Source organism: Siphateles boraxobius, unplaced genomic scaffold, assembly GCF_051911475.1.
Source record: "Siphateles boraxobius isolate OS27281-9 unplaced genomic scaffold, OSU_SipBor_1 68, whole genome shotgun sequence".
NCBI lineage: Eukaryota > Metazoa > Chordata > Actinopteri > Cypriniformes > Leuciscidae > Siphateles > Siphateles boraxobius.
The window spans coordinates 5,501,995-5,574,083 of NW_027509195.1; the positions used below are offsets into that span (position 1 = coordinate 5,501,995).

At 41.1% G+C, this 72,089-nt stretch overlaps 2 long non-coding RNA genes across 2 annotated transcripts; both read left to right on the top strand.

The window, feature by feature from the left end:
- The first annotated feature begins 25,878 nt into the window (after positions 1-25,878).
- On the top strand, positions 25,879-37,840 carry LOC143722593 (uncharacterized). The gene is made up of 5 exons (XR_013196933.1): positions 25,879-26,097; positions 35,101-35,200; positions 35,901-36,027; positions 36,185-36,296; positions 37,321-37,840. It is a non-coding gene; the product is annotated as an uncharacterized LOC143722593 (long non-coding RNA).
- Positions 37,841-42,415: 4,575 nt separating this feature from the next.
- Positions 42,416-43,883, top strand: LOC143722594 (uncharacterized). Its single transcript, XR_013196934.1, has 5 exons — positions 42,416-42,562; positions 43,105-43,148; positions 43,304-43,366; positions 43,592-43,662; positions 43,847-43,883. It is a non-coding gene; the product is annotated as an uncharacterized LOC143722594 (long non-coding RNA).
- Positions 43,884-72,089: the final 28,206 nt, after the last annotated feature.

The following is a 72,089-nucleotide window of genomic DNA, read 5'->3' on the forward strand; positions in this document are numbered from 1 at the left end:
GATCCCTAATATTTGAACACATACAACTTACTATAAAGTGTTACCATGTACAATATTGATGAGCTTAATGGGTAAGCATTTTGTTCGTCAAAATAAAGAATACCTCTTTTTTTCTTTCTTGAGGTTTGTATTTAGGCCTTAATTATCATTCATGTGAAGGCCTGGGCTGTAGTTCGGGAGATGAGGTGAATGATTTCCTCCTACTCGTCTAGCCAAATGTGTGATTAATGTTCCTAACCTCTCCTCATTATCCAGGTCTGGAGTCAGAGCTACAGGGTGACTATAACACAGGTGAGGTGAAAAGAGACCAGATTGAGGTATGGGCTAAATTAGGGGTAATATAGGATTTTCCCCCTACTATTTATCACTACTTCATCCATAATAATTGGACCAATAATGTATTTTCATTTGAAAAAAATTGTTTTGACCAAACACACTTATGGAGCAGATCATGGTGGTTTAAAGTTGTGTTTTTATATTAGTTTTGTTCCATTTGTGATGTTAGAAAGTAATATAGCAATTTGACCATTTTTAGAAACTGATTCTAAGCTTTTTATCAGAAAGAACTTTATAAAAATCAGATGTTTTGCCATAAAAAATGCATACATGTTGATTAAAAGTGATGAATGAGGCTTAAAAGTCATAAACGGGTTTAAAAAAGCAGCATTGCTTATACTTTAAAATAATTGACAGAATTTACACACTAGGCCAACAAGAATCTAGGCTCTCCTTTATACAGGATAAAATGGAATTTGCTTTCAATATATACACAATGACAAGTCTATGACATTTGACCTTTCAGTGAGCCAGCAATTTCCGTTTTGAAATGCAGGGGTGTAACGTGATGTGAATGTAAATTTTTCAGCTATTGTTTTTAAAAGAGATTCTCTAGCATAAAACACAAATTGAGTTCTCTTATCAGAACCATTTATAAACTCATTTTGGTTTCTCTTTGAGTAAAGGTTTCCTGTTTTGAGGATAGTTGCATGAGATGAGAGGTCTGCTGGTCACTTTAATAATTCAATAGGTCTTCAGAAATTTCAAAACATTCTGATGCTGGAGAGAATATTCAACGTTTGAAACCAGAAAAACAGTTTAGAACATTATTTTCTGTCCAAAAAAAAAAAAAAAACCTCTAATACAATTCTCAGATATTTGTTATTTTTCACAGGTTCAGTAAGGATAAGAGTAATTATAATTTTAACAGCATGATTTCCACAGAAGTGGAACACCCATCATTAACATATCCTGTCCCTTGATTGTTTTTTAATCACATACTGTATCTAATCTGATTGTTTTCAGTTATAAAAAAACATTGAAGTACTCACAGCTCAGTTTAATACATTTTGTTGTTAAGTCCCAGACATTTTTTTTGTCAAACATCAGTAAAAGATCATAGCTATAGGGCTGTTTGTTCTTACATTGGCATAGAGTTAGATGTCATTTACTTACATCATTCCCTTTTACGACAGGCCATTAGTGACTTGGCAGTTTTTTTCCTTGTACATTTGAACATTTTTGAAGAGAGAAATCTTCCATATTTCTCCTATGCTGTAACAGAGCCCAATTTTGGAGTGAATATTAAATGCAGATGAGGTTCATTGAGGGTGGGCTTACATTTTCAGTCTAAGGGAATATCTACTAGTCAGCATGTAGTACAGATAGGCGTAAAACAAATCTGTTGTTAAAGAACGAGACAAACAGACATTCATGCAATGCAATCCAGCAAGGACAATATTATCTAGTGCAAATCAACATTTGTATTCTCTTATGGGTGCTTACATCTTGTGCCTGCAGTTGTCAATTTGTCAATTGTATTGCTGTTTGCAGCCCATTACTTCTGTAATGAGAATTCGTGATCCATTACTTCCAACGTGAAATCGAAATTTTGATTTCATGTCATCTTTAAAGTCTTCAGCATTATTTGTGTACACACAATGAGCATTATTGAACTATGACATAGATTGGTCAATGATTTGCATATACCAGCTTCTCTTAAAATCATGTGTGTAACATCAAAATTTTATTTAGCATCTCCATCAAATGCTTGCCATCTTTAATCTACTTTTGCCAAGAGGAATATCGCTCTAAAAACTCGATTCATTCAAAAAGATATTAGCTACTGTAAAGGCTTATTCCCCAAGAGCTGTTTGAAATGGACTTAATGATTACATTAAGGAGACCCCTTAGGCAAAAATGTGCTAATAACATGACATATAGTACATGCTGTAAAACTGTAATCTGCAAGTTTGTAATCTGCAAGTTTGCATATGTCTTGTAAGCTCTTTTGGGGAAATGTGTATCTTTCTGACTTTTTGCCATTGGAATTGCAGACTCTTAATAAACTATTTAAATTAATATTTGTATTATTATTATTATTATTATTATTATTATTATTATTACTTTGAACACTATGCCATTTTTGGGTAAATGCCGTTTTTAAGTTTTTTTTTAATACACTGTAATATTTTTTTCAATTAAGATTCACTGATATAAGAATGATAAAACATGATAAATTATAGGGACCTAGATCATTGTTAATTATTAATCATTTCGATTTACAAATTGCATCATATTTCACAAAATATTTTGGTAATTTCCTAATTAGCTAAAACAAAGCCTGTGAAGAGACGACTCAACACCGGCGATATGGACCCTCTATGGTGGACGGCACTGATCCTCAACAACTCGTCTCAACACCGGCGTGATTACTTGGACTTCCAAAAGATGGAAATGGATAAATATTCTAAATGTTCCGATCCAATCTGCCTTGTAATGCTGCCCGAATCATAAATCATGCACTGTTCCTTCGTTGGCCAGAGGAGAACCTGGCCCTCCGACTGAGTCTGGTTTCTCCCAAGGTTTTTTTCTTCATTCTGTCACCTGATGGAGTTTTGGTTCCTTGCCACTGTTGCCTTGGCTTTTGGCTTGCTTAGTTGGGGACATTTAATATTCAATAATATTATTGATCTGCCTTGCTTAAGGTGGACGTTGACTCAATTTTCTTTTAGAAACAAACTATGTTATATTATTTTCATGTTATCACTGTGAAGCTGCTTTGATACAATCTGTATTGTAAAAAGCGCTATATAAATAAAGGTGACTTGACTTGACTTAATTTCATACTTGTCAACAAGATAAGTTCGAAATTAGTTTTGCAATTGTATGTGTCAAGTAATTTTATAATGATGACATTTTCGTCAAGAGAGAGAGATAGATCTCCTCAAGAATCTGTCCAGAACTCCCACCACACACCAGCTTACTGGTGGAGAGGAGACAGTGATGAAGCCAATCAGTATATGGGGATGATTAGGAGCAGTATATATTAGGATGATTTGGCCAGGATGACAGGGTAACACCTTTACTCTTTTTTCCGAAGGACATCCTGGGATTTTTATGACACCAGAGAGTCAGGACCTCGGTTTAACATCTCATCCGAAGGACGGTGCTCTTTGACAGTGTAGTGTCCGTGTCACTATACTGGGGCGTTAGGACCCACAAAGCCCACAGTGTGAGCGCCCCCTGCTGGCCGCACTAACACCTCTTCCAGCAGCAACCTGGTTTTCTCAGGAGGCCTCCCATCCAGGTACTAACCAGGTTCAACACTGCTAAGCTTCAGTGGGCAACAGTCTTGGGCCACAGGGTGATATGGCTGCTGGCATTAGGTATCATGAACTAACAATGAACAAATTGACAGCATTTATTAGTTAATGCTATACATACACTAATAATTTTTTTTGTTTCAATTTGTATAATGTAACAACAGGTATTGTACAATGAACAAACATGAAAATTTGAATTGTGAATTTACAAATAAAACCTAAGGTGTTAAGTAAGGTGTTACTAATAAAAGCACAGCAAGTTCAGACTCTATGCTTATAGAATATGCAAGTATAGTGGATATGAATATGCAAGGAAGACTGATACAGGAGCGAGACTGAGGAGGAAAGAGAACGAGTGTTGACCCACATTGAGCTCAGCATACCACCTCTCCCTGTGAACCATCTATCTTTCTCTCTCTCTCTCTATAAATGTCAGACGGTTGTTGAAATAAAGTAAGATCGCCATTCACACAACGATAGACGGTCATGATGAACTATAGCCATGCTTTATTTAATATGTCCTCTGGCCCCTTAATCTAATTCAAATGGAATTACATTGTCACTCTGATTCCTCTCACACTCCTTCCACTTATAAAAGCCTTCTGTTCAAAAGCCACAATTCTCTCTAATAATGAGGGAGCACATCTTAATGCTTTCAACAAGACACTAATCTTTTGCGACAGAAACTGAATTGCATACTCAAATATCAGATGATTTATCCAGAGTGGTTTGCTATATATCTGCTCATACATTTAGTAGAAATGTTATAGATAATAATTAGCACTGTGGTATATACAGTACAAGGAATATTAATTTAATTTTAAGCTTTTATTGTTTATAAAAAACTAAATGATCTTTTTTGAAAACTTTATTGTTCTCAGTTTCTAAAATCTAACCACAAGAAAGTGTTTAAAAAATCATGTTTGAGAGACATTTGCAATGAAAGGAGGAACATTTCCGTTTGTATCAGAGGATAGTTTAAATGTTAATTCCATGATATTTTTTTATCAATTATTTTAATCATTAGCTTGTCTTGCCTGAGGGAGCAATGCACGCTTTAATGAGTGCTGAATGTTACACCAGTGAAACATGATGTAGAAAATCCACAATCATGATATATTTGATCTAAATTGCTTTAGTAAAACTCCTAAGAACTTCTAAGGCAGAGAATTTCATCTGAGCTTTCTGCCATGACAAATTTTATTGGACATCAGTTGGATCCTAAATTTCACATACTTGAAAACAGAATTTTGTTTCAAAAGCCTTCATGCTAAAAAGATGCTCGCACACATCCTATCCCTTCAAAGGATTCTTTGAAGAGATGGATTTTATTGTCAGCAGGAAGCAAAATAAACCAGTTTGGCACTCCAAGAGTGTACAGAGCTATTTCTGTTCAGCTTGAAAAAAATTACTTGCAATGGAATCTTTCATCTTTTCACCCTTTTTTGTATAGGACTGGATAGGGTGTCGCAATAGACATAATGACATCCGGAGCTAAGCTTATCTGTGTCATGCTATATAACGCGAAGCTCCCTACATTTATATAAAACATACAGTAGGTAACAATTTAAAATAAGTTCTCATTTGTTAACATTCGTTAATGGATTAGGGGGTGTAACGGGTTAAAATTGCTCATGATTCAGTTTTTATCATGGTTTTAGGGTCACGGTTTCAGTATTGTTCGGTATGTGCTATGTTCAGTGAAAAAAGGTCTACTGTCAAAAAAAATAAAATAAGATTTGTTAGTGATGATTGCCCTCATGATCTAAAGCAAAATAAGACCAAGGCAACAGGAAATCCCAGTTGAGGTGAATTTATTGTGCAGACAGTGCAAATCCCACAGCAAAAACCAAAAGCAAAAAAAAAAAAAAAAAAATTGTACTTACAAGATTTTTTTGTGGGAACGTAGCCACAACAGCAGTTATGTCATATCCAACATCGTTTCTCCCAATCAGATGTGTCCACCATGTTTAAATACTCTGCTTTTAAAGCAATACAGGTTTGGTCACTGGTGTTTCACAAGGAGGTAAGTTATATTTGTCATATTGTGTAACCCAATCTTAAATAAAGATTTAAAATCAAACCTATGTGTATTGTGGTTATTTATAACAATGAATGAAAAATGTTAGCGGCTAATGTTACCCAAAAACATTATGCATATCCACAACACATAACGGATACACATCGTACCCTCACATAACTTAAACACATTACGTTCAAACATTCACAAACATTGCACAAGTCCGAGTATGCATGATATCATTTTCAGTAAACATACCGTGTTAATGCTGCGACAATAAATGTGTGTGTTAGATATGGTGTACGTGCATTAAGTCCATTAATGATCACAGGGTTGCTCCATGACAACAAATAATCTAACTACAAACAATAGCAGAAATAAATACAATAGGGAAAAGATACAAATAACGTAAACAGTAGGTTATTTATGTATCTAACAGTAGTTCCCTTTCGTTCTCACTCCGAGTTACGTCGGATGACGACGAATGGGGGTTTCGCTTAGAAGCCTATCACCTTCGAGTGTTAACCCTTTTACACGTACGATCACACCGGTGTGATCAGTCTTGGCTGGTCCCTGGAGCGTACGATCACACCGGTGTGATTAGAACGGTCAGTGCATCACGTGATCAACTGCTAAATTCAAACGTGCTTTTGCGCGTTTGCTGGCGCTGAGCCAGAGACGGACCCACTCAGTGCTGTCATATATCACAACTATTGAGTGTTTTCAACCACATAATGTTTATTTTAGGTTTCAGACATTTAAATACACACAAGTACTAGCAAAACAATGATTTTGAGTTTGTAAAATACACACTGATGTCTATGGAAGCGGCACTAATAATCCTTTACATTATAATAAGACGACACGTTTTATTCATATCAGATACACATTGTGTAAGTAGCTTTACATTTGACCCTATTCTTCTCCCAGTTCACTGGCCACTTACTTTCATGCATTCGTGATAAGTCGAGGAATTGACGTGTAAATCCAACAGATCCGATTCTCTGAACTATGAAACAAACTAACATGGCGCCGCCCATCGCGCAATACAGCTCAACTAACGCGATCGTTATAAGGTGTTTAAACATCAAAACACATCCACTTGCACATATTTGACAATCGGAATATCAGTGTTTCATGCTATAGCTTATACATTTGTGAATATTTTTAATAAAAAAGGGAAAATGACATAAAAGCAGATCATCATTCATTCAGCGCTGTGTTGTGGTTGCGCTGTGTCACGTGACAAGCAATGACGCGTCACCATGGAAACATTAAAGTGACAAGTTCTAAATATGGTCGCCTTGAAAAACTCACGCTGGGGGGTCAGTTGGATTATTTCAAATTTACGTGTGAAAGGGTTAAAAAACGAGCCAATGGCAAAGAAATGCCATGGGTTTGCGGAATTTGCATAGCGTAGCTCCGCCCCACCTCGTGGGTATATAAGGAAGGACGCTGGCAACATGCAGATATGTTTCTGCTTCGGAGCCAAGAGCTCCTCTTAACTCCTGTAAGCCTGATTTCTCTGACTGTCATCGAGTGTCTTCGAGACGAGCAGCTCTCCATTCTGTGTTGGTGGGAAGGTGATTTTCCAGCAAGATTCACATTCCTGCCTGCTGATCTGTGCAGTGGTCTGCATCCAGCATGTGTGTTTCTCCCTGGCCACTTCAGTACGTGCTGCTGAGCGTACTCTCACAAAAGAGCTTGCACGGGCACATCTTTTTCAAGATGTCTCGCCAGTGTATTTCTGGGTGTGGTCGTTCCATATCATCTTCTGATGGGCATGAAAGATGTCTTGCGTGTTTGGGCTTAGATAACGCTAAGGCAGCTTTCATGGATGAATCATGTTCTCATTGCGGGAACATGACCATCGCTACGCTGAGATCAAGCTTGACCTTACAAAAGGTAGAGTCCCCTCTGCCACACCCCGATCTACCCCCTCCTCGAGAGCTGGTACTTCAGCTGGTGGCAGCGTGATCTGAGGGTGACCGTGTGGAATTCTGCCCCGACGATGCTTCCTCGGGCCACACCCCCCTCACCAACGCATTTCCTTGGGTGCATTCGCGGGGCCATCTCCTGATGACCCAAAGCACCCCTCCAAAGCCTGTAGATTTGCGTCTACTCTGGTGGCGAAGTCTTACAGAGCTGCGGGGAGCGCCGCCGCCTCGCTGCATGCCATGGCCATCCTCCAGGTCTACCAGGCCAGGATGCTCAAGGACATGCACGAGGGCAGAGCTGACCAAGGGCTCTTTGATGAGCTGCGTGCCGCCACAGACCTCGCTCTCCGAGCGACGAAGGTGACCGCATGCTCCCTTGGCCAGGTGATGTCCACAGCTGTGGTCCAGGAACGACATCTGTGGCTTAACCTGGCCAATATGCGGGATGCTGAGCGGACCCGTCTGCTCAACTCCCCCATATCCCAGGCAGGCCTATTCGGCTGTTCAGTCGAGGACTTCGCCCAAAATTTCTCGGCTGCCCAGAAGTAGACTGAGGCTATAAAGCACATACTGCCCCGGCGACCAGCTGCTGCCTCCACCCAGCTGCCGGCTCAGTCCTCTCATTCTGCTCGCCGCCGAGCCCGCCCCCCTGCGGCTCCCGCCCCTCCCACTCGGCCCCAGCAGCAGCCTTCACCCGGGCCGCGACGTGGAGGTGGTCGCAGGAAGGGGTCCCAGTCCGCTCAAGCCCCCCCCGCCCGCTAAACGCCAGGCAAAGCGGGGCTCCTGATGTGGACAGCTCAGAGATGGGCTACAGTTCTGTCAAGGAGGTGGTAGCAGGGCCACTCCTTCCCCCGGTGGAGGGCCGGGGGACAATCTTTTGTTCTCCCGCTGCTGGCCGGCCGGCCAGCGGCACCCTAATGTGGTTAAAGACAGAACTAACACACTCATCTCTGAGCCCTCAGAGTGCGCAGACAATAGTGCGTGCCGCATACGAACCTCACCACTCTCGTTCCCCTTTGATCCAGAGTTCTCGGATGACAGTGCGCGCCGCTCACGAGCCTTGCCACTCGCGTCCCCCTCTATCGCCAGACCCCTGTCAGACGAGAACCCAGCAGAACGCACGTCCTTCCCTGGTCTCATCTGTCAGGACGCGGTCTATGACTGTGCCCCCACACTGGGACGCTATGCCTCCCCAGTCTGGGCCAGTCATACCACCTCACTGCCTCACCGAGGGTACGTCTGTGGTCCCCTTGACCCCGCTGGTACAGTTCTTTGGCTTCAGCTTCCCAACCTATCCCGCTGGGTCACCAGGACCATCAGGCTCGGCTATGCGATTCAGTTTGCGCGATCTCCTTCCAGCTTTCGGTAGGTGGCAATGCACCTGTCATGCGTACAGAAGTCGTAAACTTGCTGGCGAAAGGTGCGATCGAGATTGTCGCTCCAGCCGAAATGAAGTCCGGGTTCTACAGCCCCTACTTCATTGTACCGAAGAAATCCGGTGGGTTACGGCCAATCCTGGACCTGCGCGTCTTGAACCGATCCCTTCACCGGCTTCTGTTCAAGATGCTCACGGCCAAACGAGGGGAAGGCTTCGGCTACACGGGGTTTGCGTCCTGAACTATCTTGTCGACTGGCAGAGATCTAGTGCTCCGGCACCTAGCTCGTCTGGGCCTTCGGGTCAACTGGGAGAAGAGCAAACTTTGCCCCGTGCAGAGGATCTCTTTTCTCGGTATGGAAATCAACTCGGTCGCCATGTCCGCGCAGCTTACAAGCGAGCGTGCGCAGTCACTGCTGACTTGCCTGCATCAAATCCAGAGCAAGAGTGCGGTTCCACTGAAACTATTTCAGAGGCTCCTGGGGGATATGGCATCCGCATCTGCAGCCACACCGCTCGGTTTGCTTCATACGAGACCGCTTCAGCACTGGCTCCGCGATCGAGTCCCGAGGTGGGCATGGCAACAGGGCACGCTCCGGGTACAAGGTACTCCGACCTGCCGTCAAACCTTCACCCCGTGGTCGAACCTCAGCTTTCTACGGACCGGTGTGCCCCTAGATCGAGTTTCCAGGCATGTTGTTGTCTCAACAGATGCCTCCACCACGGGCTGGGGTGCCATGTGCAATGGACATGCTTCCGCGGGTTCCTGGACAGGACCCCAGCGCCTTCTACATGTCAATTGCCTCGAGTTGCTGGCAGTACGGTTGGCTCTGCACCGCTTCCATGCCTTGTTCAAAGACCAACACGTACAAGTCCGTTCAGACAATACCGCGACAGAAGCGTACATCAACCGTCAAGGTGGTCTATGCTCCCGCCGTATGTCACAACTCGCTCGCCACCTCCTCCAATGGAGTCAGAAGCATCTCCATTGGCTCGTTTTTTAACACTCGAAGGTTATAGGCTTCTAAGCGAAACCCCCATTCGTCGTCATCCGACGTAACGTCTCCGTTCCCTACTCAGGGAACGAGGGTTACATACGTAACCAAGACGTTTTCTGGTACAGAAATCGATAAAAGTTATCAAATGAAAAATAGCATTACATATAATATTCACTGTGTAAAAAAATAAAGATTAATCATTAATAAAATTTCAAAAGCTATTAAGTCAATAGCAGTGAGTGATTTCCTTGTCTTTTTTGTTTGATTAACATTAAAATTGATAGCAGGTATATTAGGCTGCTGTCACTTTAAGACAATGCAATGATCTAGTACACCGATACTGATACACATACCTTGTCTTTCTTGACTGTTTACATTCACTTAAGACATAACCTACTATGTTTGGTAGGATGCTCGCCAAGATGGGCATGTTTACATAATTTTTGTGAGAATTTGTCCGTTCAAACGCAAGACTTTAAAGAGAACTAAATATTTCCGCACTGTCTGAGACGCAGCTTTCCATGTGCACGCTTCGGATGAGTGAATACATAAACCGTCTCACGTGTCTTCTTGCGCTTGAATGTTTAAATTGGAAAGGCTTAAATGAGTTTAGTTTAAACACAGATAGCAATGTGTGCTGTTCAGGTCTCGCCAGCTATCAACACCCGGGTGAAGACGACGTAAATGACTGATCGTATAAGAGCATACAGCACTCCTATACTGAACAAAGTTTACAAAGAGTGACTGTTGAAAACGGCATGGACCCGTTACACCCCTAGGAACTAACAATAAAAAATATATTTTTACAGTATTTATTAACCTTTGTTAATGTTAGTTCTTGTTCATTTTAGTTCACAGTGCATTAACTTATGTCATATAAGTATAATAACAACCGCTGAAAACAGATAACTGTAACGACTGAGACAAATCAGGCACAATTATTTGTTGTATTTAACAAATAATCTTTAAAAACTCACTCTGGGATCTATGGTCCCATCCCCCCAACTAGGGCAAGAACCATGACTACCATAAGATAAGATTTTATTGCTGTCAAAAATGAGGTCATGTTTTCAGACCGAGGCCTTAAAGGGTTAGTTCACCCAAAAATGAAAATTCTGTCAGTATTTACTCACCCTCATGTTGTTCCAACCCCGTAAGACCTTCGTTCATCTTCGGAACACGAATTAAGATGTTTTTGATTAAATCTGAGAGCTGGATCACTCCATACTAGTCCATAGGCTTCTTCAGGGATTGAAACTTGTATTGAAACAACACCTTTCAAGTTAACAGCATTGCAAATAATCTTTTTTTTAATGGAATTTGATATTTACTGCAAAAATGTGTTTAAAAAGGCAACTGCAACAAGCGCCAATTCGCGCCAAACAAGCGTCAATTTCCAGTGACGTCTAGTAAGATTCCTGAGGTAAGCCTAAACTGTAACGTTAATTGAAATCTTTTTTTTAATATATATATTTTGACATAAGTTTGCTATTAATGATTAGCATTATGTGATAAGTACTTTGGAACCACTTGTGTTGGTAGCATACAATATCTTATAAAATCTCTATAAAATTGGGTAACTTTATATCAAATAGGCTAAGTGACCATTGGATCATCTCTAACATTATATTTATTACACAGAAAATGAACCAATCAGAAGATGGACCATTTTCTATGTTCAGTCTCACCAGATTTATATTAGATATATATTTACATTATTTTGATATTTTATTAGGCAGAAGACTCTACCATTGCAGTCCCACCTGACCAGGAAGGTCCGAGTATCAGGGCACAGGTGGGTTAACTACTGGAAGGAGAACGATCATCACTCAGTGATTTCTTGCATGTATCTCACTGTGTATTTGTCTCAAACAGGAACCCCTTCACTGCAGACAAGCTGAAATGGGCTAAAACATCGACTTCAGTCTTTCTCTCTATGGATCTCAGCATTTTTGGACAGAATTTAGGATAAGTATTAAAATTTAATCTGGCATAATTTAATTTAATTAATCTGAAATGTTTGAAAATGCAATTGAGAAAAAGATATTTACAAATAGGCTATATATTGTTAAGTTTTAGTAAATAATAATAAAAATCTATAAAAAAAACCTAATATGGAATTTTCTCTCTCTCTCTCTCTCTCTCTCTCTCTCTCTCTCTCTCTCTCTCGCTATCTCTCTCTCTCTGTTTTATATAGTGTTGGAACCGGGATCTCCTCTGAAGGACTGAGAACATTTGTGTTTGTGGACACACATACAGACCAGGGAACATTCCGATGTTGTCAGTCAAGTTCTGAACAGGAACCAATCTTTGGAGAAGTTCATTTATTCACAAAGGTGGACAAAAACATTGTGTTGGCTTTTTAAAGAATATTTTGATGATGACTTTTACTCCTATGCTGTGGAAAAGATGGGGGAGTAGACAGTCAGACATTGATAATAATAAGAAATCTTTCTTGAGCATCAAAGACACTTCTTTCAAAAACATTAGGACACTTAAATACTTATTTTGGCCACCAGTGTACATGAATCCAACAAATCTTTGGAAATAATTATTTTGAAGGTGGGGTTATGTGTCATGTATTGTGAAAAGAACTGTGTTTTGCCCTGTGTTGGACATTTATTTTTTGACTGCTTAATGTATTTATATTCTGCAGTTTTATGAATGTAATGGGTGCTATTTCAGTATAATAATTGTATAAGATATAAAACCAATGCCTCTACAATCATTTTTTCAAATGCTAACGTTTTTTATAGGATTTTATATACTTTTTTTTAACAATGTGTGCAGTGATGGATGGCACATAATGTGTTAATTTAACATGTTTACACATCTTTGTGCTAACCTTTCTGACATATTTACTTTGTTAAAATTAACACAAAACCCTAAACTCACCCATTAATGTATAAAATAATTTCCAGCATTGGCAGACTGTTTATTTTGTGATGTATATGAAATGTTTTAAATAAAAAAAACGTGTTTTGTAATAATTTTGTCAAATTGATTTGAATGTCAGTAGTACTTATGTAGGATAAAAATAAAAATAAATTCTATATCAAAATTATGAAATCTAATTTATATTTAGTACAAATAAAAATAATTACAGTAGTGTACTGATTAGCTTGATTTTTACAGTAATGCACTGTATTACACAATTACAGTACCATGTAGTTACTGTAAAACTGAAATACGGTATGGTACTGTAAATCTTAATTACAGTTGCCAGTAAGTTACTGTAAAAAACGCTTGAAAAGTCTAACAGTGCAGGCCAACAAAGAAGTAAATGAACTACAGAACTTATAAAGTTATATTTATAAAGAACTTTATAAATAATTGCTTGCTGGGCTGTCAATAAATTAATGCTTTGTTACATTATTATATCTCCCGAGTCTTTCTGGTAGAACTATACATGGACATGCATCCCAGGACATTGTGTGTGATAATATTATGTCTTGTAGACTGCCTCTTGCATATGTATTTTTAATGAATGCTTTATGAGAGAACTACTAGTTAATGTAACCCCACCTATATCGTGTCTCCTATCTAATTAATCCTCATTTAATGACAATTTAGTGTACATCACGTTCTCATAGAATGCAGTGTGTGCTTGTTATACCTATCTGAGTATAAATAGACACAAACGGCAAGGCCCATGTCTAACCACACTTGAGACAGAGTCATAAATGCCATAAATTTCCCGCTTGGAAATTCCACCTTCCTTATTAGTCGAGCCAACCCTGAGAGGTGGGACCTTTCTCAGGCTTTAAATTGCCTCTACACAAGCCCTTCACTCTCTTGGCCTACTCTGTACATTTGCCTAGCTGTCCTGCACGGTCGCACCAGGCTCCAGGGCAGCAGGCCTTGGCCCACAACCACCCATGTGCTTATTCAGGAGAGAGAGGACTCTCTCAACCACAACAGAATCAAGGACAACATCAGGAGTGTGGCACAATTTCTTCATTCAATGCAGAAGAAGTCAACTGCAACTCCAACCATCAACTCTTCTGACTTCCTCCCTTCTCCTGGTTGCTCTGCGTGTCCTCTCTGGCCCAGGGCGGTCAGGCCACAATCTGCACTCCAGCCATGTGAACAGAGTCAAACAAACCATGCAAGTTCATCACCATTTCTTCATTCAACACAGAAGAAATCGATTGAGACTCATGAAACCATTCAAATCCTTCTTCAGGAACTTCACGAAATGCTTTCACTGCAAAAGCCATGCAATTATACATTTAATTAGGTACTCTGCAAATAATAAGCTGATGGTTCTTTTCGTAGTTAAATGGATATTTACCATAGTTCCATTTCCTGATTCTGGTTTCATTCTGTCACTTGTGTGTATGTGTGTTTAGATTAGTTGAGTTTGTGATTTAGTTAATAAAACTTGTGCACAATACATATGTGGTTCATTTTATGATTTAGATTTTGACTACAGGATCTTAGTAGTACTGTACAGTAAGAAAGACATTTCCCTCCACCATAAATTAACATTTCTTAGAATGAATAAACAATTAACACAGAGTGTTCACAGGATGAACAGTTTGATTGAAATATAAATTTTACTACATAAAATTAATTATATTAACTGATCCAAATATTAATAATGAATTATTACAAGTTATGATTGATTATTAATATTTGTTTTGAGCTAATTTGCTACATAACACAGGCCCATACAGGTTACTGAATTCAATAATGAATTCATGTGCAGGTACTGAACCAGCTGCTCGAGCGGGCCAGGGAGTATAAGATGCCGCTAGTCCTGGCCTTCGTCGACTACGAGAATGCCTTTCGACTCGGTGGAGATCAATGCCGTGCTGCTCGCCCTCCAACAACAAGGCATCGGTGACAAGCATGTGGCCCTGCTGCAGGAGCTGAACAGCAACTGTGCCACCACCATCACCCTGTTCGACCGGCCGCTTAACATCGAGGTCGGCCGCGGGGTCAAGCAGGGCGACACCATCTCGCCTAAGCTTTTCAACGCCTGCCTCGAGCAAATTTTCCAGCAGCTCAACTGGAATGAGGTCGGCATCAAGATCAACGGCCGCTGGCTCAATCACCTGCGCTTTGCCGATGACATCGTGCTAAAAGGCTGTTCGGCGGTCGATGTACAGCAGCGGCTCGACCAGCTCAACCAGGCTGGCGCTCCGATCGGCCTCAAAATCAATCTGGCCAAAACCAAGTGGATGCGCAACGACCAGGTGGCAGACACCTCCCTTCATGTCGGCCAGCACCAGTTCCAGCAAGTCGATAGCTATATCTACTTGGGCCAGGAGCTAACCACCGACCACAGGATTGGTCGAGAACTGGCACAATGACGCCGAGCCGCCTGGGTCAGCTTTGGCTCAATTGGCGAGACGACCACCAACAGAGCCATTGACCCGGACATCAGGGCCGCCCTATTTAACAGCACCGTCCTGCCGGCCATGCTTTACGGGTCTGAGACCTGGACAACGACGGCGGCCGACCGGCAAAAGCTGGCCGCGACTGAACGTGCAATCGAGCGCCGCATGATCGGGGTTAAACAGATCGACCACGTCCGCAACGAGCAGCTGCGGGCCATGACCAGGGTGGCCGACGCGGTGGACTTGGCCAACAAGGCCAAGAAGCGCTGGGCCGGGCACCTGATGCGGCGGACGGACGAAAGATGGACGCACGAAGTCACCGTCTGGTTGCTGATCGACATCAAGCGGCCACGCGGACACCTGCAACACAATGGCGCGACTCGCTATGACAAGATCTGGGACACAATTGGATGGGGCTCGCCCAGGACCGACAGACCTGGGCAGATCGTTGTGGTCTGCGCTGACCATCTTTGGCCAGCGAAAACAGACCGATTCTGGATACTGAATACTTTGTTGTGAAGTATGTGTGGCAAACACGCCAAGAACTTGGCTTTAATGTGCTGCTTTCATTGAAGCATGCACACACTTACATCACTGCTAGACAGACATTAAGGAGCAAAGAAACCGTTGTTGACGTTGCCCCACGACTTTTATCAATCTAATAGCTTCACTAGATATTGATGGGAGCCAGGAAGGATGCTGGGAAATGTAGTGTTGAGGTGACTGGGCTGATGACTATTATTGTCACATGCCTGTCCTGTCTTTTGTTGCACATGGGTGTTTTGTTATTTTGGGCCATGTGCTCTTGTCCTTGTCTGATCCCTCCCCCTCGTTACCTGATTATTGTTTGAGTTCTTCCACCTGTCCCCTCTTGATTTGTTCCCTTCTTAAGTCTCCTCTTGTTTGCAGTCTTTGTCGGATCATTGTTTAATGTCTCCCGTTCCCTGTGATATTCTACCCGTTCATGTTTTGTTATGGTTTTATTTCATTCAGTGTGTTTTTCCCCTCGTGGGTTTTGCTTTGTGTTTGTTTCTTTTTTTAATAAAGATCGCTTCTCCTGCACTTGAGTCCTCACACCTTTTTGCATCGTGCCCTGCACGTTTCATGACATAATGATCCGACCAAATGAGGACTCAGCCAAGAAGAGGGGCCATGCCAGGGACTGTTCACACTCCGTTTGCCCAGTCAGAAACTGTGCACGTCCCGTCTGCCCAGTCTGAGACAGATCAGGAAATGCCCATTCGTGTGGCCGCCAAGGCACTTATCGACTATTTGGAACGTCTGGCTCGGATCCTGGACATGCCGGTATCTGCTATTCCCGAGCCGGAGCCAGTGTCTGTCGTTCCCGAGCCGGAACCAGTATCTGCCATTCCAGGGTCGGAGTCTGTTCCTGAGCCGGGGCCTGTTCCTGAGCCGGAGCCAGAGCCAGTGCCTGTTCCAGAGCCAGAGCCAGAGCCAGTGCCTGTTCCAGAGTCAGAACCAGTGCCTGTTCCAGAGCCGGAGCCAGTGTTTGTTCCGGAGCAGGAGCCAGAGCCAGTGCCAGTGCCTGTTCCAGAGCCAGAGCCACTGCCTGTTCCAGAGCCGGAGCCAGTGCCTGTTCCAGAGCCGGAGCCAGTGTCTGTTCCTGAATCGGATCTAGCGTCTTTTTCTGTGTTTGTGTCTGTCCTAGTGGCCGTTGCTGTTCTGGTGGCTGTTCCTGAACCAGAGCCTGTTCCTGAGCCGGTGCCAGTGCCAGTGTCTGTTCCAGAGCAGGAGCCGGAGCCAGTGCCAGTGTCTGTTCCTGAGCCGGTGCCAGTGTCTGCTCCAGAGCCGGAGCCAGTGCCAGTGTATGCTCCAGAGCCGGAGCCGGAGCCAGTGCCATTGTCTGCTCCAGAGCCGGAGCCAGTGTCTGCTCCTGAGCCGGTGTCTGTTCCTGAGCCGGTGTCTGTTCCTGAGCCGGTGTCTGTTCCTGAGCCGGTGTCTGTTCCTGTGCCATGGCTGCCCGAGGGGTCATCTCCGCCCTGGCCGCCCGAGGGGTCTTCACCGCCCTGGCCGCCCGAGGGGTCTTCACCGCCCTGGCCGCCCGAGGGGTCTTCACTGCTCTGGCTGCCCGAGGGGTCTTCACCGCCCTGGCCGCCCGCGGGGTCTTCTGCTTCGCCCTGGCCACCCGATGGGTCTTCTGCTTCGCCCTGGCCGCCCGATGGACTGTCTGCTTCGCCCTGGCCGCCCGATGGACTGTCTGCTTCGCCCTGGCCTCCCAGGACTAAGTGTTCTGTTCCTCCCGTCCCGCCCTGGTCTGTCCCTCCCGTCCCGCCCTGGTATGTCCCTCCCGTCCCACCCTGGTCTGTCCCTCCCGTCCTGCCCGGGTTTGTCCCTCCCATCCCGCCGGGGTCTGTTTCCCCCGCCCTGCCCTGGTCTTATGGAGCGCCTGGTAGCCGCTCCATAGGGAGGGGGTAATGTCACATGCCTGTCCTGTCTTGTGTTGCACATGGGTGTTTTGTTATTTTGGGCCATGTGCTCTTGTCCTTGTCTGATCCCTCCCCCTCGTTACCTGATTATTGTTTGAGTTCTTCCACCTGTCCCCTCTTGATTTGTTCCCTTCTTAAGTCTCCTCTTGTTTGCAGGCTTGTCGGATCGTTGTTTAATGTCTCCCGTTCCCTGTGATATTCTACCCGTTCAGGTTTTGTTATTGTTTTATTTCATTCAGTGTGTTTTTCCTCCTCATGGGTTTTGCTTTGTGTTTGTTTCTTTTTGTAATAAAGATCGCTTCTCCTGCACTTGAGTCCTCACACCTTTTTGCATCGTGCCTTGCACGTTTCATGACAATTATACTATAAAATGCAATGGGCTGAGAGGAGGGAAGAGAGATGCAGCCTCCCGCAGTAACTTTAACTGCTGGTGTTGGGCAGTGTCACTTTTAAAAAAAAAAGTTTATTCACTTTTTAATGGCATGTTTTGTAATGTTTGCGTTGTTTAAAATCATGTGAAAAACACTAATATGTGCCTGTTTTACTTAAAATGCATCTGCATCAGCATGCAAGAGGACCTGAGAAAAGGTCAGTGTCTCACAGGTAGTGCTGTTAAAATAATCAAACCAACCCCATGTTGTGTATGTTAGTTGCTTGGCATTTAGAAGATACTTTTGATTCAAAGTGACTTATGTTAACAGTTGCCCTGGAAGACTATGCTGAATAGCTCGACAGGTTCAGAGTCAAGCTGAACCCAACCTTAAATGTTTTTATATAATATTTGTATATACTATTCATTTATTTGTCAGAGTGGCTATTTACACCAAGTGCAAATAGCCCACCTGGTTGGCATAGGCTATTTACACTAACTTCACCAACCATAAACTGAAACAATCACAAAAGAAATCACGCTGGAAACAGGAGCAGTGGCATGAAGAGTAACGAGGGTGGCGTTAGCTTTCGACGTGACCGACCTGAGTTTGAAATCTCCTTTTTCCGAACTCATCATACCCATCACATATCAGCTTGGAGATTAATTCCCGACAGTTCGGATTGTAAATAAAAATGAAGAAAATATTCGAAAGTGGAAATAAAGTGTTAAACAGATAGGGTTAGAGGTAGGTGTAGGGGAGGGATGTAGCAGTTCCAAATAAGGCAGCATCCATTTATGATTTTACTAAATATAATCATATAATAATCACTGAATATGTTATTGTGGCAATGGTAAAGGCTCAGGGAAGAAGGAGGCGGGAACCGGCAAATGTTCAACATAATTTTAATGGACCAAAATAAACAAACAACAAGACGAAAGTAAAGCGGTAGCCCATCACGGAATGATTGCCACATAAACTAAAACAAAACAACAACAAGTCAAGGTCTGGTCCTCTCTCGTCATTCACTGTCCCTCCTCCTTTTAACCTTCCGGAGTTCCTCCATGGGACTAAAGACCAGCGAGACTCATTAACCCTCTGGGGTCCTTGAACCCCAGGGATTTTGGGGTCCTTGAGGTGTTCTGACATGCTCTGACATTTGTGCTTTTTTCAGTTATTTATAAACATGTTAATGGCAAAGGTGTAAATTCACTCTATATAGCACAAACGGGGCTACCGTAATATGTGAGCAACATGTATGTACATGTTTGTATTTTTTAGAGAATAATGTTTATGCGTGGTTATTGAAAAAACTAAAACTTAAAGTGAAATAAGGCCACAATACACATACTAAATATGTGTCCACAAGACTTTTGACTAATGAGTGTTGTTGCCTAGAATTTTTGCTTCAAAATGATCTGAAAATCATCGTGCCTAATCATTTACACAAAACAATACATTGATTTAAATTTTATAAGACACCTTTTGTTTGGAAAGGCAATATGCGTGGAGACGTGTTTACACCTGAGAAGACAAAGGCCGGATAATGTGCCACATACATAATGACGTGCATATTAATTAGCCTTTCACACAGCTGTGTCACAGGATCCCAAAGAATGCAAGGACAAAAGAAATTACCTATATATACATATTTAACAAACCAATTACAAATAGGTTACAATTACAACAACGATTACAATTTTAACAATATTTCAAGTGTATTTCTTTGTAAAAAGTATACATTTTATCATACTTATTAAAAAAGGTAAGGATTCATTAGTTTGAATATTGGAACAAACACTATAATAACATCTTAGTTGATAATTCAATATACCTACTTTATTTTTGACAAAACATCATACTATAGTATATTTAACTATGAGAAGAAATTGGTGAACAAAAGCGTACCTATTTAATGTGACAGTAGTCTTTTTTTACAGTCAAAACTTTATAATCTATCCAAAACTAATCACAAAATCTTGTCTAAATGTGGCGAGGGGGGCGTGGTTTTGCGAAGTCTGTAGTGAGAGACGAGTCAGCGGGCTGTGCGGTGAGTAAGTGGGTCAAGTGCAGATGATGAACACCTGTGTCTGATTGCAGTGATTGGCGTGGAGACCGCATATAAGCTGCCGGGAATGAGAGAGGAGTGAGAGAGGCCTGGGACTCGCACGCGACTGCAACAGAGCACACTGGCAAACGGACTGAGTTGGGCAGTTTGGAGATGAATTGTTCCAGTACCACCTTGTTGATCACGTCCTCGACGTTGCCTCCGTCGGCCATCAGGCATCTGCGGCAAGAGTCCCGGAGCTGTTGCGCCATAACGAAGGGTCGGCCAGACTCTTCCAGGGTCAGGGACCTGAACCGCTGACGATGTTGTTCAGGGGTCCGGCCAACCCGCTGAAGAATGGCGCGCCTCAGGTCTTCATAGACCAGGAGATTCTGGACTGGCAGTTGGTGGGCGGCTATCTGCGACTCTCCCGATAGCAGTGGGATGAGTCGCATGGGCCAGTCCGCTCGGGGCCATCCCCGGGCCTCGGCCGACCTCTCAAAAGGGTCCAGGAATGCCTTCGGATCATCCTGGGGTCCCATCTTATTGAGAGGCAGGGGCGGGGCCGAGGCCGTAGCGGAATCGGGGATGGCCCGAATCTCCCGGTCGAGCCAGCTCCGGAACAGCTCGCGGTCTTCTTGCTGGCCTTGGAGAAGCATTTGGAACCGCTGGTCTTGCTCCTCCTTTACGGCCAGCAGGGCGTGGTGTTATTCCCTGTGAAGACCCGCGAGCGTTTGAATGAGGTCCGCAAATGGCGTTTCTGGCGGGGTCTGCATGGCGGCGGCAGTCTTCTTCTTCCCGGGCTTCGGCACCAGTGTAGTGAACCTCAGCGTGGGTGTAGGAAGAAGAAGACAGGGTCGGCGGAATTGGGACTCGCACTTTATTTAGTAACAAAAATAAAATAAACAAAAAAGGTGCGCTCGTGCGCCTTCACCGTAGTGAAACTCTACAGCAATGTCCAAACACTCTTCTCTCGTGGAAACAACTCAGTCCGTTTGCCAGTGTGCTCTGTTGCAGTCGCGTGCGAGTCCCAGGCCTCTCTCACTCCTCTCTCATTCCCGGCAGCTTATATGCGGTCTCCACGCCAATCACTGCAATTAGACACAGGTGTTCATCATCTGCACTTGACCCACTTACTCACCGCACAGCCCGCTGACTCGTCTCTCACTACAGACTTCGCAAAACTACGCCCCCCTCGCCACACTAAACATTCATATTTAGTCTGTAACATATTGTGTATGATATATTAGCATATACATGTGAATTTGCAGTTTGTTACTTATACAGACATTTTATTTCAGCATATTTTAGTCCATGTTTACTCTTCTTAGTAGGCTATAGCAATATAGTTTGGATGTGTTCATGTAAACATAACGTTTACTAAAGTAGGTGCGAGAGTGAATGAACGGCACAGACACGAGCTGTATAACTGTAGTAAACAAAGCGCGCGCCTGTGCCGTTCATTCATCATTTAGCCTACACACAGACACGCAATTCATATTTAAACAGTCTTTTTGCGGTTTACAATCAGACACTATTCAATATCGCGATTAGAACAAAGCATTTATGAATAAATGACTTACTACATCCGTTGGGATCCGTTGCTCCTCGAAATGAAACTACCAGCACTTCTGGTACATTTTCCAGGGTTATTAGATAGTATTATTCCTCACAGCGTAGGGATACGTTGTGTACACAGCTGTAGGAAGATACTTACTAAACACGATGTGTTTTATAATCCAGCTGGTGGGCGTAGGCATGTTTGAATGGCTTGCCTTAGATCATTTGCGTTTGAATACCGCGCGTTCTCCGTGGGCGTGGCACATTAACCCGTAATCAGGTATAATGAGCTGGAAAGAAAAAGACTGACATCTCTCTCTTTTCATACAGATTACATAAACTGAGAATATTTGTTTTTTTATATAAATTAATTCATTTAAAAGAAGAGAGTTCAAGCTTCATTATGGAAAAACACTCGTGCCTGTATGACAAGTATTCGTGGAATTACAGTTAATTTTCGGACGCGTTTCAGAACGGACTTAACTGACAGAGAGAAGGCAGAACGCGCATCATGTTTGTTTTTCTTTATTTGGCGAAAAGCACAACACTTTATTTTTATTGTGAGTATCCACAAAAAAAAGACACTTATCAGGATCTAATGATGCACAACACTTAATATGTAAGATCAAAATCAACAGATTATTTTGAGTTTCTTTTGCACTGATAAGAAAAAAAGCGAGACTATCGCGCGCCGACCTCAGAGGGTTAACTCTCGACTCGCTCCGTTCCCACAGCTCTCGGCCCCGCCCTTCTTGCCGCACTTATTATTGCATTCTGTTTTAAAATATACTACACAACATTGAGGTGCAAACATCTAACAACTATTTACACTTGCAAAGGAAATGCTACTATTTTCACTGTAAATAGCGTATGTTGCTATTTTGCACTGATTTTTATTTTGCTGGTTTGCACTGATGAGCATATATAACTATTTTTTAGGAATTTCACATAAAACACATCTAACAGAGATGCCATAGTGTAAATAAAACATACATTTTATTAGGTAAATCTGTGCTAGAATATGTTCTAATATTCTCGCATTTCAGCTCACATTCTTCACATATTTCAGTTGTAGCATTTCCAACACAAATGCTTTTCTATGCATGTAAAAGTCACCAAATCCGGTTTCGGACGACTGGTGATTGCTTTAAGATTGATTTAATTTTATTTTGATTTTTTTTTTTTTTTAAGTGTCAATGTAGTTTATGAATCAATAATCTCTATATAGTACATACTTTAGTGTATAAGATATAATATAGCAGTATAACAGTGTTCCCAATTCTGTTTAATCTACATTATTCAGTGTACAGTATGCCTTTAACCGTTTATAAATGCACTGATTACTAAATGGTGTGTAAAGTCTTATGACTTTATGACAAAATAATATAATCCATTGACCCATATCCAACACCAACCGTATCATATGAACGCCATATACAGGTCCTTCTCAAAAAATTAGTATATTGTGATAAAGTTCATTATTTTCCATAATGTAATGATAAAAATTTAACTTTCATATATTTTAGATTCATTGCACACCAACTGAAATATTTCAGGTCTTTTATTGTTTTAATACTGATGATTTTGGCATACAGCTCATGAAAACCCAAAATTCCTATCTCAAAAAATTAGCATATTTCATCCGACCAATAAAAGAAGTGTTTTTAATACAAAAAAAGTCAACCTTCAAATAATTATGTTCAGTTATGCACTCAATACTTGGTCTGGGATCCTTTTGCAGAAATGACTGCTTCAATGCCTGTGGCACTGCTGAGGTGTTATGGAGGCCCAGGATGCTTCGATAGCGGCCTTAAGCTCATCCAGAGTGTTGGTTCTTGCGTCTCTCAACTTTCTCTTCACAATATCCCACAGATTCTCTATGGGGTTCAGGTCAGGAGAGTTGGCAGGCCAATTGAGCACAGTAATACCATGGTCAGTAAACCATTTACATGTGGTTTTGGCACTGTGAGCAGGTGCCAGGTCGTGCTGAAAAATGAAACCTTCATCTCCATAAAGCTTTTCAGCAGATGGAAGCATTAAGTGCTCCAAAATCTCCTGATAGCTAGCTACATTGACCCTGCCCTCGATAAAACACAGTGGACCAACACCAGCAGCTGACATGGCACCCCAGACCATCACTGACTGTGGGTACTTGACACTGGACTTCAGGCATTTTGGCATTTCCTTCTCCCCAGTCCTCCTCCAGACTCTGGCAAATTGATTTCCGAATGACATGCAAAATTTGCTTTCATCCGAAAAAAGTACTTTGGACCACTGAGCAACAGTCCAGTGCTGCTTCTCTGTAGCCCAGGTCAGGCACTTCTGCCGCTGTTTCTGGTTCAAAAGTGGCTTGACCTGAAATATTTCAGTTGGTGTGCAATGAATCTAAAATATATGAAAGTTTAATTTTTATCATTACATTATGGAAAATAATGAACTTTATCACAATATGCTAATTTTTTGAGAAGGACCTGTATAAATGTTCATATTCAGTTTATTTTTTAATGTGAATGTTTAATTTGAATGTTTTCATTCACTTTTCTTTAAGATATTTTGCAATCAATATAAGAAGTATAAAAAGATGTGTCCCTCAAGAAAGAGATTTTAAAAATGATGGATCATTCATCATACTAAAAATTTAATAGGATACTTCTCCCTTATTCAGTAAGCTCTGTTTTATACTGCTTATTTTGGCAAATACATTTGATCATAATACATAAAGTATATACTGCAACAATATTAAGAGTGGTAGTATACTGCTCTCTCTCTCTCTCTCTCTCTCTCTCTCTCTCTCTCTCTCTCTCTCTCTCTCTCTCTCTTAGTGGATGGTTGGGAGTGCGTGCGTGTGTGAGAGACATGTGTGGGAGAGTTAATTGCGTTTTTTTCAAACTGATTTATTGTTATATTTAATTTTTTTCTTTATTGCTTTATCCTTATCTTTTTTTCATTTTTTGTCTCCGAAACATACTGGGAGTGTGTTTCATCATTTCTTATTCTTTGGGGGGTTAAGATAGTTTAGGGTTTTTTGCGGCCTCTTCGGCGTCTGTATGGCGTTTCCCCCGGCGGAACCAGTGCGGTTTCCCTCCGGAATGGGTTTAGGTGTGTACCTGGGCCGACCGCTTCGATTGAGGATGTATTGATTGTAGTCGGTGATCAGGTTGGTCACGAAAATATAAATCCTGCTTTGCGTATGAACAAAGCTGTTGTGATTTTTTTGAAGACTGAACAGCTTGTTAATCAAATAATTGAGAATGGACTTTGGGTGAAGGGAATGTTTGTGGCGGCAACTCCGCTATATGCACCGGCTACAAAAGTGATCGTTTCAAACGTCCCTCCGTTTATTAAAAATGAAGCCTTCGTTAAAGAATTGTCTCGTTTTGGGAAATTGGTCAGTCCAGTCAAGATGGTACCTTTGGAATGTAAAAATCCAGCTTTAAAACATGTTCTTTCATTTAGACGACAAGTTCACATGTTTTTAAATTCGCAGGATAAAACTTTAGATGCGTCGTTTAGAGTAAATGATGGAGATAGTTCCTATGTGTTATATGCGAGCACTGAAAGCTTACGATGTTTTGAGTGTGGTGACATCGGCCATAAAAGATTCTCGTGTCCGCATAAAAATAGATCAGAGGAGACTTGGGATGCGGAAAATGAAGCTACAACTGAGAGTGAGGTAATCAGAATCAATCAGCAATGGAGGGTCATGCTGATCAAAATCGGGAACCAGGGAAAGTTTCAGAAGGTCGAGTCGTGGATACAGGAAATGAGGTGAGTGCAAACTCTAGTAAACTTGCTGAGGTTTTGCCAGAAGAGCAGCCTTGTTGTAGTAGTGAAATAGCCTTAAAGGGGGTGACTACGGTTCAAGATGTGGTTTCTGCAGAGTTATTAATGAGTCAGGATGATGATGGATATAAGGATGATGATTGTTGCTCTGATATATCTGATTGCCCGAAAGTAGGTGATGGCTTGTACACTGTGGAAGAGATTAATGAGTTTCTGGATGAAACTAAAGGTAGAAAAGTGATTGTTGATGATTATTTCCCGGATACTGATAAGTTCGTTACTTCAGTTGTGTGGGCGCGGAAAACGTATAATATTTCTGTTTTGTCGCAACAGAAACGCTTTCGGTTGAAAAAATATATAGCAGCGCAACCCATTCTCACTCCCAAGGCGTCAAAAACTGAAGCATGGTCAAGCGCCCGAGGCGTCACATAGCAGACGCCGAAGGCGCCCCTTGGCGTCACTCTGTGGCGCATTAGGAGCTCCATTGCTTTCAATGGGAAACCTGTGGCGGCAATAACAGACGCGAATTGTATCAGTAGGAAATAGCGTTGAAGAAGTCTCATTCCGAACACATCGCGATGTTTGGCATCAGGTCACGTGTGCCAAATGTTGGTAAGTAGTCGTAAATACGCTGTCCAAATAATGTTTGCTATAATGTCTTTTCTGTTTGTCGATATTAATCAGATTAGCTCTCTCATGTTCAGTCACTGCATTATATCTGTCATCTCCACGGAGGCTTTGCGTTTCATTGGTTTCTAATTCAAAACAAATTACTAAACTAACGTGATTAAACACTGTTTGTCACGTGACGTGCTATAATTTAGGCCTAGACCTTCAATCAGTTATGAAATATAATTAGGGCTGGTCCGAATACCATTTTTTGAGCTTCGAAGCTTCGGTAGTAATGAACATCGAATATTCGAAGCTTCGGCGAGAGGGGGCTGAACATATTCTTTTCACTAATAAAGGCAGGAATCTCTGTGTTGGTCTGTCTTTTTGCATTTTGATTATTTAGAGAACCGTTCATCCAACCGACTTCACAAGGGAGTGCAGTGTTGCATTTGGTGCAATATAGATGGACACGCGAGACGCGACACATTCAGAATTAATAAACTTTTAGTCAGCTACAGAACAGCGCGAGCGGGAAGCAGCGCACCTCACGCGGGCAGGGTTTATATGCTCCGAGAACGGACACTCCACTATGATATAAAACGCACACACACAGGTCTGTTAAATTAAGCAATACTTTTAAGGTAGTCTAATATTTTTCTGACTAACAAATTACTACGGTGGCCGAGAGGTGCAAAACAAATCACAATTATAAAAACAAAATAACAATTATAAAAACAAAATAACAATTCAGAAAACACAACGACATTTCAGAAAACACAATAACAATTCCGAAAACACAATAACAATTCAGAAAACACAATAACAATTCAGAAAACACAACGACATTTCAGAAAACACGATAACAATTCAGAAAACACAATAACAATTCAGAAAACACAACGACATTTCATAGAAAACGGGAAAGGTAGGTACATTTTGAGAATGGCAAACTTGTCGCTGATTGGACGAGACACCTGTCAATCAAGCTTTACAGGAAGTAAGAAATTTAAACATTACTTTGAAAAAGGACATTCATATGCCGTGATTGTGGACATGCTGGCGACATACCACGACATTAAAATGAGCTTGTGCTCAAATGGCTTAAGTTTATCGCACCCATCAACATGCCAAAGATAGTTCGGTCCCATGGAGTGATATGCAGACATCCCAAGTCTCCCGGAAGTTCCCCGCATATTGATAGCGGCTCCCTGATGCCCGCAAATTAGTTAAAAACTCGGAGCTCTAGAGAATCTAGAGCTTGCGAGCTCCAAACCGTGTAGAACACGGCAGAGAGGTAGAGACAGAGAGCGAGAGACCTTGCGTGTGTGTGCGCCTCACGAAGCGCATGTAAATATTTTTTAGTAATCTTGTAAATATTTTTTAGTAATCTTGTAAATAGTTTTAATATCAGGGTATGTCGCCAGCATGTCCACAATCACGGCACATGAATGTCCTTCTTCAAAGTAATGGTTAATGTGTTCCATTTTCGCATTTAGCAAAACAAAGTTGATCACAAATTTCTTACTTCCTGTAAAGCTTGATTGACAGGTGTCTCGTCCAATCAGCGACAAGTTTGCCATCCTCAAAATGTACCTACCTTTTCCGTTTTCTTTGAAATGTTGTGTTTTCTGAATTGTTATTTTGTTTTCTGAATTGTTATTGTGTTTTCTGAATTGTTATTGTGTTTTCTGAATTGTTATTTTGTTTTCTGAATTGTCGTTGTGTTTTCTGAATTGTTATTTTGTTCTTATAATTGTGATTTGTTTTGCACCTCTCGGCCACCGTAAATTACTGACACAGTAAAGGGTAGATTTAAATAAAGAAAAACGAAATTTAAATAAAGAAAAAAATTAATTTAAATAAGGAAAAACGTCTCGGTTACGTATGTAACCCTAGTTCCCTGATAGGGAACGAGACGCTGCGTCAAACGCTGCGGGAACGCCCCTGCGTTGTGCGTCATGAAGCACGTATGGAATCAGCCCAATGGAGAGATGAAACGTCATAGGCGGGTGACGTCATCGACCAGGAAACTATAAAGCACCCCAAAAACACAAGCGCATTAGCTTCTGATAGGCTTGAAGGAAGCGCTAACGGGAGTGCCGGGAGTATGGCGGAGCGACGCAGCGTCTCGTTCCCTATCAGGGAACTAGGGTTACATACGTAACCGAGACGTTCCCTTTCAAGGGAACTTCGAGCTGCGTCAAACGCTGCGGGAACGCGAATACCCACGTCGCCATAGGACCAAATGACCGTCATGTGAGACTAGCGCACAGAGGACGAGAGCACCTGTGCCCCAGGGGTAGAGCTTAAGTCTAGGTCATAGAACTTAATAAAAGTATGCGGTGAAGACCATCCAGCCGCATCACAAACATCACTCAGGGAAACCCCCGACAAAAGAGCTTTAGAAGCAGCCATACTCCTGGTAGAGTGAGCTCGGACAACCAAAGGTGAAGGCTGGCCAGCCGACTCATAAGCAAGTGAGATAGCCTCAACCACCCACTTGCTCATTCTCTGTTTAGACGCCGGACACCCTTTCCTGGGTGGCCCGAAACATACAAAAAGTTGTTCTGATTTCCTCCACAGGGCAGCTCTGTGGACATAAGCGTCTAATGCCCTAACAGGGCAGAGTGAATTAAGTTTCTCCTGGTCCGATGACATAAATGGAGGAGGACAGAAAGCCTGCAGAACCGTAGGTCTAACAATATTAGTAGGAACCTTAGGAACGTAACCTGGTCTAGGATGCAGAAAAGCTTTAACCATGCCAGGTGCAAATTCCAGGCACGAGGGTGAAACCGACAGAGCCTGCAAATCTCCGATTCTTTTTAGTGAAGAGATAGCAAGCAAAAAGATAGTCTTAAAAGTGAGAAACTTCTCGGGAACTTCTTCGATAGGTTCAAAAGGAGCTAGGGAAAGACCTTCTAATACAATGGCCAGATCCCAAGTCGGCACCCTCGTACGAACTGCTGGCCTCAGCCTCAAAGTGCCACGGAGGAAACGAGTTATAAGCGGGTGTCTCCCAAGAGAAACTCCACTGAAAGGGACGTGGTAAGCAGCTAGTGCCGCCACATACACCTTTAGTGTGGAGGGGGATAACCCTGTGGAGAAGCGCTCCTGCAGGAATTCCAGCACTGCACCCACTGGGCAGTTAACTGGGTCCTGCAGGTGTTCTCCACACCAAGAAGTGAAAAGTTTCCACTTCAAGGCATAAAGCTTCCTCGTGGATGGAGCTCTGGAGTTAAGAACGGTCTCAACAACCTCGGTTGAGAGACCGGAGTCTATGAGCTGGGCCCCCTCAGAGGCCAAGCCCACAGTTTCCACAATTCTGGGCGGGGGTGAAGTATCGTGCCCCCCGCCTGGGAGAGTAGATCCCTCCTGACCGGGAGCTCCAAAGGAGAACCGTCCAGGAGAGAAATCAGGTCCGCAAACCATACTCGGGCCGGCCAGAACGGGGCTACTAGTAGTAGACTGACCCCGTCCCGGCGGACCCTCTCCAGAACTCCTGGTAACAGAGCAATCGGGGGAAAGGCGTACAGACGTGACCTCGGCCACGGCTGCACCATAGCATCCAACCCCAGGGGGGCTGGAAGAGTGATGGAGAACCACCGATGACAATGAGTGGTCTCCTTGGAAGCGAATAGGTCCACCTCGGCGCGACCGAAACTCAACCAAAGGAGCTCCACCACCTCGGGGTGGAGTCTCCATTCCCCTGGCCTCGGCCCCTGCCTCGACAGGGAGTCTGCTACCACATTCAAATACCCAGGGAGATACATTGCTCTCAGAGATAGTAGCTTCCCTTGGAACCACAGGAGGATCTGACGGGCCAACTTGTAAAGCCGGCGAGACCGCAGGCCCCCCTGATGATTTATATAAGAGACCACCGACGTGTTGTCTGATTGAACTAAAACATGATGGCCTCTCAGGTCTGTTAGGAAGTGTTTCAGAGCCTGAAACACAGCCAACATCTCTAGACAATTTATGTGCCACGAAAGATGATGATCCTGCCACAGACCTTGGGCTGGGCGACCACTCATGACCGCCCCCCACCCTGTGAGGGAAGCATCCGTCGTTAGCGTTATGCGACGACAAAGAGCCCCCAGCACAGGACCTTTGGATAGGAACCAAGTTTCTCTCCACATGACCAGAGCACGAAGGCAGCGCCGCGTGACTTTGAACGTGCGGAGCGGATTTCCCCTCGGGGAGAATCCCTTGGTCCTGAGCCACCACTGTAGCGGTCTCATGTACAACAGGCCGCAAGGTATAACGTTGGACGCTGCTGCCATCAGACCCAACAGTCTCTGAAACTGCTTGACAGTGAGTAGCTGGCCTAGCTTCACTTGTTTCACAGCTGAGAGAATCGAAGCGATGCGGGTCGGAGAGAGTCGCGCCCGCATCGATACCGAATCCCAAACGACACCCAGAAAAGTGGTCTTCTGGGAAGGAGATAATACACTTTTCTTTGCGTTCAGCCTCAACCCCAACTTTCTGATATGAGCGAGGACGACATCTCGATGCCGAACCGCCATCTGCTCGGTCTGAGCTAAAATCAACCAATCGTCGATGTAATTGAGAATACGAATGCCCTGAAGCCTCAGAGGCACTAGTGCTGCATCCATGCATTTCGTGAAAGTGCGGGGAGATAAAGCTAGGCCAAACGGAAGAACCCTGAACTGGTACGCCTCGCCCCCGAAGGCGAACCTCAGGAACTTCCTGTGTTGTGGAAGGATGGACACATGGAAGTATGCGTCCTTCAGATCTATCGTGACAAACCAGTCCTCGGACCTGATTTGAGACACGATCTGCTTGATAGTGAGCATCTTGAATTTTAGCTTCCCTACCGAGCGATTCAATATGCGCAGGTCTAAAATTGGACGCAACCCCCCATCCTTCTTTGGAACGATGAAATATCGGCTGTAATAACCTGACTCCAAACTGGGAGGAGGAACCCGTTCTATAGCCTCTTTTTGAAGGAGCGTTTTCACCTCTTGTTCCAATACCAGAGCCTGCTCGGGGCCCACCACTGTGTGCAGAACCCCTCTGAATTTTGGTGGACGACACCTGAACTGGATAGCATAACCCTTTTCTACTGTCTGCAGGACCCAATGAGATATTTTTGGAAGGCTTTTCCACTCTGCCAGAAATTCTACTAAGGGTACCAGCCTCTCGAGACTGGCCTCTGGTGTAACTTGAGCAGCAGACGCAGCACCCTGTAACGGCGCACCGGCAGGGAACAACTGGTCTGACCGCTCTGAGACCCTCCTCAGAGGGAGCGAGCGTCCCTCGGGAAAGCGCTCGCTGGGATCGTCTGTGCCCCGGCATAAAGGCGGGGTTGGCAGAACGAGCCCCTGAGGGCACCGAGGAGGAATGGGCACCGTAAAAAGAGGTGAACACCTTTCCGCCTCGGTGGGGACCACCCTCAGCATCCTGAACGGCTTGGCGTCAGGACTTCTTCTTAGCCGAAGCCTTCTTAGCCAATATAACTGTCCTCAGATCAGTTCTACTGGGAGAAGGCTTCGGCTGAGAGTGTCGCGGCTGAGCCCACTGTCCAGCAGGGGGAGCACGAGACGCGACACTCTGCCTCTGCTGCGCTCTATGTGATGAGCTCGAAGACGGCCGGGGCTGCTCCCGCCCAGCAGCCCCAGGGACATGAACTTTAAGGGGAAGAAACTTTTTAAAAGCTGCAGTTTGTTTCTTTTCTTCTTGGAATTTATCGATAACTGAATTCACAGCATCACCAAACAACCCCATGGGAGAAAGAGGAGCATCTAAAAGAAAAGCTTTTTCTCTCTCTTTAATATTAGTCTGATTTAACCACAAATGTCTTTCTGCGGCCACCAGAGCTGCCATAGAACGACCCATTAATTTGGCCGATTCTCTGGTGGCACGCAGGGATAAATCAGCAGCCTGACGCAGTTCGCGAACTACGTCAGTACTGACCTCCTCACTCTCACTCATGTCCCTTAGCAGATCAGCCTGGTATGCCTGCAAGATTGACATAGTATGCAGACATGACACAGCCTGACCTGTTGCCGAATATGCTTTACCCACCAAAGCCGAAGTGTTTCTTAAAGGCTTGGTGGGTAATGCCGGTGCCTTAAAAGATGATGCTGCTTCGGGGGAGAGATGGCTCGCAAGCATCTCTTCCACACGAGGCAAAGCACCATAACCATGAGCCTTGGCTCCCATAATATTAGCGTATGTTGAAGTCTGGGGACTAAACACTCTATATGACACCGGTTTTCTCCATGATTTCGACACCTCGGTGTGGAGATCATGGAAAAACGGCAGGCACCGGCGTGGAGGCTGCACACGTGACGGCAAAAATCTCTCATCCAACTTTGATTTAGAAACAGACTCCTGTCTAGTCACTGGCCATTCAATATTAAGTTTTTCAACAGCTCTTGTTAACACCTCCATAAGCTCATCACTCTCAGGAGTGTGGGGTGGCGAATCCTCCACATCTCCCTCAACACTAACAACATCAAGTTCCTCAGAACTGGATAGCTGCAGCATTGGTGCCTCAGCCCGAGCGGAAGAAACCGCAGCGCGTGCTTCCGAACCCGGGACTGAGGCACTGGATCTCACAGGTGAAGGGAGAGATAAGGCAGAGCCCGTCTCAAACCCCGCTGTGAGATCCATCTGCGATCCCCACGATAAGCGCCGCCGCTCTGCCTCGGCAGAAGCGGGACCCGAACCGCGGGGAGCGCGCACCGAACCGCTCTCCTCAAAGAGCGATCGGCGGGAGCGGAGCGTCCTTAACGGCAAACGCTCGCAATGCTCACAGTCTGCTCCCTCGAGAGCAAACTGGGCATGCTGAACTCCCAAACAAACAACACAAAGATCATGTGTATCCCCGCTCGTTAAATAACGCGAGCAGGGAGGAACACACTTTCTAAACTGCTGTTCGTCCGCCATAATCTCTCAATATATATATATATATATAGGGATAAATTGTTTGTGTGGTGCAGGGTATGTAAGACAGACAATATCACACAGGGACAGATTCACATGTAGCGCGACTGAAAGCACAGAAGCTAATGCGCTTGTGTTTTTGGGGTGCTTTATAGTTTCCTGGTCGATGACGTCACCCGCCTATGACGTTTCATCTCTCCATTGGGCTGATTCCATACGTGCTTCATGACGCACAACGCAGGGGCGTTCCCGCAGCGTTTGACGCAGCTCGAAGTTCCCTTGAAAGGGAACGAAATTTAAATAAAGAAAAAAATAAATTTAAATAAAGAAAAACGAAACTTAAATAAAGAAAAACGAAACTTAAATAAAGAAAAACGAAATTTAAATAAAGAAAAATGAAACTTAAATAAAGAAAAAACGAAATTTAAATAAAGAAAAATGAAACTTAAATAAAGAAAAAACAAAATTTAAATAAAGAAAAACGAAATTAAGTTAAATTAAAAACGAGATTAATTTAGATTGATAATAACGGGTAAAAGGCTAATACATTTTGTTTCTATTATTCTATTTTCCACAATGTCAAAGCAACGCAGCTTAACCCAAAACACAAGCTCAGGCATGCACTTCGGTCCATACAAACTCCGCTGTTCTGCGCTCTAGCCAGAGAACACTCCCGTTGCAGTTAGGCGTCGGTTCTATTTCTAGCATGCACGCATTTTCTGCGTGGCTCGAGCCGCGCCTGAGACGCGTGTTTCACACAGGCAGTGTGCAAACTCCAACCTGTTAACATGGGAGCTGAAATAAAAACGTACATGCCACACAGCTGAGACGCTCACGCCATGCAGCCAGTGTGTCGCCGGCCTTATTCAAGCGCGAGTGAGAACCGTTTCGCAGGGGATCCCAGGTGTGCAAAAAAAAAAAAAAAAATACGAATATTCGAATGTCAAATTTTCAAATCGAATACCAACCCACCGAACGAATATTCGAATATTCGAATATTCTGGTCCAGCCCTAAATATAATATATTCATATCAGGTTCAAAGTAGATATTAGTTCCAAAGTGGTATTTGTAGTAGAAGCGCAGTAAGCACAACACTTACCATGCTTTTACCACAGTATTTGCAGTTTTAAATTAAAACGGCAAATACTGTGGTAAAAGCATGGTAAGTGTTGTGGTTACTATGCATTTACAACAAATATTACTTTAAAACTACCAATACTGAGGTAAAAGCATGGTAAGTTTTGTGGTTACTGTGCATTTACAACAAATATTACTTTAAAACTACCAATACTGAGGTAAAGGCATGGTAAGTGTTGTGGTTACTATGCATTTACAACAAATATTACTTTAAAACTGCAAATACTGTGGTAAAAGCATGGTAAGTTTTGTGGTTACTGTGCATTTACAACAAATTACACATTAAAACTTTTAATGTGTAATTTGTTGTAAATGCACAGTAACCACAAAACTTACCATGCTTTTACCGCAGTATTTGTAGTTTTATAGTAATATTTGATGTAAATGCTTAGTAACCACAACACTTAACATGCTTTTATCACAGTATTTGCAGTTTTAATGTGTCATTTGTTGTAAATGCACAGTAACCACAAAACTTACCATGCTTTTACCGCAGTATTGGTAGTTTTATACTAATATTTGTTGTAAATGCATAGTAACCACAACACTTACCATGCTTTTACCACAGTATTTGAAGTTTTAATGTGTCATTTGTTGTAAATGCACAGTAACCACAAAACTTACCATGCTTTTACCGCAGTATTGGTAGTTTTATAGTAATATTTGTTGTAAATGCTTAGTAACCACAACACTTAACATGCTTTTATCACAGTATTTGCAGTTTTAATGTGTCATTTGTTGTAAATGCACAGTAACCACAAAACTTACCATGCTTTTACCTCAGTATTGGTAGTTTTATAGTAATATTTGTTGTAAATTCATAGTAACTACAACACTTACCATGCTTTTAATGCCTAATAATTTAAAATCCAAAAATTGTAAGGTAAAACTGTAATTTTTCCTTTAAATAATCCTATATATTATACATAATTATATTTTATTTTCTCTTTTTTCAGCTGAAAAGACCAAAAGGGCCTTTCGGACTCAGTCAGCTCATTATTGTTTGAGGAGAAGTAAACGGGAGACGAAAAGCTACAAAGGCAAATATTCACAAGGGTATGTATGTGTTGGTTTTAACCTGTAATCAAACATTTTATCAATCATTTGTTGTTTCTTAAACCTTGTCTTACAAAACCCATAGCCCAATCAGTACAAACGTAGTCTCTAAGTCTTAATAAATCACAAGATTTAACAAGTTCTCAAATTCATACGATGCACATACATATTTGTATACTCGTACATAATCCTGCAGCTTTTACTCCTAGTGCTGTCATTGGCTACTGCCTCAATTCCTGTACATATTTATCGCGATATTTGCAAATCAGTTGCAGATGCCCCACACGCTGTCAGAAAGTTTATATTAATTGCATTATTTAAAATTATTACAAATTGGACCCTGTCTGTTGATGTTCCAATGATACATGATGTCTCTCCACACCTCATGACCTACCTCTCTCTGTTTGCAAGAGTGGAAAAGCTAATATGACTTGTCACACGACATCAGATACTCGATTATTTTGTCATGATCAGATCAGTTACACTGCTGATAACTGTCCCATTTGCATGTAAATCGTGTTATTTTTGCTTGCTATTAATGACATACTTTTAATCATGCCCACATATCAGTAAACTTATTACAGAAATGCATTTAACATTTAATTATGCAACACTCTATACAGAAATAAATCCTACTGTTATTTATAAACTTTCTACTTGCTTGTAATGTAATAAAATTAACTTCCTTTCTGTCTTGCAGGATTACTTAGTCCTTTTTTTAAGATCTCTACAACATCAAACTCAACAGCTCTTTTAAGAGCCAACCCTCACAAGAGCTCCAGTACTAGTGTGACGCAGCGAATCTTGCCGTGATCAGCCCTTCCCAGGTAAAGATCCTACAATATTTCAATCAGTATTTACTCATCAAATGCTCTCTCCTGAATCGTATGGTAAAATAACTTATTTATAACTGTCTTCATTTCTATGTTTTAAGAACAATAGTAATTGCACATAGAGTAAGTAGAGACTTTTTTTGTTTTACAGCAGAGAAGGAAGACCAGTCCATATATCAACGCAAGCTAATCGAATGAATCCTTTGTTTCTGTGAGGAAGGAACATCCGGTGCCCAAAGACAGAAAGGTGCGCGTGGCCATTGGTATGTCTTGTATTGAAACAATGCTGTAATATGTAGGCTAGTACATCATTTGATGTTGACAATTTTACATTGTACAGGTTATCACTTGGTTATTCACCAAGTAAAGCTCTTGAAACAAGTGTCAGAAGAGTACGTTGTCTTGAAAGAAATCAAGCATCACTGGCAAAGGCTCAAAGAGACCATGCCTTTCTAAAATATCTTTTAAAACAGGTTGCTGTTGATATGGGTAAAACAGTTTTTTTTTCAGTACTTAACTTATATTACAGGTGAAACTCGAAAAATTTGAATATCGTGCAAAAGTTCATTTATTTCAGAAAATTCAACTTAAAAGGTGAAACTAATATATTATATAGACTCATTCATGACATGCAAAGTGAGAACGTATTTCAAGCCTTTATTTGTTATAATTTTGATGATTATGGCTTACAGCTATGAAAACCTTTTCACAATATTCTAATTTTGGGGTTTTCATAGCTGTAAGCCATAATCATCCAAATTGTAACAAATAAAGGCTTGAAATATCTCACTTTACATGTAATTAGTCTGTATAATATATTAGTTTCACCTTTAAGTTGAATTACTGAAATAAAGTTTTGCACGATAAAAAGAATCGCTAAATTTTTTTTGCACGATATTAACATTTTTCGAGTTTCACTTGTATGTGCTGCAATTTTATATATATATATATATATATATATATATATATATAATACTTCAATGTGTATAATATAATGTACTGACTACTGCTTTGTAAATTTAAATAAGGAACAAGCAACTCAGGCCCTTTTGCGTTCTCCTTTTTGAGGAGGAGAGTTTACATCAAACCCTAATTGAGCCATCGGAACATTTTAACCAAAGTATCCAGGTTTACTTGTAGACATAGGCAGGAGGGTTTGAGCTAAATCTACAGGACAGTGGACGCTGAGGGCCAGAGTAACCCACCACTGCTTTAAATAACACACAACAGAAGCTGACCTGACTGTCCATTAAACGACTTAATTTAAATTGTTTGTTTTACTTTCAGACCAGGACTGGAGAACGCCTGACGATGGGATGTTGAGACTTCTTCCTCTGAGAAAAAGCTACACCACATCAGTGATCACATCTTCTGTTCATCAGTTGTACTGTAGGGCACAACTGAACAAACTGTTTAGATGAGGAAGAAGAACATGAACACGATAGAGACGTACAGGGCAGAGCAAGAAACCAGTTTAGCTGTGATAATGAATCATTATTTTCCAACACAATATCAAATCTGTTTTCTGTATCATAGGTGACTGAATATGATTCTCTGGCACTCATTATGTGGCTTCAGCAGCTGTGAATGGATTAATGTGATGTTAATGTATTTTTGAAGACCCATTTTTATTTATCTTGAATCTCATTTGTCTTTATGCTACTTTATCAACTTTATGCTGTGTCCTCCAATAAAGTATTGTGTAATAAAATATGGTGAATATTGTGTATTGAAAGTGGTGTTTGGTACAGTAAATGTAATATTTTATTTGAGAAATTTTAATTTCTTATGAGTTTAGTTCATAATTTAAAAATAGGACATAAACATTTTTGATCTAGTTAATGATATTTGGGACAACAATGCACTAAAAGTTGCACATACTTGCATGTGAGAAGTATGTCAGTTTTCAGTGAAATAAAGGGAAGGTATGTGAATAACAAGAGGCTGCAGTGGGTTATATTACTACAAACACTTCAATCATAATTGAAGATGATCCATGTTGATCATTCTAGTACATCTACTACTGCATTTAGTATGAAAGCATAGATATTACTGATGCCAGGCATATAAGAAGCAATCAGAGGGGGTGAAATAGAAATGTTGGCACTGTTTATTTGTTGTTTTACTAAATAGTGCATTATCCTTGTGTTATAGTAAATGTAAATATATAAATTGATTTTTGTTTACTGCCAACACTGGAAATTGGATAATGACAAGTTGTTGCAGGTTCATCCATTATATTTGGTGTTCATGCAAAAAAAGTAAATACATATTAATTATTATTATTGTTATATATTACAGCATTTCATTAAAATATTTCCATATCAGATGGTCTCACAATACCCATCAAAACCTAATACAAGCATGATGTTAGAATAGAAAAGGGGGGGAAAGATAAAATAGTCTGGTATTTAAATGTGACTAAACAAAGTTTGTTGTCCATGATGAGGAGAATAGATGTGTGTAGATTGCACTGCCCTTCCACCCTCAGGGGCCCAGCAACGGCCCCCGGAAGAGCAAACAAATACACATTTCAAATGGGTGTAACTTAAAGTCTGGTTAGTGTATCAAAGAGAAAATCGGCAGGACAAATGCTTATGCTATATTTACTAAATGTTGGGCACAGTTTTCAGACATATATGGAAAGCTGGCATGAAGGTTTTTTAAAAGTGCTCACAGTAAAATATCACATTTCAGTCTGTCATAAAGGCAGTTTATGTCATAAAGGTTTGCACAATGAACATTTAGATATCCAGTTGTCCATTAAATATATTATTTATTTAAAATGTATTGTTTCATTGCTAAACGTTTTAAACTACATTACCCACATATCTCTGTCATTCTATCAATGCAACAGGAAACGTGGTGCTGTAGTTAATTGAGATGTGCAGAAATGCTAAGGTTTAGGGGTGGAATCTCGATAAAGGAGTATTTTCCCACTGCATAGAGACATTTTATAGCTAACTTATTGTATAACTAATGTGATAATAACACCAAAACATACTTTGTAACATGAAGCGCCGTTTTATATGGGTTAAAAGATAATCCAATCACACCAAGTTCTTCGATAAAGTCACAGCCAATGACAACCCAGCTGAACAGATGCGTCACACTTACTTGCCCATTTATGGTAAATGATGACAGATCTCTTCTGGTTCCGGCTGCACGGATAGATTTAATATTTGGCCTGTTAAATATGTATTCCTTCTAATTAAATAATAAAACTCACATTTAAAAACAAAAGACTCCCGTGTGTGCTTACCATCCAAAAACGAGTTCACACGATCAATCACACAAATTAGTTTTTTTGATTATTTGACTCATGTATAAATGCATTTGAAAGAGAAACTTTTTTTCAAAGCAATGGCCTACAACAGGAGTAGTTTTGCAGTATTTTAATTAAAGATAATTACATGTACTAAAGTGTTTCTAACATTTACAGTGTATATACAGTATATCAAAGGTATAAACTTAATCACTTCTTTATGCAATTCTCCACCATCTGAACTCTTGGAATTCAAATAAATGTAACAAAAGCATAATGAATGCACACAATTTAGATTGTAAATACTGAATTCCAATATTTAATGTCAAACTGTTTAAAGACAAATGTAGTGTGAAAACTACTGCACAACTGTATAAATGTCAGTTAATTATATACAAAAAATAGCCAGATACAGAGGCAATCTATTACAGTTACACATACAGTAACATTTAAAATATTTTTAAATATTTTTTACAAACCAAGAAATGAGACTTAACTTTGTTATGTGAAAATATATTTGTTTCTTCCTCCCTTTAAATAACAAATAGGCAGAAACTTAAGCACAACATTTTACATTCTCAACTATAGTTTTATATCCTTGTGATTATTGTTCACTTTTATTAAATGAAACTAAATGAAAGGAAACTTAAAATAGTTAATGATTATAAATGTCAGCAAGAAAATGTTTCTATAAAATACATTCACGGGTATATTACATTTACATTAACCAGGCAGTGATATAATGATACCATATATGCAATTATGGTTGATATTTACTATAGTAACCACTGTAATACAAGGTTTAATGAAGCTAAATGCAAGACATTAAGTCCATCTAAATGTAAAGGTAACAAACTCACAGAATAATGTCCAGTTGTCAAGTGTCTCATTTCTGTAATACTCTTTCAGCACCAAACAGAATTCCATAAATATTTATTATTTTCAAAAGGTTTTCCTGAACACTCTCACTATCTTCAATTGTTCGGACAAACACCTGCTATATACACTTGCAGAAATATACATTTGACTATTGTCATGAAGTCGCTGCAAGACTAGAAGTAATGGATGTCAATGAATATGTCCTTTACCAAAACTCCTGATGAGCACTGAAGCTTATTTGATAAAGGCATTAGGCAGACCTCAAGTACACATCCTACGCATGCCCAAACAACAGCGCACAAAGACAGTAATGAAGTGGACACCACCAGGAGGATGCAGGAGACAGCGAAGACCAAGGAAGACATGGAGACAGATGTTTCACGAACACCTGAAGAATGTCAGTGTCCCATGGGAAGATGTGGAGAACTAGTCCACGGATCGAATACATTGGAGGACACTTGTTGCCCAATGTGCCCAGCACAGGAGTTGATGATGATGTTGTGAGTTTATCCATAACTGTGGGATATTTTTCTGTAAAGAGATTGGATAATTAAATATTAAATGCATTTATGTAATAACTTGATTAAAAGTATGTCATTAATAGCAAGCAAAAATAACACGATTTACATGCAAATGGGACAGTTATCAGCAGTGTAACTGATCTGATCATGACAAAATAATCGAGTATCTGATGTCGTGTGACAAGTCATATTAGCTTTTTCACTCTTGCAAACAGAGAGAGGTAGGTCATGAGGTGTGGAGAGACATCATGTATAATTGGAACATCAACAGACAGGGTCCAATTTGTAATAATTTTAAATAATACAATGCAATTAATATAAACTTTCTGACAGCGTGTGGGGCATCTGCAACTGATTTGCAAATATCGCGATAAATATGTACAGGAATTGAGGCAGTAGCCAATGACAGCACTAGGAGTAAAAGCTGCAGGATTATGTACGAGTATACAAATATGTATGTGCATCGTATGAATTTGAGAACTTGTTAAATCTTGTGAATTATTAAGACTTAGGGTGTATTCACACCTGCCTTGTTTGGTTCGATTGAATCGAACTCTAGTTCGTTTACCCCCCTGGTGCGGATCTTTTGGGCAGGTGTGAATACAGCAATCGAACTCGGGTGCGGACCAAACGACCGAACCGAGAGCTAGCTGAAGAGGTGGTCTCGCCCACATGGAAAGAAACTATATGAGGATATATGCGCATATATGAAACCTATATGCAGTTTATATGCACATATATGCTGCATATATGCACATATATGCTAATATATATCCTGCATATATGCGTATATATGGCACATATAGGGAAAACTGAGGTGCATATATAGGCCATATAGGTCTCCTGTATTGCTTCTTTATATCCACATATAAGCCCTATATGTGCATACATGTCTCCTAGCTCATGGCAGGATCTGGTCATTTTGTAGCTCATACCTCAATTTGGCAACTGTCATTCATGATGCCTAGCTCATATTTTCTATCATCAAGGCAATAAGAACTAACTAAAAAAAGAAATTAAGCAAGAACTGTAGGCCTGTGTGCAAACATGTGAAATTGGTATCACATGTAATTGGCATGTTATGGAATTGAATTATGGCAATTAAGTGAGAGGAGATGGAAAGCTATGTGAAAGCTACATTTACAAGGTCAATTCTTTCTTGTATGAAGATAGTGGAAAAGAAGGAAATAACAAAATGGTTTGTCGTTTTTTTTAATTTTGTCAATCAAGCCCTTTTTCCAATTTCAAGTCACTTCCAGATTCACATTACAGCTCATACACATCCACACATTCACCGTTACATCACCAAATGCAATGCAAAATGCAATGTTTTCTGTATTGTCTTAATGCAGTTTCTAGATGAATATGGCTGAAAGGTCATTACAGTCTAAATGTAGCACAAAAAAAGAACATAGAACATACATTCAAGTAACCATCATCATCATCATCATCATCATCATCCCATCTATCTGAGCATTTCACTGTGGTTAATGAATTTGAAGACAAGCATGCATTTTGAGTCTGTAAAGTTTTTAAAAAATCTAAAAGCCCAAAGATCTGTATCTCTGCTAAATGAATTAATATATGTTTGCGATGCCATTAATTTTTTTTCTTTTCTTTTTTTTTTTTTTTCCAAATTATTGTTGTATCAAGTTATACTTATCAAATGTGAAAATGTGTAAAAGAAATGTGTCAAGAACTTGATATCAAACTGCTGCTACCATGGCTGCTACAGCGCCGCGTAGTTGATGAGTCATGACGTCACCCGCCTGACGTTTGACGATTCGCGCCGAAAGATAGCGGCTGGGAGCGAAAATGGCGATATCAGCGTTGGAGATCTGCTGTGTCCTACTTATCATCAATCGTAAGTATTACTAATTTTAATATTTATTAGCAGGGTTTTTTCTGGAGATGGATATTGCGGTGGCAGAGAAGTATAAACTTAGAAATTGTATGGGCTGAAAGTTTTACACGTGTTTGGCAAAATAAATGCTATGTTGTTAACGTTAGCTGGTAGTGTGGGTGCTCATATAGCCGTTGATAAGATTCAAATTAGAATTATGTTTATTTGTCTCTTTCTGGAGGAATTCGTAGAGGGTTCACAAAAGTCATGGCCTACAGAATACAGTTCATGAGTAACGTTACATACACTTCTCTGCCTTCAACGGCGCAAGAAGGCAATCGGCTCCAGAAAAAAACCCTGGGGAATTTGAATTTGGGAGAAATATATATATATTTTAATTGCGTTCACAACCAGGTTTCCTCTGCAGAGCCTTATGAATGGGCTTTGGAGGGTTGTAGCTTGCGTTCACAGCTGCAGGAAATGTCTTTCGAAGAGTACAGTTGCTGGGTGCTATTTTGATTTCGTGATTGTAATTGTTTTTTCTTTATACAACCTCTTTCTAGAAATCCCTCAAATGAAAAGTGACCTCGCCATTATTGCTCAAAAGGTAAGTTCCTCTGATTTTCATTGCTTTTTAAAATTGTTTCTCAAGCAGAGCTGTAGAGACTTGTGATGTTGGGCTGATTGATAGTGTTAATTATTTGATTTATTTGCACTTTAATTTATTGAAGAGAATAACTATATTTTTCTTCTATGAACAAGACTGGAAGGAGTCCTGTGGAGGATCTAGATTCCCCCTTCTCGACTTTTGGAGAAGTGCAACCGGTGAGTAACCCCCTTGCATTTGTATTTATTTATTTAGTTTACTTGTTACTCAAACAGAGCTATATGGATTTTTATGATGTTTGGCTGATTACTTTTGCATGTAACTTTAATTTATTGACATGTTTGATGTTTTCCAAGCCCCCCCTGTAAATAAGAATCTATAGTGGCTTGCTTGGATGAATAAAAATTGTTGTGGAGTTTTACTAAGTTTCTTTCTTCTCTAAGACTCCAGAGAGGAGACCGAGCCATTTAAAGAGAGTCCCATGGTGACTGAGCGCTTTCGAGAGACACCACAGGTGTGTGTAACCCTTTTATACCTCAGTTTTTTCTGTACTTATTTTACTTAAGGCTCCAACTGAGCTATAGGGATTTTTATGTTGGGATAGTTAGTGGTAATATGTAATTTACTTGCCCCATATGCATAAAATTGTTGAAGTTTTACAATTGTTGAGTTTAACAATGTTTTTCTTCTCTAACAAGACTGCAGCAACAGCTGAGACATCAGCGAAAACACAGGTGCCACATTTCTGAATTTTTCCTATCCATGAATTTTCTCTGCTTTGGATGCACATGATTGACCGTGTGACTGTTAACAATGCGGTCCCCATGACGGACGTGCATATGAAAGAACGATGCCGCTAGAAAAAAGGGGGGTGTGATGTTTCCAATCAGGTACATATATGCACGTATATATGCACCTATATAGGTACATATATATGCACCTATATAGGTACATATATATGCACCTATATAGGTACATATATATGCACCTATATAGGTACATATATATGCACCTATATAGGTACATATATATGCACCTATATAGGTACATATATGCACGTATATATGTGTACATATATGCACGTATATATGTACACATATATGTATATATATGTGCATATATGCACATACAATATAGGAAAACGGCCAATTTTATATATGTCACATATATTAAAATCCTATATCAAAACCTATATTAAAACATATATGTTTATATAGGTTCTTTCCATGTGGGCGGTACGGTTCCAAACGAACTCTGGTACGGTTTGTTTACGGTGTGAACATGAACAAAACCCAATTGCAAGAAAGCACTGCGCCTTTGCGTTAACAGGAAAACTTTGACAGCCTACTACATTCCATTCCGGCGCGCTGTCTGGCCACACGATACTGTTGCGCGTCTTTCTGCGCGTCGTGTGTGCATCATTGGAATGGAATGAATGAATGAATGAGTGACAGGGCTCTCAAGTGTCACGGATTGAGCGTGACAGTCACTCATTTCGGTCTTTTGTCACGCTCTCCAGCCACACATTGCATTTCTCACGCTGAAAAACTATTTGTAATATATTTAATATGCCGCAGCGCCCAAAACTCTGGCCGCGCCGCTCTCACTGTGGAACCGGCAGGAAGCGCGTCTCCTCTGGTGTTGTTAGCCAATCAGAAAATAGCACTATTGTATCTGGGTAAGATTTAACCCAACAACCAATGACACCGAGTCGGCACGACATTTTGGTTCACTTGCAAAAAGAGCAGTGTGAAAGCGAACCGTACCAACAAAAAAAAAATAAAAAAATTATTTGGTCCGGACCAAAGCAAGTGAACTATCGGACTTTCCTGGTGTGAATACACCCCGACTATGTTTGTACTGATTGGGCTATGGGTTTTGTAAGACAAGGTTTAAGAAACAACAAATGATTGATAAAATGTTTGATTACAGGTTAAAACCAACACATACATACACTGTAACAAATTGCTGTAGATTCTACAGCAAAATTCTACAGAAATGTATTGTTTTATCATTGTACAAGTTATTACTGTAATTCGCAATGCATTATGGGTCAAAAAGAGTATTACAGTTATTTAAAGTATATTTCCCTGTCAACTGTAAATTGATTTACAGGTAAGAGGTGTTTTCACTGTAGTTCATACGTTTTACAACAACTTATTGTGATGTGGCATTATGGGATTGCGCGGGCTGAATACAGGTTTGAAAACTGGCGAACTGGAGCATGCAGGGCAAGAAGAGTTGAAGATAAAAGGCACTATTTACTCAGTTTTTGGTAAGCTAACTTAAATTTACGTCCATATATATTACAATCTAATGTATTACTTAATGCTGTTTAAGCAATTATGAACAGAATTCATAACATATATGTCAGATATGCAAACTTGTTAACAACTGCGTGTTATCAGGACATTTAGTGGGATGTAAAAGTGTTTGATTCCAATATTTCCCCCCCTGAAACGTTACGTTTATTTAGTAAAGGAATCTGTCTTTAATTCAAAATTTCTTGTTTCAGGCGAGGCATAGAATCGCGACGGCGCGCGCCAAAACAGTGTGGAGACGAAGCTGAACTGTTACAAGGTAAAACCATCGTAAATGTTATGGATGAATGATGCAGTTTGTTACAGTTTTATTCGCATTTGCTCTCAAGACAGTATTGTTTAGAGCATTTGCAGTTTGGCAGACAAGACAAATCCACTGAAGTGTTGGTGAGACAAAACTATACGGACGTGCAGTTAGCTTTCTTGACGAAAACAAATAGACTAGGCTATGATATTAACATCGTTGGATGCTGCTATTTTCTCATTTACTTCACCAGTTTTTATTTCTTATTGAGAGCATGTAAAACCAGTGTTTAACAAAGGCCTGCGTCAAAACTAAATTTAACGCAAAGCAATTTGCTGCGAACAATGATAGTAATATGCCTATTCGCCTTTGCTCTCGAGAGAGTTTTTTTTTAGAGCATTTGCAGTTGTTTGGCAGACAAGACAAATCCACTGAAGTGTTGGTGAGACAAAACTATACGCACCTGCAGTTAGCTTTGCTGATGAAAAACATTAGAATATATGATTTTAAGATCGTTGGATGGTGCTATTTCTCATTTATTTCACTAGTTTGGATTTCTTATTGAGAGCATGTAAAACCAGTTTAACAAATCGCTGCGTCATAACTAAATTCAAATTGACTGGCAAAAGATTGAAAGTTCATTTTATTTTCTGTTCAAAGTTCCCATAGTTATCGTTTTCTTAATATAACTTGAACCTAAATCTAAATGAGAAATGTATCACTGTAAATTGTGTCAACATGAGAGCACTACCATTGTAGGTTTTACTAAGCATAATAGGTCACAGTAATGTTCCAAACTGCTGTTTTACCTGTGTTGTACCTGACTGTTCCCGTGCATTTACAAAATTTGCAGCTTTTAAGTCTCATCTATATAGAGACCATACAGGTTATCAGAAGTCACGTAAAGGTGCCAGATTTGACAAAATAGACACAACCCGATTTGCCAGATTGGATATTGTCATTTCACATGTACAACTCTGAATAACTTAATTAGGCATTTAAAAGGCCATATTGATGAGGGCAGGGAAATAAAATGCCCCTTTAAGAGTTGTGAGAGGACATTTAGTGTAAAATCCACATTTGCATCTCATATCTCAAGAATGTTTTTCCTTTTTTTTCTTTTTCTTGTAGATGTCAGCAACAGCAGCTGATGTGGAAAAAAGTTATATACTTCCAGACTTTCCGAGACTGATTGTCTTAGGTAATGTACGTTTCAAAATCTTTAAATTACTTAATACATTTTGCCTGTGGTATTTTAGCATGCATTTTTAGAAAGTGTTTCTTATTTTTATTATTTTTAGGTGAAATTCTCACTGCAACCCTGATGCTGAGTATTGAGGGTCAGGTCGTTATGAATCCACACCCCAGTTTTATGGCTGGATTTGCTGCTTTGTTTGCAATTTACTACAACTTTAATCTGGTGTACCAGCACGAGGCATCCTACACACTTGAATTTGTTCAAAGGTAACAGTTTACTTAAATATAAATGTGTATGTTAAAGGATTAGTTCACTCAAAAATTTAATTTCTGTCATTATTTAACTATTGACCTTCGTTCATTTTCACAACACAAATTAAGATATTTTTTGATGAAATCCGAGAGTTTTCTGAACCACACATAGTGGCACATAGTTGGCAAAATGATTGCAACTTTCAAGGTCCAGAAAGGCAGTTAAGACATTGTTAAAATAGACCATGTGACTACAGTGGATCAACCATAATGTTATGAAGCCATGATAATACTTTTTGTGCGCAAAACCCCCCAAAATAATGACTTAATTCAACAATCTCTTCTCTTCTGTGTCAGTCTCTGACACTGTTAATGTAGTAAGCACAGTGCAGTGCTTCCAGATTCTACGTTAGAACAAATTATTCGCATCACTTCATAACATTAAGGTTGATCCACTGGAGTTACATGGACTATTTTAATGATGTGTTTTACTACCTTTCTGGGCCTTGAATGTTGCAATGACATTGTGGTCTATGTGTAGTTCAGAAACCTCTCTGATTTCATCAAAAACATCTTGATGTGTGTTCCTGAAAATAAATGAAGGTCAGTAGTTAATTAATGACAGATTAATGAGTAATTAATTACAGAAATGTCATTTTGGGGTGAACTAACCCTTTTTAGTAGTGCAGCGAATGCTTATTGTAAAGTGGTATATTTTCATTAGTCTGCTTGTGTTTTTCTGACTGATTTTTGTGCAGATGTTTTGTTGGAATCAACCCATCCACTGGTACCAAGACGTGGAAAGAGCTCAGAGAAGAGGAACAACACAGTCAATCCTCATGTGTCTACTCTTCTCAGAAGGCTAATGGACTTTGAGTGGTTATGTATGTAAGTTGTCAAATGTATATAAAAAAAAAAACTACAGGAGGAGATGTCTATAAAATGACACATAAAGGGATAGTTCACCCCAAAATGAAAATTCTGTCAGTAATTACTCTCCCTCATGTTGTTCAACCCCGTAAGACTTTCGTTCATCTTCAGAACGCGAATTAAGATATTTTTGATTAGATCTGAGAGCTGGATCACTCCTCCATAGGCTTCTAAGGGATTGAAACTTGCCAGCCCCGAAAAGTTATTAAAGAAATCGTTAAAATAGTCCAAGTGACTACAGTGGCTCAATCTCGAGATATTCACGTAGTATAATTGCATACTGCTTCTGTGTTGTACGTCACATGTAGGCTCACTATTGGCCAACGCTGGTCATGTGTGTGATGTGTGTGACGTATAACACAGAAGCAGTACACAATTATACTACATGAATATCTCGAGGCCAACAGAGAAGGAAATGAATACTTGAATAAAGTCGTTATTTTTGTTGTTTTTTTGCGCTCAAAAAGTATTCTCGTCGCTTGATAAACTTAAGATTGAGCCACTGTAGTCACTTGGACTATTTTAACGATTTCTTTAATAACTTTTCGGGGCCGGCAAGTTTCAATCACTTAGAAGCGAATAGAGGAGTGATCCAGCTCTCAGATTTAATCAAAAATATCTTAATTTGTGTTCTGAAGATGAACAAAAGTCTTACGGGTTTGAACAACATGAGGGAGAGTAAATACTGACAGAGTTTATATTTTGGGGTGAACTATTTCTATATATAATCTTGTTCTCCTGCCAAAAAGTGTTCAACTTACATAAAATGTAAAAAAGTACTTTACATTAAAACAGTTTAAATGTTTTAGAGGGAATGTTGTCAATCACCAGCATTTGTGTTGTTTATCACTAACATTTATACAAAAAACAATTTAAACAAAGCAGAAATGCGAGTTTTAATAGGAGATGTGAGTTAACCATAATGCCATTCTGTTGATTGAGCTTAAAGGGTTAGTTCACCCAAAAATGGAAATTCTGTCATCATTTACTCACCCCCATGTTGTTCCAAACCTGTATGAGATATTTTAATAAATATTTTTCTACAACAGCTTTGACTTTGTGTTTGTTTTTTTAAATGTTTATTTTAATGCATTTACATCAATATAATGGTAAATAATAGAGTACAGTTTACTGTTAAAATGATTCTTTTCAGCTTTTTAAATGTTAAACTATTACAGCATCTTCTTGAATTTTGGGGGTATTTACAGGATTTTATTGGCAACTTTATTGCCAGGTAAATACTGTACTTTAGTGAAATTACAAAACATTGCTGTAAAATATATTTACAGCATTTTATTGGCAACTTTATTGCCAGGTAAATACTGTACTTTAGTGAAATTACAAAATATTGCTGTAAAATAAAATACAAGTTTAATTCAATGTTACTGTAAAAAAAGCTACAAATTACTGTATTTCATATGCAACAATTAACTGTAAATTGCTTTACAGTATTATACTGTAATCAATTTTACAGCAATTACCAACATTTTTACAGGACTTTATTGGCAACTTTTTTGCCAGTAAATTCCTGTAAATTCTGCAGGAAATTTTTTACAGTGTACCATTGTGAATATTTGCCTTTGTAGCTTTTCGTCTCCCGTTTACTTCTCCTCAAACAATAATGAGCTGACTGAGTCCGAAAGGCCCTTTTGGTATTTTCAGCTGAAAAAAGAGAAAATAAAATATCATTATGTATAATATATAGGATTATTTAAAGGAAAAATTACAGATTTACCTTTTGGATTTTAAATTATTAGGCATTAAAAGCATGGTAAGTGTTGTAGTTACTATGCATTTACAACAAATATTACTATAAAACTACCAATACTGAGGTAAAAGCATGGTAAGTTTTGTGGTGACTGTGCATTTACAACAAATGACACATTAAAACTGCAAATACTGTGATAAAAGCATGGTAAGTGTTGTGGTTACTATGCATTTACAACAAATATTACTATAAAATTACCATTACTGAGGTAAAAGCATGGTAAGTGTTGTGCTTACTATGCATTTACAACAAATATGACTTTAAAACTACCAATACTGAGGTAAAAGCATGGTAAGTTTTGTGGTTACTGTGCATTTACAACAAATGACACATTAAAACTGCAAATACTGTGGTAAAAGCATGGTAAGTGTTGTGGTTACTATGCATTTACAACAAATATTACTTTAAAACTACCAATACTGTGGTAAAAGCATGGTAAGTTTTGTGGTTACTGTGCATTTACAACAAATTACACATTAAAACTGCAAATGCTGTGGCAAAAGCATGGTAAGTGTTGTGGTTACTGTCCATTTACAACAAATGACACATTAAAACTGCAAATACTGTGGTAAAAGCATGGTAAGTGTTGTGGTTACTGTCCATTTACAACAAATGACACATTAAAACTGCAAATACTGTGGTAAAAGCATGGTAAGTGTTGTGCTTACTGCGCTTCCACTACAAATACCACTTTGGAACTAATTACTACTTTGAACCTGATATGAATATATATTTCATATATGATTAACTGATTGAAGGTCTAGGCCTAAGTTATAGCACGTCACGTGACAGACAGTGTTTAATCACGTTAGTTTAGTAATGTGTTTCGAATTAGAAACCAATGAAACGCAAAGCCTCCGTGGAGATGACAGATATAATGCAGTGACTGAACATGAGAGAGCTAATCTGATTAATATCGACAAACAGAAAAGACATTATAGCAAACATTATTTGGACAGCGTATTTACGACTACTTACCAACATTTGGCACACGTGACCTGATGCCAAACATCGCGATGTGTTCGGAATGAGACTTCTTCGACGCTATTTCCTACTGATACAATTCGCGTCTGTTATTGCCGCCACAGGTTTTCCATTGAAAGCAATGGAGCTCCTAATGCGCCACAGAGTGACGCCAAGGGGCGCCTTCGGCGTCTGCTATGTGACGCATCGGGCGCTTGACCATGCTTCAGTTTTTGACGCCTTGGGAGTGAGAATGGGTTGAGCTGCGATAAGGCAAAGGAAAAGAGTAGGGAAGGAAATTGGGGGATATATTAAATAATTGTAATGGCTGTTTGTCTGTCTTTTTGTATTTCTTTTCTTTTCTGTCTTTCCCTACTTTTCTGTTTCATGGAGCCTTTGCGAGTAGCTTCTTTAAACGTAAATGGCCTTAGAGATGGAAGAAAACAGGCTTTGCTGTTAGAAAGTTTAAAAATTAAAAATATTGGAGTTACTTTCCTTCAAGAAACCCATAGTGATAAAAATAATGAAGTAGAATGGGGCCTATGGTGGGAAGGAAAGTATATTCTTAGTCATGGCTCTAATGTTAGTTCGGGTGTAGCTATATGTTTTAGTCCAAGCTGTAAGGTTAACATTATATCTGAACATGAGGTAGAGCCAGGTCGTTTACTAGTAGTAAAAGCTAAATTAAATACTTACAATGTGATTTTTATGAATATTTATGCAAATAATAAAGCATCTGAGAGAAGTGTTCTTTTTAAGAAAATTGAAGAGGTTTTTAAAACATTAAAATCAAATGACATTGTGATTATGGGAGGGGATTTTAATTGTACTTTAGATTTTAATATGGATAGAAATCATGAAGAAACACACCATCAGTCTTCCTCTGTTTTGGCAAATATGATCAAGAAGTTTGAGTTAAATGATATATGGAGAACTGAAAACCTTTCTTTAAAACAGTATACTTGGGTGAAGGTTTCAGAAGGAACGGTTCATGCTGCAAGATTAGATAAATTTTATATTTCAAATAATTCAAGGAATAGAGTCTGTAATGCCAATATTATCCCCAATATCATTTCAGATAATAAAATGATTACAATAGATTGTATATTGTCAAAACAACAAAAAGTGGGTTCATACTGGCATTTTAACAAGAAGCTGTTACAAGATGCTGTTTTTTGTGGAAATTTTAATTTATTTTGGCAGACATGGCAGATGCATAAACATGACTTTAGAGATGTCATACAGTGGTGGGAAGTTGGAAAAACCCAAATTAAAGTTTTCTGCCAACAATATACTTGTTATTCCTCAAAAAGAATGGAAAATATGATTAAAGAACTTGAAATTGAAAATAAAATGTTGGAAAGACATGAGCATCAATTACAAAATGTTATATGTGAAAAAAAACTATGTTTAGAAAACTTATTACATGAAAAAGTAAAGGGAGCTCTTGTCAGAGCTCGTTTTTCTCATATTAGAGATATTGATGGACCAACAACGTTCTTTTTTAATTTAGAACGAAAAGTGTGTCAAGAGAAACAAATGCTGTGTTTAAGGAATGATAGTGGTGATTTATTTCATGATCCATCTGAAATGAGTAAATTTGTTGTTGATTTTTATTCTAAGCTGTATGACATGGAAATGACGGACTTGGATAGTAAAACTGAACATTTTGACTTAATCCCAAAGCTTACACCAGAGCATAAGGAAGATTTGGATTGTATTTTAAGCTTTCAAGAAGTAACCAAAGCCTTACAAGAATTATCAATAGGAAAATCCCCTGGATTAGATGGTCTTCCCTCTGAATTTTTTAAACAGTTTAAGGATGAATGGAGGATGGAGCAGGCTTCACTCAATAATTACACTTAAATTTTAAGAGTGCTGGTCTAATGAGTAGAGTTCATATATAGAAAAAAGAGGCCGCACTTTGCATAGACAAGTTTATTTTACACAAACGCGTTTCGGCGTGTGCCTTCTTCAGTGTGCAAAGAATCATACTTTACCCAATCTTATATACCCACACCAGTTGACACCCATAATCACATCAACCAATAATTTTAAAATGATGCACATGTTACCAATGTTTCAATGAGTCCATTAATGAAAGACAAGGACACATATTTGATACAGCATAATACTCGTAATATGTTTACAGGAAACAGCTTAAAGACAGGTCCTCATTCATTCCATTGGGGATACATGCGTTTAAATTAAAAATGTACCAAGCCTCCCTTTGAAGGAGGCGGTTCTCGCGGTCTCCCCCTCTTGAAAGCCGACCGACACACTCCAGAGCCATAAATTTGAGCATATTGGCATTATGTCCCTCAGAGTTAAAATGTCTTGCGACCGATGATTTCTCACCATTCTTTCTAATAGCACACTTATGCTCAAATTCGGGTCTTCAGTTGTCGCTTCGTTTTGCCCACATAAAAGAGCCCACAGGGACACGTCAATAAATAAACAATAAATGTGGAAAGACATGTGATTCTGCCCTTAACTTTATAAGTTCTGCCTGTTTTTGGATGTCAACATTGTCTGTCAGCATAAAATTACATGCCGCACAGTTCAAGCACTTAAAATTACCGTGAGGAATTTTGAAGGGGAAAGACGACTGGGGATGCGCAGGAAGGTGCGAGCGCACTAATCGATCTCTCAGGCTAGGTGCTAAGTTAGACAACACGATACACACTGAAATTTATCGAAAAGAGACGGATCGTAACTCTTTTTTACACTACCAGAGTTTCCATCCACCCTCTCTTAAACGTAGTCTACCTTATAGTCAACTGATTAGAGTGCGCTGCATTTGTAGTTGTGATGAGGATTTTGAGCGACAAGCGGAGGAGTTGTGCCAAAGATTCAGTGATAGGGGTTATACACACAATTTAGTGCGTGACTGTAGAGCGCGCGCGCAGTTTACAGCGCGCTGACTTGATGACCAAACGTACTGATCAGGTAAAATCAAACAACACTCCAGTTACCTTTGTATCGACTTATGGTCATATCTCAAAGAGTTTAAAGAACATCGTGCAATGTCATTGGCACATTCTAAGTAGCGACCCTCACATAGGACACACGTTCCAAGATCTACCGCGTACTTGCTATAAACGAGCACCTAGCCTGAGAGATCGATTAGTGCGCTCGCACCTTCCTGCGCATCCCCAGTCGTCTTTCCCCTTCAAAATTCCTCAAGGTAATTTTAAGTGCTTGAACTGTGCGGCATGTAATTTTATGCTGACAGACAATATGTTGACACATCCAAAAACAGGCAGAACTTATAAAGTTAAGGGCAGAATCACATGTCTTTCCACCTTTATTGCTTATTTATTGACGTGTCCCTGTGGGCTCTTTTATGTGGGCAAAACGAAGCGACAACTGAAGACCCGAATTTGAGCATAAGTGTGCTATTGGAAAGAATGATGAGAAATCATCGGTCGCAAGACATTTTAACTCTGAGGGACATAATGCCAATATGCTCAAATTTATGGGTCTGGAGTGTGTCGGTCAGCTTTCAAGAGGGGGAGACCGTGAGAACCGCCTCCTTCAAAGGGAGGCTTGGTACATTTTTAATTTAAACACATGTATCCCCAATGGAATGAATGAGGACCTGTCTTTAAGCTGTTTCCTGTAAACATATTACGAGTATTATGCTGTATCAAATATGTGTCCTTGTCTTTCATTAATGGACTCATTGAAACATTGGTAACATGTGCATCATTTTAAAATTATTGGTTGATGTGATTATGGGTGTCAACTGGTGTGGGTATATAAGATTGGGTAAAGTATGATTCTTTGCACACTGAAGAAGGCACACGCCGAAACGCGTTTGTGTAAAATAAACTGTCTATGCAAAGTGCGGCCTCTTAAACAGTTTTGGGCAATTATTGGGAAAGATTACTATGAAATGATTTTATTTTCAATACAAACTGGAGTTTTACCTACTAGTTGCAGAAGAGCAATTCTTTCTCTGCTACCAAAAAAAGGTGATCTCACTTTGCTTAAAAATTGGAGGCCTGTAGCGTTATTGACAACCGATTATAAGATTTTCTCAAAGTGTATCTCTAATAGATTGAATGAATATATGGGCGTATTAATTCATAAAGACCAGTCATATTGCATAAAAAACAGGTGCATTAGAGATAATTTATTTCTTCTAAGAGACGTGATTGATTATTCAATGTCCAACAATATTGATTTAGGAATATTATCCCTCGATCAAGAAAAGGCTTTCGACAGAGTGGATCATTCTTATCTGTTTGATGTTTTAAGTAAATATGGTTTTGGGAATGTTTTTATTTCATGGATTAAATTACTTTATGAAAAAGCCGAATGCATGGTGAAAGTGCCTGGAGGGTTAAGCATGCCTATTAAAGTCAGAAGGGGGATAACGCAGGGTTGCCCTCTTTCGGGCCAGCTCTACAGTTTAGTGATCGAACCACTATTGTGTAAATTAAGAACTTCTTTAAAAGGTTTACATATTGAAGGATCATTTAATATACCAATGAAACTTTCTGCTTATGCTGATGACCTCACTGTGATAATCAAGGATGAAGAAGATATACAAAGTATATTAAGTTGTATTCAGTGTTATGAAAAGGCTTCTTCGCCCAAAATAAACTGGGGGAAAAGCGAAGCTCTATGGTGCGGAACCTCAGGCTCTATACCGCCATTGCCTGGAAATGTAAAATGGAGTAGAGATGGTTTAAAATTTTTAGGGTTTTTTTTAGGTTCAGAATTGTATAAGATTAAAAATTGGGAGGGAATAATAGAAAAGACATGTGTACGTTTGTCAAAATGGAAATGGCTACTTCCTCGACTATCGTACAGAGGAAGAGTCTTGATCGTGAATAATCTTATTGCATCTTCATTGTGGCATAAAATGGCCGTTTTAGACCCTCCCTGTAATTTCATCAAAGACATTCAAAGACAATTGGTTAACTTCTTTTGGTCAGGGCAGCACTGGCTGAGAGCAGCTGTCCTGTATCTACCGATCTGTGAAGGAGGACAAGGACTCATTGACATTGAATGCAGAGTTGCTGCTTTTAGACTACAGGCTGCACAAAGACTGCTGTATAACAGGCACATCAGCTGGACAGATGTAGCCTGTGGATTTTTGAGAAAAGGAGGACAGTTGGGACTTGATCGACACCTCTTTTTAATGGACCTTGATGGAGTGGACTTGACTGGTTTAACGTCGTTTTATAAGACGATGCTTAGAGTTTGGAAAGTTTTTTCAAACTCTCGAAAACAAGGGTCTGTCATTGGTTTTTGGGGTAAAGAGGAACCCATCATTTATAACCCTGTGCTGTCTGTGAAAAGTTTAAACTCTGTTTACCGCTGCTGTACCTTCTGATTTTAAATGTGCCCTGGATCAAGAGTTATCTGAACAAAATGATGATGACACTGTTAAAGACTTTCCCGAATTGGAAGTAAAAGTTGGTGTTGTTTCGTGGCAGGAAGAGGAAGGAAAACTGCTCACTTTTAGTACTCCAGAACTGAAATCCTTTCGTGAGGTGGGCAAGAAATCCATGTATCACGTCTGTGTGAAAGTGATGCATATTCAAGAATTGAAACTGGTACGTGAGTCAAAATGGCAGGAGATATTTGGAACAGATACCTCACCCAAACGTAGCTGGAGAACTATATATAAGATTCCCACTGATAAAAGAACTGGCGATTTACAGTGGAAGATTATACATGGAATATTAACCACAAATAAGCATAAAGCTCACTTGAATTCCAGTGAAACTGATACTTGCCCTTTTTGTTCAGAGACTGAAACTATTTTTCACTTGTTTCAGAGTGTAACAGATTAGAGCCACTTTTTCAGATGTTAAAAGAGTGGTGCGATATGTTGGGTCATGTTTTTAGCCAACAAGGTTTTATTTATGGTCCTAAGTATCGTTATAAATCAAGGATTGTTGATGTTCTTTTGAATTATTTGTATTGACAAGCTAAACTAAGTATATGGTTGACAAGAAAAGCTAAGATTGAAGGAAAAGGTTCCATCAATATTGTTTTAACATGTAAAGGTCTGATTTCTGCTCGTTTAACGGTTGAATTTGCTTACTACAAACTTGTTGGAAAATTGGTAACATTTGAGGAAGTTTGGTGTTTAAATGGAATTTTATGCAAGATAAGTGATGGGTGTTTAGGAAAGAAGTTGCAAAATTAAATTATTTTTTTTTGTTTTTTTTTGTGTGCGTGTTTAATGGTTGAATCATGTTAATCTATTTTTAAACTGGAAATCTCTCTCTCTCTCTCTCTCTCTCTCTCTCTCTCTCATATTAACACAAGCAATTCAGATACATCATGTTGCCATGGCAATGAGGCTGCCATTGTCACTCTTGTCCAGTGCCTAGAAGTCAGTGGTATGTAATCTGTCTTTTTGAGTGTGTTTTCAGTCTTAGATGATTGGTTATCGCTCCCAACCTTTTCGACAGGACAAGGGTAGCACAAGATTAACCTTAAACTAATCCAAAGCTGACCGATGTGGGGGAAATAAAGAGCTTCTCTTTTTCCCTAGAACAACTATTATCGTTCTGTCCGACAGTCTGAGTATGTTTCACGCAGACAAGCTAAACAGGACTTAAGATTTGTTTTTCCTTGAAAATGAATGATTCATTTTCTTACATGAAATGAAGCCTGTACAATATATATGTATTTCTACAGATTATGCAGGAACTTTAAGATCTCATATTGCTGTTGCTTATATCAAGGTTAGAAGAACAAAAGGGCCCAACTGCTAATAGAAAGAGTTTCTCTTGAAGGTTGTTTGTCCTTCAGTTCCCTTTCAATCGCTCACGTTCGATATAGTCGACGTGCCGACTGATTGGGATCACGCTTAGGGAGCCTGTCATCTTCGAGTACTGTTAAAATGAGCCAATGCACATTGGCGTGCGAGATCTGCACCTCAGGTATAAATATTGAAGTGGATGCACGCACCAGTTGTCTTTCGCTTCAGAGCCGACCGATCTTCATGTCAATGTCTCTGAGGAGTGTTGTTATATTACAACGAGCGAGTGTGTCGGAGGTTCTTTAGGAAGTCTCTCCCGGTGCTGGTGGTTCTACAGCGCGAATGCAGCAGTGGTTGCGAGTCTTCTGAGCTCTCAATTGCTGTTTTAACAGCATCACAATTCTGTGTAAAAATTGTGTTTGTTTGTTTGTCTGATGGTACGTTGAGGGCGAAGAAAGTGAGTGCTTCACTGGTACAGGGTGCATCATCCCTGTCAGTGTTGCTGCGATCCTTCCCCTGTGTGCTCCGACACTGGTGAGAGTTTTTCATTTCCTGAAAGAGCAGCACGGGTGCGTTTGCGTCTTTTTCAAGATGTCATTTCACCAGTGCGTTTCTGGATATTGTTGTTCCCTGTTCCTCTCTGACGGTCACAATTGTTGCATCACGTGTTTGGACTTACAGCGCGCTGAAGCAGCTTTTGTGGACGGTTCATGTTCCCATGCGGGAATATGACTGTCGCGGTGTTGAGATGGAGACTCACCTTCGTCCGCGAAGCTGTAGTCATCATTACAATGCCCCACCCCCGGGTGCCGTGTGGGATGGGTGATCGGAGTATAGTAATGGATGCATCGCCCGGTAACCATTCCCTGTGAGCTCCTCACTCCTCCATCACACCGCAGCCGGTGGAATTTACTGTTGAACGTGCTGGTCCCTCTGTAATGGACCGATCAGCCATTTCAATTAGGGTTCCCCCAGAGGATAGGATGTCAATAGCAGCATCGGAGGGTGAGCTGGACTATGTAGATGACGACTCGGCTGCGTTATCTCCCTCTGTAATGGACCGATCAGCCATTTCAATTAGGGTTCCCCCAGAGGATAGGATGTCAATAGCAGCATCGGAGGGTGAGCTGGACTATGGAGATGACGACTCGGCTGTGTTATCTCCCTCTGGGAGTGTAACGTTGCCTAGGCCGGATCCAGAATTGTCATCTATGCTGAAACGGGCAGCTGAGGCTGCCGGGCTCAAGTGGAGTCCTCCACCGTGTCCCGCTCAGTCTCGGTTGGAGGATTGGTATCTGCCTTTCTTTCCCAAAGTATATGGAGAGCTTACCAGGTTGTGGACAGCACCTTTCTCTGCTAGAAACTGCCTGAATAGCTTTTCCCCCCTCACTACCTTTGACGGAGGAGCGGTGAAGGATTGCTAGGCTATCCCTCCATTGGAGTGGTCTGTCACGACACAGATGCACCTGTGTCGTTCTGACAGGCAGAGCTTACAAAACCTGTGGGCAAGCCACCTCCTCTTTACGTGCCATGGCGCTGCTACAGGTCTATCAGGCCAGGGCACTCATGGACATGCACGAGGGTAGCTCAGCCGCGCTAGGTGAGCACCGCACTGCATTCAACCTCTGGGGCACGAGTGTCGTGCCGTGCACAATCAGTCTGGCGAGGTCCACCTTGGTGGTTCAGGAGTGCCATCGTTGGCTCAATCTGGTTGATATGTGAATGCGGACAAGGTTCGGTTCCTGGTCTCCCCAATTTCCCAGGTTGGGCTGGTCGCCGATTCGGCGGAGAACTGCGCCCAACAATTCTTCAAGAAAGACTCGGGAGAATAATACTGTAACAATTAACCATTTTTTAACAGCCCAGCAAGCAATATATAAAGTTATTTGGCATAGGACCCGTCCGTAGCTCGCAATCTGAGAGAACGGACTCTGCATTTCCTGCCTGAAGGCGAAGGCAGGGGCACAGCCGACCCCCAAAGAAGGTGGAAGAATAATTCCACTGGGATGGCGCCCACCCCCAAAGAATGGTAAAGAAAAGTATACCCACCAGTCATGTATCCTGTAGAGCCTAAAACAGAAAGAGAAGAGAGTTAATGAGTATGAACATGGAATGTGGAAAGCCTCGTAGCCCAATAGCTAATTAGTAAGAGGCGACTTCAGAACAGTGAGCCTGAAAGGTACTATGAGAAGAGTTCTGCTGCTGTATATACATTAAGCATTTATCCATTGCTGACACTTTCCTCCAAAGCGACTTATGTTACATTTTGAGACACACTTACGTCTGACCAAAACCAGTTTCCCTGTGAACGAATTGGAGGGAAGCAAGCGTTGTGGAATAGTGACATGAACTGTGAATGAGGCCAACATAGTACATATGGAAAGGTCAATGGAAACACGAGCCGTTATAGACCACACAGAGACAAGGCCTCCTTGGGCCAAACAGAACAAGGCCACAACAGACCACACAGAGACAAGGGCGCGATGGACCACACAGAGCCAGACCACCTTGGGCCACACAAAGCTAGGCCACAAAGAACCAGGCCACCTTGGGCCACACAGAACAAGGCCACCTTGGGCCACACAAGAACCAGGGCACACTGGGGCACACAGACCCGGCCATGACGGACCACACAGAGACAAGGCCACCTTGGGCCGCACAGAGCCCAGTTATCATATAACTTTCCCTACCATCCTGAGATTGTAAATGGATGTCACTTACTGCCTGAAAAGTGTTAAGTTTAGAGAAAAGAGAAGTTTGACGAAGATATACTTCTCCTGCGCCTGATTCTCTTACCAGAATCACTGTCCATAATTGTGCGCCTACAGAACTGGAAATTCATAAAGGTTGCCAGAGGTGCTACTCTGCAACACAAGTGTAATATTTCTTTGTAAAAACTATACAAAAAGTATAAATTTTATCACACGTATTTCAAAGTTAAGGATTCATTAGTTTGAATAATGCCTATATTGGAATAAACACTATAATAACATCTTAGTCGATTACTTTATTTTTGACAAAACAAACATAGCCTAATATATTTAACATTTGAGCATAAATTGGTGAACAAAAGCTTATTTGATGTGACAGTGGTCTATTCTACAGTAAACATTTTATAATCTATATCCAAAACTAGGTAATGAAATGTTGTCTTTCATATTTCGTCTTTAATATTGTTTGTTGTTTTTATGATAGCCTATATTAGGGCATATAAATATTAATTTGCAGTTTAATATGTTGCTTATACAAAGACATTTTATTTCAACATATTTCAGTCGATTTTTACTCATCTCAGTATAGCAATATAGTTTGGTAAAAGCTGTTCAGTTCATTCATTCACACAGAGACGCGATTCATATTTAAACAGTCTTTTTTGCTGTTTACATAGGCTACACTAGGATATCGCGATTAGAACAATAAGAAAAAAAAACATACTTCTCAGATGGATTCGTTGCTCCTCGAAATGAATTTAAACCAGTACTTCTGAGGTAAATTTCTCAGGATTATTCCTCACAGCCTTGCAAGTAAGTACAGTAATCTGATCAAATTTGGTGTGCTGATCTGATCTCATCTGATGGGCGTTTACACCTTTGCATGTGTGTTGCCTCAGATCATTTGCGTTTGAATAGCGCGCGCTCTCCGTGGGCCTGTCAAATTAAAATATAATGAGATTAAATGAGAGCGACTGACATCTCTCTCTTTTCATATAGATTACATAAACAAAGAATATTTGTTTTTGTTATGAATTGGATCATTTAAAAGTACAAACTTAAACGATTATAAAGATATATTGCTCATGCCTGGGTGAATAGTAGTCGCTGAGTTTTGTTTAAGTTTAAAAACGTGCTCAAAAAAAAAGTTCACTCTGATGGAGAGCCAGAAAGCACACCCTGTTTATTTTCTTTATTTCACAAAAGCACAATGTTTTATTTCGATTTTAATTGAACACATAAAAAAGTAGACATTTAAAAGTTAATTTTTTCATATTTCTTAAGTCTGTATGACCAAAAATGTCTGAGTATTTTAGGTCTATTTTGCTGCTATGTGAAAAAAATCGAGCAAAACGCACCGGCGCGTTTTCAGACCCCAGAGGGTTAACATAAAATACAAGGCAACGATATGCCACAAGGCCACATGGAACAAGCCACACAGAACAACCGCCACTATGCCACATTGAACCAAGCCACTAAGGGCCACAGACCACTGGCCATTTTTTACAAAAAGGACAAGGCAACATTGTGCCACAAGGGCTTGAGACCAACACAGAGACAAGGCCCGTTGGGCCACAAGGCTGCTAAAGCCACACAGATTCAGAACCACTCATAGACAAGTCCCTAGGCCACATAGAACCAATGCCATAACTGGCCACAAGACCACGGAACAAGGCCACATTAGGCTACACGGTCACAGTAGACCACACTGAACATAGAATGAAGCTGCGAGGGCCGCAATATGGTAAGCCCACACTGAGACGAGGTCGCACAGAGACAATGGCCACTAGGCCACACAGAACGAGGCCATAAGGGCCACAAGACCATGTAGGCCACACGTAGGACAAGGCAACATTATGCCACAAGGCCTTGAGACCCGCACAGAGACAAGACCTGCTGGGCCACAAGGCTGCTAATGCCACACGGATACAAGGCCAACGAGAAACAGCCACTAGGCCACACATAACCATGCCATAACTGGCCTCAAGACAATGGGACAAGGCCACATTAGGCTACATGGTCACAGTAGACCACACTGAACATATATCATACTCTTGCATTATCATGATGCATTTTTTTTTTCTCTCGAGACCATAAAGGCCACATGGAACAAGACCTCAATGGCTACTAATGCCACACTGAGACAAGGCCACAAGGCCACACATAGACAATGACTCATTGGCTGTATGTAGAATGCAAGGTAGAGCGATTGACAGAATATGAGATATGGGAGAGCATAACACCACCACCAGTAGTTGCATAGGTTTTTACCTGAACCGTTACTGGAGAGCTTGCTGAACTTCGAGGATGATTTTTAGAAAATATTAATGTAATACCAGAGCCTTGAGAGCAGGCACGTGCACACATAGATATCAAAAGGGGCTTGAGCACCTGCCCTTTTTATTCCTGGAGAGAAAGTGCCCTTTTTTCTGGGGTGCTTTTTTTATTTTTTAAAAATAATATATATTCCTGTTTGCACACAGCTTCACTGTCAAACAAATATATTTATTGATTAGTGCATCTAAATATCAGGTCAGGAGTTCTGAAGCGCCTGAATAAAAGTATTCATTTATTTTATATAAAAAAAAGATGTTATGAGGTGAGAGAAAACCCAACAGCGAACCACGGTCAAAGAGTCTTTAATAATTATAAATGAGGAAGCTACCAGCAACAGAAATAATCTTGCAGAAAAAGTACAACAGAAACAGCCGGAAGTAGGGCCAGAAAATCTTCAACAGAAAGATTCCACTTTGGAAGAGCATAGGCGGCTGACAGCAAGGATAAGGGAGCGCAGGCGGCGGCTAGCCTCTGGTCCCTCGGGAAACGCACAGAGGTTGGTCAACGGGAAACTGTAGCAGTTCAGGCAGCATAGGTAATGAATAGATACAGAGAGCAGGTTAAGTTCAAATGACACAGTACCTGCAACCGATGATTCCCGGCTGGACAGAATAGGACCGGACAGGACAGGACAGATCAGGCTGATGGAGACAAAACTGTGAAGCTCCTTTCATCAGTGGTTAACAAACAATCTGATAAACAGACAGGGAAAGAGAGGGAAGAAGTAGCAAGCATAATCAGAGAAAAGAGAGAACAGGTGCGGGGAATCTAGTGCGAAGCCGGAACAGCTGGAAGAGAGAGAGAGTGTAATTGAGTGTCAGCGTAAAGCGAATGAAAGTGCGTGTGTAATATCTATGTGAACAGGAGAGGGAGGATGAGGAGAGGAAAAGAGACTGGATCATGACAGTACCCCTACCTCAATAAGCGCCCCCTGGTGCTCCCGAGGAAGAGGACTGGCGAGAATGGAGGAAATCATCAATAAACGAGCGGTCCAGGATGTCCCGAGAAGGGACCCAACTTCTCTCCTCAGGACCGTACCCCTCCCAGTCTACCAAATTTTGGTGACCACGAATATCGAGGAGCTTATGAACCTTATAAACTTGTGCCCCCTCGACTAAAATGGGGGAAAGAGACGGACGCGGAGGAGCGCGAATAACGGGCTTGACGCAGAAGACATGGAGAATGCGGCCGACAATTTGATTAGCGCGTTCGGCCTGACCACCCGGTGAAACCCGGACGAGAGACTGGCAGAGGCCCCAATCAGGTGGCAAAACTCCTTCCAAAATTGGGAGGACAATTGGGGACCCCTGTCAGAAACTATATCGGAAGGAAGCCCGTGGAGTTTGAAAACATGATCAACCATTATCTGGGCCGTTTCCTTGGCGGAGGGGAGTTTCGAGAGGGGAATGAAATGCGCAGCTTTTGAAAAACGATCGACGACTGTAAGAATAACGGTATGTCCAGCTGATGAAGGAAGACCAGGGATAAAGTCAAGAACTATGTGCGCCCACGGACGCGACGGGCTAGACTAGTTTGAGCACAAATGGTGCAGGCAGCAACAAATCGACAAATGTCCCTTTCACGGGAGGGCCACCAGAAACGCTGTCGAATGGAGGCGAGAGTTCCCCTAACGCCGGGTTGGGCTGCCAATTTAGATGAGTGGCCCCACTGAAGGACTGCTCGACGAGCAGAGACCGGAACAAAAAGTAAATGTCTGGGGCAGCCTCGTGGAGTGATGGAATATGAGAGAGCGCGCTGAACAAGTCTCTCTATTCCCCAAACAGTAGCTCCGACCACACGCGCGGGGGAAATAATATTCTCCGGGTGAAGGGCGACTGCGGAGGAATCAAAAAACCGAGAGAGAGCGTCGGGCTTAACATTCTTAGATCCAGGACGATAGGAAATAGTAAACTCGAAGCGAGTGAAGAAATGAGCCCAACGAGCCTGACGCGCGCTCAATCTTTTGGCGGAGCGAATGTATTCAAGAATACGGTGATCGGTCCACACAACGAATGGAACTGATGCTCCCTCCAACCAATGGCGCCACTCTCCCAAAGCTAAGCGGATGGTGAGCAGTTCACGGTTGCCAACGCCGTAGTTACGTTCGGGGAGCGAGACGATGTGAGAAATAAGTGCACGGATGGACCTTGCCATCAGAGGATGAGCGTTGGGAGATAATGGCCCCAACACCCACCTCTGAGGCATCAACCTCAACAATCAACTGCTGGGAAATGTCAGGTGTGGCTAGGATGGGAGCAGTGGTAAAGAGTGTCTTTAAATGGTCAAAAGCTCTCTGAGCGGAATCGGTCCATGCAAAACTAGACTTAGTTGAGGTAAGAGCGGTTAAAAGAGCAGCCACTTGACTGAAATTTCGGATGAACCGGCGGTAAAAATTAGCGTAGCTGAGAAATTGCTGGAGCGCAGTGCGAGACTCAGGTACGGGCCAAGTAGTGACCCCTTGGACTTTAGTGGGGTCCATACTAATCCCCTCCGCCGAAATAACGGACCAGAGAAAGGTTACAGAAGGTGCGTGAAATGAGCATTTCTCCGCTTTGACAAAGAGACGGTTCTCCAAAAGGCGCTGGAGTACACAACGAACATGTTGAGTGTGCACCTGGAGAGAGAGTGAAAAAATCAGAATGTCATCCAAATACACAAAAACAAATATGTTGAGCATATCGCGTAAGACGTTGTTTACAAGGGCTTGAAAAACTGCAGAAGCGTTTACCAGACCGAAGGGAAGAACCCGGTATTCGAAGTGCCCGGGGGGTGTATTAAAAATGGTCTTCCATTCGTCCCCCTCCTTTATGCGTACCAAATGGTAAGCGTTACGCAAGTCTAGCTTTGTGAAAAATTTGGCTCCCTGTAGTATTTCGAAAGCTGATGACATAAGTGGCAGAGGGTAACGATTCTTGACAGTTATGTCATTGAGCCCGCGATAATCGATACAGGGTTCGCAAAGACCCGTCTTTCTTTTTCACAAAGAAGAAACCTGCACCGGCAGGGGACAAAGAGGGTACGATTGTACCAGCTTTGAGAGCCTCGGAGAGGTAATTTTCAAGTGCCTCGCGTTCGGGAATCGGCCCGCGATAATCGATACAGGGTTCGCAAAGACCCGTCTTTCTTTTTCACAAAGAAGAAACCTGCATTGGCAGGGGACAAAGAGGGTACGATTGTACCAGCATTGAGAGCCTCGGAGAGGTAATTTTCAAGTGCCTCGCGTTCGGGAATTGACAAGGAATAAAGCCTTCCACGGGGGGGCTTGGTACCAGGCAGGAGGTTGATACTTCAATCATAAGGATGGTGAGGGGGGAGAGAAGTGGCTCGGGAACGGCTGAAAACCGCTCGCAGATCGTGATACATCTCCAGAACTCAGGTCAAATCACCAGGCTCTTCCTGAAACACAGAAACAGAGGAAACAGGGGGTATAGGAGACACCAAACACTTCACATGACACGACAAGTTCCAATACATAATAGTGCCCTTAGGCCAGTTTTTCTGAGGATTGTGCTGATTTAACCAGGGATGTCCTAACACTATGGGGGAGAACGGGGAATGAAAAATTGATTACCAGAGACTCACGATGATTACCAAAGACCATGAGAGACAGTGGAATAGTCTCACGATTAACATTAGGAAGAGGACTACCATCTAAGGCAAAAAGGGGTGTGGTCTCCTTTAGAACAATGAGGGGGATACCTTGTTCCAAAGTCCAAGTCTCGTCAATGAAATTCCCCCTCAGCCCCGGAGTCTATCATAGCACTAGCAGAAACTGAGGAACCTGACCAGTGCAGATGAACCGGGATGGTAGTACAGGACTTTAGTGGGCGGACCAGAGAAAAGGTGCTCGCCAGTACCCCTCCTACTTCTGGCGAGCATTGGCTTTTAACCTGCAAGTCAAGACAAAATGCTTGTGAGAGCCACAGTAGAGACATAAACGGTTAATTATTCTCCGATCTCGTTCCTTCGAGGAAATGTGCAAGCCCCCCAGCTGCATAGGTTCGGGAGCAGCATCAGCGACAGAGGATGACGACGGGGAGGCTAGGAGAGAATATAGCGCAGCACCAGAGTTCTTAGCCCTTCGGCGCAAGTCAAATCGCTTCTCGACGTGGATGGCGAGATCGATTAAAGAGTCAAGTTGACTGGGGACCTCCCTGGCGAAGATTTCATCCTTGACCTCCGCGTTGAGTCCCTCCAGGAAGCGGGCCACCAGCGCAGGTTTGTTCCAGCCAGACGTAGTCGCTAGGGTGCGGAATTCAATTGAAAAGTCAGCGACTGAAAGTCTACCCTGACGAAGAGAAGAAAGCAGGCGGGAAGCCTCAGTACTATGTGCTGAACGGTCAAATACACGAATAATCTTCTCCTTAAACAGAGAAAAGTGGTCCATGAAGTCAGCTTCTGCCTCCCAGTTGGCCGCTCCCCACTGACGAGCCCTTCCAGAAAGGAGCGAAATCACATAGGCGACCTTGGCGCAGCCCCTAGAGTAGGTAGAGGGCTGAAGATAAAAAAAATGACCTCACACTGTGTCAAAATGCACGGCATTGCGTGGGCTCACCCGAGTAGCACGGTAGGTTTTTGATCCTGGGCTCCGGAGAATCAGGCGGTCTAGAGGGGGGTCGACGACTCGTGGCGAAGGCGATGAAGCTGCGTGGAAAGTTCAGACATCTGCTCAGCCAGGGACTCCACAACGCGTCTCGTGGCAGTCAACTCCTCCTCATGCCTGCCGAGTAACGCTCCCTGGCATTCCATCGCGACATGAAAGGGATTCTCGTTCGCTGGGTCCATCTTGGTCAGATTGTACTGTTATGAGGTGAGAGAAAACCCAACAGCGAACCACGGTCAAAGAGTCTTTAATAATTATAAATGAGGAAGCCACCAGCAACAGAAATAATCTTGCAGAAAAAGTACAACAGAAACAGCCGGAATTAGGGCCAGAAAATCTTCAACAGAAAGATTCCACTTTGGAAGAGCATAAAAGATTCCACTTTGGAAGAGCATAGGCGGCTGACAGCAAGGATAAGGGAGCGCATGCGGTGGCTAGCCTCTGGTCACTCGGGAAACGCACGGAGGTTGGTCAACGGGAAACTGTAGCAGTTCAGGCAGCATAGATACTGAATAGATACAGAGAGCAGGTTAAGTTCAAATGACACTGTACTTTCAACCGATGATTCGCGGCAGGACAGAATAGTACCGGACAGGACAGGACAGGACAGGACAGGACAGGACAGGACAGATCAGGCTGATAGAGAAAAAACTGTGCAGCTCCTTTCATCAGTAGTTAACAAACAATCTGACAAAGAGACAGGGAAAGAGAGGGAAGAAGTAGCAAGCGTAATCAGAGAAAAGAGAGAACAGGTGCGGGGAATCTAGTGCGAAGCAGAAGTAAACAAGGAACAGCCGGAAGAGAGAGAGAGAGTGTAATTGAGTGTCAGCGTAAAGCGAATGAAAGTGCGTGTGTAATATCGTGTGTGAACAGGAGAGGGAGGAAGAGAAGAGGAAAAGAGACTGGATCATGACAAAATAAAGAAAATGACTGACCCCAAACTTTTGAACGGTAGTGTATATTGATACAAAATATTTCTATTTTAAGATGCTGTTCTTTTTTTAATTTAGAATCCTGAAAAAAGTATCAAAGGTTAGTATATTATAATAGTAAAAAGTATATTATAATAGAAAACAATTATTTCAAATTGTTTTCTGTATTTTAGATCAAATAAATGCAGCCTTGGTGAGCATAAAAGGCTCCTTTAAAAAACATTAAAAATAGTAGTATATACTTATAATACTAATATATATTTGCCCCTTTTTTACATTTGAGCCCCTGCTCCTGAGGAACTCCCTGCCCGTCCCTGCTTGAGAGTCATTCTTAGAGTTCTTAAGAGAGTGTCATGGTTTAGTCACAGCAGTCTTATGGAGACAGATGACCCAAATGCAGAATGACCAAGGGATGGAATTTTATTGACAAGACACAATAGGGATGGTAAAAGTGAGGATGATCCAAACACGAGGACAGGACAGTCAACAGGTGAAAGGGAAGACAGATGAGATCCGACCCAGGCAAGGCAATGCTGGAGAATCGAGGAGATGGAGAAGCACCAGATAAATTATTAGAGATCAGGCAGTAGCTTGAGGAACCAGAGGCTGGAAACTTTGAGCTGCAACCAAAGCTGTATCAGTCACACTTCCAGGTCTTGAAAGCAGCAGCCAGGTTGGATCAGGATGGAGGACAGGAACAGACACAACAACACAAGAGAGAACAAGAAAAAGCAAAATAGAAATAAAAACTGACTCAGCACAGCGACTACAGGAAATAAATAAACTAATGTAACTGAAAATAAAATAACCAAACGAAATACTAGTAATGAATAACTGAAGCTACAAACAAAAAACAAATCAAAAATAGAAACCAAAAATAAGGCTTGAGAAACCTTGAGCAAAAGACAGGAACTAGACTAAGTTAATTCAAAAGAATAAAATGCAAAAACTACAACTGGCAGGAAACAGTCTAAAGGAACAGTAGACAAGCAAGAATCTCATACACATGCAACGAACCAGCAGAGACATGAGGGAAAGGAGCACAATATAAATGGACCAGAGCACATGAGAATCAGGTGGGCACAATTAGTGAAATAAGGAGCAGACAAGGACTAAACAAGGGGGCATGGTAAAGGGAAACAAGGAGGTGGTAAAAGAGGAGCAAATGGCCAACACAAACAAAGACAAAGCCATGTGCTCAGGCACAAGACAAACAAAGAAACATTGAACAGAAACAAGACTGTCAGTTCAGAACCCTGACAGCGAGTAAATAATTAGGTGAGAAACGTAAATCAGAAAAGACCATTGGGGAAAATCGGAGTGTTTAATATGGAGGACCAAACCTGCAGAAATTAAAAATTAATAAATGAATAAATAAATGAATAAATAAACAAATACATATGCGAATACATGTAAAAATAAATAAATAAATGACTATTTATACTTTTATTTCCTTATTTATGTATAATTATATTTTTTCCACATTTATTTATTTTTTCATTTATTTATTTTCAATTTTATTTAATTTCACATTTATTTATGTATATATGTATTTATGTCTACATTTATTTATACTTTTATTTATTTATACTTTTATTTATTTATACATTTATTGCTCTAGTATGCTAATGAGGGGGGCGTGTTTTACCTAAGACATAGCAATCGATCTCAGAGTGGCAGTACTGAAGCATTGAGGCCACAGTGACACCTTGTGGTGTGACCAAACAATACGCAAGAGGTTTGTGGACGTGACTTTACCGGTCACGCAGCAAACCATGGCCGTAAAACACCAGCAGGTCGGGATTTCTAAAATGTCTGGGCACACATGAACAGAATCCATAGATAACAGACATGGAAGCGCATCAAATTATCCACTATTAACCAAATTTTATGACATGCATTGTAGATCCGTACACAGAAGCTAACTGCATTTTTAATGTGGCCTATCTTCCAAAAACAATGTTGACAGCAACAAACTTTTCCATAAAGAGTTAAAATAAACGTAAATAAAGAGAAAATAAATAAATGAATTAAAAATATTATAATTTAAATAATTGAAAGAACAAAATTATAGTATTACAACATTACAATTATAATATTTTAATTCATTTATTTATTTTCTCTTCCTTGCCTTTCATGGTTGTAAATATGATTTGAGACTTCATTGCTGTTATTTATTGTAATTTGCAACTACGTCGGCCTTTTGAGAATTGTAAAAAATTACAATTTTGTTAATAGCCTATTGTTTGTTCAATGCCTATTTTGTATGTAAATTGGTTTATTTCTCAAAAAAAAACTTCCGCCACCTCGCAAACAACAAAATTAATAAATAAATGCCCCAATAAAAAATGGTGTAAAAAAGCCTATGTATGTGATAATTTTAGTATATAACATAATATGATATACTAGCACACGGGAAGAGTGTTGAAAAATAGGCTACTTTTTCTTTATTTTTTGCAGTTTCTTCAGAAAAAGAAAAAAAGTTCCAAACTCCACAGAACCGCTGCGACTCTAAGCAACACGTGGTGTTTTCTTACTGAACGAATCAGTAGCCTATTTGAACGAATCGTCTGAATTAATGATTGAACTCACTCGTTAAGACGGTGGCCTATAGGCCTATATACAGTATACTGGCTGTTTTAGTTTCATACTTAAAAGTATAATTTCATCGATTCTATCATTAAATATTTTAATATTCAAAATATTATATTAAAAAATGAATCTCATAACATTTACGCAACTGTAATTGCAGTGTAAATGCATCCATGGCTCCTCTGCATTAACAGTCTGTGTAAATAATATCTAATGCCATTCAGAGTCAGCGTCAGTCCCACATCTGCAGTGTGAAGATGGATTTTGTTGAAACTGATTTTACTGGTGACTATGGAAGCTTGTTTCCGCCACTAAATAAATAAATAATAATAATAATTGCGACTTTTTATCTCACAATTCTGACTTTTTTTCTCACAATTGCGAGTTTACATCTCGCAATTCTGACTTTATTTCTCAGAATTGCGAGATATAAAGTCGCAATTGCGTGTTATAAAGTCAGAATTGCGAGAGAGAAAACGTCTACGGTTACGTATGTAACCCTCGTTCCCTGAGTAGGGAACGGAGACGTTACGTCGGATGACGACGAATGGGGTTTCGCTTAGAAAGCCTATCAACTTCGAGTATTACAAAACGAGCCAATGGCAAAGAAATGCCATGGGTCTGCGGAATTTGCATGGCGTAACTCCGCCCCACCTCGTGGGTATAAAAGGAGGAAGCCGGCAGCAAGCAGATATGTTTCTTCGCTGAGGAGCCAAGACTGAGCTCAGGCGATCCCCGCGGTACAGCGGAAAGTGGCAGGCAGACGTAACGTCTCCGTTCCCTACTCAGGGAACGAGGGTTACATACGTAACCGTAGACGTTCCCTTTCGTTGTCACTCCGAGTTACGTCGGATGACGACGAATGGGGTTACCAGTCTAATCACGCCACCTTCTCAGCTGTCTTCCAGTGCCCTGCGTAAATCGAGATCCCTGTCAGCCTGGACAAAGGACTCCATATAACACAGGAATACCAAGGTACACTGGGAAGCATATCCCAAGCTAGGGGAAGTATGCAATTAATGCCAGCCCGGAGGGGGGGGACTTAGAGAATACACATATGACCCGAAGGAAGCATATGGGAAACACTGGGGTGTCCAGCCGCAGGTGGAATATTTCAACCCCAGGGGTGGCAAGGTGGCTTGCCAAGGGAAAGACACACGCTCAGAGAGGCTTACAGTGGAAATACACATGTGGGGGTCGCTCAGGGGAGGGACCATGCACACGGGAGGCACCTAGCCGACGCACAGGCAATAGACACTGGCGCCGACGTCAGGAGTGCTGGAGGAGCTCAGGGCTTTCGGAGAAGCTCACCTGAGAAAAATATCGCACGTATCCAGTCCGTGGAGTGGAATGGCGAGCAA